General features: G+C 47.6%; 1 protein-coding gene and 3 long non-coding RNA genes across 7 annotated transcripts in view; 2 read left to right on the forward strand and 2 right to left on the reverse strand.

Annotated features, from left to right (window-relative positions):
• Positions 1 to 15,050: 15,050 nt before the first annotated feature.
• LOC310700683 lies at positions 15,051 to 37,039 on the forward strand. 2 transcript variants are annotated; one of them, XR_014522711.1, is made up of 3 exons: positions 29,021 to 29,318; positions 31,929 to 31,981; positions 36,506 to 37,039. It is a non-coding gene; the product is annotated as an uncharacterized lncRNA (long non-coding RNA). The 2 variants fall into 2 exon arrangements; XR_014522710.1 differs by lacking the exons at positions 29,021 to 29,318; positions 31,929 to 31,981 and adding an exon at positions 15,051 to 15,774.
• Positions 21,432 to 23,709, reverse strand: LOC310700327. The gene is made up of 2 exons (XR_014522567.1): positions 21,716 to 23,709; positions 21,432 to 21,578 (listed from the first exon to the last, which is right to left on the reverse strand). It is a non-coding gene; the product is annotated as an uncharacterized lncRNA (long non-coding RNA).
• LOC310700708 lies at positions 27,910 to 28,988 on the reverse strand. Its single transcript, XR_014522742.1, has 2 exons — positions 28,817 to 28,988; positions 27,910 to 28,011 (listed from the first exon to the last, which is right to left on the reverse strand). It is a non-coding gene; the product is annotated as an uncharacterized lncRNA (long non-coding RNA).
• A 27,095-nt stretch (positions 37,040 to 64,134) lies between the features above and the next one.
• Positions 64,135 to 71,450, forward strand: part of ATP5MC2 (ATP synthase membrane subunit c locus 2) — a 16,973-nt gene continuing 9,657 nt past the window's right edge. Inside the window, exons 1-2 of one of the 3 annotated variants that reach the window (XM_083490602.1) lie at positions 64,135 to 64,233; positions 67,032 to 67,104. In XM_083490602.1, coding sequence (XP_083346728.1) covers positions 67,066 to 67,104 — 39 coding nt within the window. In that variant the 5' untranslated portion in view covers positions 64,135 to 64,233; positions 67,032 to 67,065. Of the gene's footprint in view, positions 64,234 to 64,620; positions 64,645 to 67,031; positions 67,105 to 71,450 lie in introns of those variants that run through there. The other 2 variants (XM_083490600.1, XM_083490601.1) reach the window with 2 other exon arrangements.

Consider the following 71,450-nt stretch of genomic DNA (forward strand, 5'->3'; position numbering starts at 1 on the left):
AAAGCTGCTTTTGGAGTTCTCTGCCACTCCAGAACATAGTTGGTTAGTGCTTGCTTGAGAACAAGTACGCTCAATGTGTGAGAGAGAATGTCTCTAAGCACTGGGGAAAAATGAACTATGTGCTACCTTGCAGGAGTGCTCCTTATGCAGGATTTTCTGATGCTTCAGAAAAGTTGTTATAGTTTTTACAACACAAGCAATTTACTGATTTATTGATAAAAATAAAACTTTTTAAAAATGCCTCTAAAAAAGGATATTCATGTGCTTATACCTAGGTGTAGGGATGTGGATGGCGCTGTGGCCTAAACCACTGAGCCTCTTGGGCTTGCTGATCAGAAGGTCGGCGGTTCAAATCCCCACGACAGGGTGAGCTCCTGTTGCTCGGTCCCTGCTCATGCCAACCTAGCCATTCAAAAGCACGCCAAAAAAGGTGCAAGTAGATAAATACTTCCAGCGGGAAGGTAAACGGTGTTTCCATACGCTGCTCTGGTTTCGCCAGAAGCGGCTTAGTCATGCTGGCCACATGACCCGGAAAAACTGCCTGCGGACAAATGCCGGCTCCCTCAACCTGGAAAGCAAGATGAGCGCTGCAACCCCAGAGTTGTCTGTGACTGGACTTAACTGTCAGGGGTCCTTTACCTTTTTTTATACCTAGGTGTAAATTAGCACTTCTATGGGCCCCAGTCACTGGTCTAGGACAGGCTTGGGAGACCTGTGGACCTCCAGATGTTGCTCGCCAACAGTTTCCATCAGATCTCACCATGCTGGTTGGTTTAGGAACACGGGAAACTGCAGAACGGCTGAAGGTAACTTTGTATGGACCTGATCAGTGTCTTAGATGGGAGACCACTGGGAACTTCAAGGGGGGTGGAGTGGAAATACAGTCACGTGTGTGTGTGTGTGTGAAGAGCTGTCTGAGATAGACAGATTTTGTGAAATCTACACACAGCTCCCCAGCCTGTCCAGGTGCCAGAATCTTTCTGACTCCCTATCACACATGTCAGAGTGTGGCTGTGGGGTCGTTCCAGTGCTGCCCATTTTCCACACCAGCAGTGATCTAATTACACAGAAATTAGTGGTGAGAAGAATCATTTCGTTTTATAGCACCAGGGACCAAGCCTGCAATAAATCAGAGAGAGAGAGAGAGAGAGAGAGAGAGAGAGAGAGAGAGAGAGGTAGATGGGAACCAGCAGTCATTGAATCTTCCTAGTAGGAGTGCCATTTAGGAAGGACGGCTTGGCATTTCCTTCAAAACCGCATTATTCTGTCTTCCTGGCTATCTCATAACTTCTATATCCTAATTGACTGTCGCTTGTGACAAATAAATATGTCTATGTATTAGGTCTGTATGCCAAAGACACAAATCCCTTTAGGAACACAGGAAGCTGACATATCAAGTCAGACCATAACTCCATCTAGATCAGTACAGTCTGTCTACAGCATGACTTGCAGTAACCTTCCAGAGTTTTAGATTGGAGGCATTCCTAGTTCTACCTGGAGATGCCGGGGACGGAACCTGGAACCTTCTGCATGCAAAGCAGATAATAATAATAATAATTTATTATTTATACCCCGCCCATCTGGCTGAGTTTTCCCAGCCACTCTGGGCGGCTTCCAATCAAGTGTTAAAAACAATACAGCATTAAATATTAAAAACCTCCCTAAACAGGGCTGCCTTCAGATGTCTTTTAAAGAGAAGATAGCTGCTTATTTCCTTCACATCTGAAGGGAGGGCGTTCCACAGGGTGGGCGCCACTACCGAGAAGGCCCTCTGTCTGGTTCCCTGTAACCTCACTTCTCGCAATGAGGGAACCACCAGAAGGCCCTCGGCGCTGGATCTCAGTATCCGGGCTGAACGATGGGGGTGGAGACGCTCCTTCAGGTATACAGGAACAAGGCCGTTTAGGGCTTTAAAGGTCAGCACCAACACTTTGAATTGTGCTCGGAAACGTACTGGGAGCCAATGCAGATCTCTCAGGACCAGTGTTATGTGGTCCCGGCGGCCACTCCCAGTCACCAGATGCTCTTCCCACTGAGCCTTTGCTTCAGAAGAGGACGGGGTCTGGATAATAATGAACGCAAGAACAGGGGACATTTACAGCCTGGTCAAAGCAATTGTCAGTAATTATTCTAATTGTCTACTTTCCATGGGATCACAAAACCCACTCAAGGGTGGGGAAGACAATGCTTCCGATCCTCGTGGTTATGGAATTGGAGATGAGGGAGTAAGGTGCAAATGGAAGATGGTGGGCGGACCCCTGAACCAAGGCTCCAACTTACTTTCTTTGTACTGTATTTAGCTACTTATCCTGTTAACAGGGCTGGACTGGGGCTACTAGTCTGGGCAGGAAGTGAGATGCTAGAGCAATGTTACATCGGTCACTACGTTAATTCGCAAAGAAAATGATCTATTGAGGGATCCTTCGTTACCACTTGCTGGGGCTCTGGAAAGATCAGCCATGCCTGAACCAAGACTGATTGGCCCCTTTTTTAAAATCGGGAGCAGAGAGAGGGAGATTGGACTTTGATAAAACGTCTTTGCTCCTAAGAGGAGCCTATCAGAAGGGTCTGCTCTTCCCGTAAATCATTAAGGTGGCCAACTTCATGGCTGAGAGCGAGGAGGGAATACAGCTCCCCTCTACTTCTTTCTCCAATGCTTTGATCCACTTTGACCCCAACAGCTTTCTGGGTGACATTGTGCAGACGCCTTTGTAAATGTACACAGCCTTCAGTTTGACAATGTCCAGATTCATCTCCATGCGGAGATAACAAACCAGATACAGTTCATTAGCCTGACCTGGAAGCATTTGGAACACTAGCCCTTTCCTTCCAAAGACTCCTGACTAGGGAGAAACGAATTTGTCAATGTCTTTTTCTCATTTGTTCCCATCATAAATTCAGCTCTCCACATTTCCACATCAGTTTGTGAAAAAATTCTAATCCTCATGAAAATTCATCAGCATTTTAGTGCAAATTTCTCCTGATATACCTTTTGGTATGTGATTTTGCCGAATATAATGCATTTTTGTACATCAGTTCCACCATGTATGTATTTTTATGCAGGCTTTGTCCTAGTATATGCAGCCTTGTACATATCACTTGGCTGGAAAATTGCATTGCAAAATTCAGAGAAGTGGAAGTTTTAAAAGATGAGTATGTTCTGGTTCATGTCTTGTTTCAAGTGTGAATGAGTGTGTATATGTTCCAATATACAACTTTAAGGAGCAGGAAGTAGACAAAGCAGTACAGTGGTACCTCGGGTTACATACGCTTCAGGTTACATACGCTGCAGGTTACAGACTCCGCTAACCCAGAAATAGTGCTTCAGGTTAAGAACTTTGCTTCAGGATAAGAACAGAAATCGGGCTCCAGCGGCGCAGCAGCAGCAGGAGGCCCCATTAGCTAAAGTGGTGCTTCAGGTTAAGAACAGACCACCGGAATGAATTAAGTATTTAACCTGAGGTACCACTGTACTAATCTTGAGATAGCATCCATCCCCCAGAAGTCTTCCCAAGGCTGCTTCTTGCTGGCAAAAACTTGTCTTCTTCCTTCCTTCCTTCCTTCCTTCCTTCCTTCCTTCCTTCCTTCCTTCTGGACTGCAGGGAAATCTATTTTGCAATGCACGTCACAAAACTGGACCCTATGAAAAAAGGATTTGGCATGCTCATTCCCAAATTGTGTTCCCTCCCACGACACACAAATCTATATTTCTTTCTCAAATGTAGCTTTCTCAAATGTCTCTCGCCCAGCACATAGGAGCAGAACTGAAGCGGTATAATCTAGCACATCCTGTCTGTGCCGTGTAAATACCTTTTCTTGCATCTACCCACCATCACATTGCAAAGAAGGAGACTTGGGCTGTTTTTTGTGGCTTGTCATAAGCGGTCTGAGCTCTTGGCTTCAAGGAACAGCCGGGAATGTCATTAGACAGATTCCTGTGGCAGCAGTTGGGGAATGTATCTTGCACAGGCCCAGTCAAGCAACGTTCTCTCCAGCACCGTGATTTCACTGGGGAACCAGCCAGGATTGGATGGGGAAGGGAGAGAATGTTGACCTGTCTCCCAGCTTTGCTTTCACTGAGTCATAAACATAAACTGACGCCAACCATCCATCCAAGCTTCACTGGGAAAGCAGCAAAGCAGAAGCCTGGTCTACTGGCAGTTACTGCAGCATCCTCCCCTGCCCCCTTCCTCCAGCACTCAGACTCTCCCCACACCCTTGCCCCAGTGTTACATCCCAGCATCGGCCTCTTGGGCATGCCGTGAGACACTAATACATTTCATTATTTATTTACTTTGTTATTTGTTTATTGCATTTATACCCCGCCTCGTGAAAGTGAAAGCTGGACCATAAAGAAGGCTGATCGCTGAAGAATGGATGCTTTTGAATTATGGTGCTGGAGGAGACTCTTGAGAGTCCCATGGACTGCAAGAAGATCAAACCTCTCCATTCTGAAGGAAATCAGCCCTGAGTGCTCACTGGAAGGACAGATCCTGAAGCTGAGGCTCCAATACTTTGGCCACCTCATGAGAAGAGAAGACTCCCTGGAAAAGACCCTGGTGTTGGGAAAGATGGAGGGCACAAGGAGAAGGGGACGACAGAGGACGAGATGATTGGATAGTGTTCGCGAAGCTACCAGCATGAGTTTGACCAAACTGCAGGAGGCAGTGGAAGACAGGAATGCCTGGCGTGCTCTGGTCCATGGGGTCACGAAGTGTCAGACACAACTAAATGACTAAACAACAACAGCCCGCCTCGTAGCCAAAAAAAAAAAGCTCTCAGAGCAGCTTACAAAAATCATCTCTAAGACAGTGACTAAGACAGACTCACAATCACGGATGAGGAAGAAGTAACAGAAGGGAGGAGGGGAAAGCAAGCACAAGTTATTTAAGTTGCAGTCAATGTCCATGGCAGCTGTGGCTATTTACTAATGGTAATATTAATGCTTTCTGTTAGCCAGAATAGCAGGAAGTTTCGGGGAGACAGCCTTGTGGAGGGTAGTCTGAGAAAAAATCTCTAGAGACTTGTGTTTTTGGAATATCAGTTTGTGCAGAGGAAAAGCAGGGAAGCATCCAGATCGTCATCAGTCCCCCTTCTGCCTCCCAGATACTATGAGTTTGGAGCCACCAAGCTGCAAAACTTAGCCTGTTTTCCTTTCTCCCCACCTCCCTCTCCCAATGCTGGAACCCAGGGACATTCAATAAAGAGGGATGTTGGCATATTCAGGACAGGCAAAATAAAGTTGTTATTCACGCAGCATGTAGTTGAACTATGGGATTTGTTCCCACAAGAGGCAGTGATGGCCACCATCTCTGATGGCTTGAGAAGATTAGACAAATGGAGGACAAAGCTGTCAATGGCTTCACTGCAGGAAGCAGCATGCTTCTGAGTACCAGTTGCCTGAGAACAGCACTGTTACAGTCAGGTACTGTTTGCAGGATTTGACCTGGTTGCCCATCCTGAGAATAGGATGCTGGACCAGGGAGGCCTTTCAGGGCTTTTCTTATGTTCTTCGCTGCCTACTTGCCAGTTCTCACACTGTTTTTCTCTCTAGGCACACACAAACATAGGGACACACTAGTCTCTCAGCCACCATTTGGTACTTTGGCTAGAAGGTATAGCCAGCAGTGAACAGCCATCAAAAACATGGACATGAATGACAAGCTATTTCTCCAATTGTTTTTGATAGCTGTTCATATATACAGTGGTACCTCGAGTTACAGACACTTCAGGTTACAGACTCTGCTAACCCAGAAATAGTACCTCGGGTTAAGAACTTTGCTTCAGGATGAGAACAGAAATCGTGTGGCGGCGGCACGACAGCAGTGGGAGGCCCCATTAGCTAAAGTGGTACCTCAGGTTAAGAACAGTTTCAGGTCAAGAATGGACCTCCAGAACGAATTAAGTTCTTAACCCGAGGTACCACTGTATATTTAAAAAAGGCCATCACACTTGACAATCATTAATATTAAATATTATTTATCTCTATACTATAATCACACTAGTCCGCCATCATGCTGTTTTCATTGGTTTTCCCCTTAGGTTCAAAAGGCAGTGATGGGGGAAAGAGAGAGCAAGAAGAAAAATAAAAGGGATGTGTGTATGGTAAGTGGCTAGTGGGGGCTTAGGGAAGGCAGGGGAAGAAGTGTTTTTTGTGTTTGACAGTTTTAGTCCCCTGTTGGCAAGGGAAAAGAGAGAGGAGGAATTAGTGAAGGGGTAGGTGGAACTGGGTGAGGATGAAAATGGCATTTCATAGAATCATAGAATCATAGAATCATAGAGCTGGAATAGACCACAAGGGCCATCGAGTCCAACCCCCTGCCAAGCAGGAAACACCATCAGAGCACTCCTGACATATGATTGTCAAGCCTCTGCTTAAAGACCTCCAAAGAAGGAGACTCCACCACACACCTTGGCAGCAAATTCCACTGTCGAACAGCTCTTACTGTCAGGAAGTTCTTCCTAATGTTTAGGTGGAATCTTCTTTCTTGTAGTTTGGATCCATTGCTCTGTGTCCGCTTCTCTGGAGCAGCAGAAAACAACCTTTCTCCCTCCTCTATGTGACATCCTTTTATATATTTGAACATGGCTATCATATCACCCCTTAACCTCCTCTTCTCCAGGCTAAACATGCCCAGCTCCCTTAGCCGTTCCTCATAAGGCATCGTTTCCAGGCCTTTGACCATTTTGGTTGCCCTCCTCTGGACACGTTCCAGTTTGTCAGTGTCCTTCTTGAACTGTGGTGCCCAGAACTGGTGAGGTCTGACCAGAGCAGAATACAGTGGCACTATTACTTCCCTTGATCTAGATGCTATACTCCTATTGATGCAGCCCAGAATTGCATTGGCTTTTTTAGCTGCTGCGTCACACTGTTGGCTCATGTCAAGTTTGTGGTCAACCAAGACTCCTAGATCCTTTTCACATGTACTGCTCTCAAGCCAGGTGAGGAAGGAAGGGGAGAAAGCTAGATACAAGTGTGAGAGAGGGGAGGTTAAGGGCTCTGGTGACATGATGGAAGCAAGCTGGAGAGGAGGAGGATTCAGGAGGGGCAGATGGGAGTGGATGGGGGTTGAAAGGGGCATTTACAGTGTTGTGGAAGAGCAAGAAGGGGGGGACTGGGAGAAAGAAAGAAGAATACTTCAGTGTCCCTTCCATCTTGCTGTACTCAAACATCTCTGTTTCCCATTTCTCAGCCGCCTCATATGAGAGAGATAAAGGAAGCAGAGCCCTCAAATATTCCATAACGCCTTCCCACAGTATATTTCATTCCTGGCACCATGTGTTGCCTTCAAGTTCCAAATTCAATGTAGTGATTTAAAACAGATATTTCATTAACAACAAAATATGTACACCGTCCATCAACTGAACTTACTTACTGAGCTCTCTAACTGAACGAACTTATGAACAGGGTGGTCTGTGAGCAGGGAGGAGTTGAAAATAGGAAGAAGTTGAAAAAAGGAGGAAGGAGGAGGCATGGAAATGAGGGTGAAGAAATGAGGGTGTTCTTTAGCCAACAGCAATTTACAGAGCCATAAAAAAGAAGATAATCCCTGCCCCCAGATTTACAATCTAGAAGTTATGACACAAAAAGAAAAAGGAATAGGGAGGGAGGCGCAGCAACAAGTAATCCCAAACACATTATTAAAGTTACAAAGTTCTTATAATGATCAAAGAAAGTAATAGCTATTAATCTTTTACAGCTGTGAATGAAATTAAATGTATGCAGATTTTAAAGTGTCTATTGAGTATTTACCGTATTTTGCGCCCCATAAGACGCTCCGGCCCATAAGACGCACCTAGTTTTTTGGGGGGGAAATAAAGAAAAAAAATTTTATTCCCCCCCCCAGGTGCGGGGCTGGAAGAACCAGGTCGGGGAACAGTGGGAAGGCACGCTCTGCCTCCCCGCTGTCCCCCGAGCTTGTGGGGCTGGCGATGGGGAGGGCAGCTCTATGCCGCCATCCCGAGCGGGGCGGGACTTAGCGCCCCGCTCGGGATGGCGGCGTAGACCTGCCTGCCGTCCCGCGACGGCAGGCAGCTCTGTGCCGCCATCCCGAGCGGGGCGGGACTTAGCGCCCCGCTCGGGATGGCGGCGTAGACCTGCCTGCCGTCCCGCGACGGCAGGCAGCTCTGTGCCGCCATCCCGAGCGGGGCGGGACTTAGCGCCCCGCTCGGGATGGCGGCGTAGACCTGCCTGCAGTCCCGCGACGGCAGGCAGCTCTGTGCCGCCATCCCGAGCGGGGCGGGACTTAGCGCCCCGCTCGGGATGGCGGCGCAGAGCTGCGCTGGTCCCAGGACCGCACGCAGCTCTGCAGGGCCACCGGGAGCGGGGCGGAGCTTCTCCCCCGGCTCCCGGTGGCCGGGCAGAGCTGCGCTGGTCCCGCGACGGCAGGCAGCTCTGCGCGGCCACCGGGAGCGGGGCGGAGCTTCTCCCCCGGCTCCCGGTGGCCGGGCAGAGCTGCGCTGGTCCCAGGACCGCACGCAGCTCTTCAGGGCCACCGGGAGCGGGGCGGAGCTTCTCCCCCGGCTCCCGGTGGCCGGGCAGAGCTGCGCTGGTCCCAGGACCGCACGCAGCTCTGCGCGGCCACCGGGAGTGGGGCGGAGCTTCGCCCCCGGCTCCCGGTGGCCGGGCAGAGCTGCGCTGGTCCCAGGACCGCACGCAGCTCTGCGCGGCCACCGGGAGTGGGGCGGAGCTTCTCCCCCGGCTCCTGGTGGCTGGGCAGAGCTGCGCTGGTCCCAGGACCGCACGCAGCTCTGCACGGCCACCGGGAGCGGGGCGGAGTTTAGCGCTCCGCTCCGGATGGCAGCGCAGAGCTGCGCTGGTCCCAGGACCGCAGGCAGCTCTGCGCGGCCACCGGGAGCGGGGCGGAGCTTCTCCCCCGGCTCCCGGTGGCCGCGCAGAGCTGCGCTGGTCCCGGGATTGCAGGCAGCTCTGCGCAACCCTCGAGCCGGTCTCCCGAGGGTTGCGCAGAGCTTCCTGAAGCCTGGAGAGCGAGAGGGGTCGGTACGCACCGACCCCCCTCGCTCTCCAGGCTTCAGCGAAAGCCTGCATTCGCCCCATAAGACGCAGGCACATTTCCCCTTCATTTTTGGAGGGGAAAAAGTGCGTCTTATGGGGCGAAAAATACGGTATTTATTTTCAGACTGTATCTACTGCTCGGTTGTAATGAAGGAGGCTAATACAGTGGTACCTCAGGTTAAGTACTTAATTCGTTCCGCAGGTCCGTTCTTAACCTGAAACTGTTCTTAACCTGAAGCACCACTTTAGCTAATGGGGCCTCCTGCTGCTGCCACGCCGCCGGAGCCCGATTTCTGTTCTTATCCTGAAGCAAACTTCTTAACCTGAAGCACTATTTCAGGGTTAGCGGAGTGTGTAACCTGAAGTGTATGTAACCCGAGGTACCACTGTATTTGTAGACAAGCTATTACCGTTGAATTGGAGCAAATGTCTTTTTTTTTTTTGCAAGTAAATTTTTATTCAGAATTTGTAAAAGAAAAAAGAAAAAAGGACAAACAAATACAAAAATAAACATTTTAACATAAATTATTCATCCTATTTTCATGCTATACAAAAAGTAAGCGTACAATCATACAAAAAAAATAATATAAACATTAGGCTCTACTTAGCCTTTGACTTCCCTTCACCCTTTTGGTAAGTATCAAATAAATCCCGGGTTACGTAATTAGCTTATTAAAGTTTATAATTATTAGCTGATAAAGTTTTTCTAATACCGCCAGTTCCTCCTATATATCCGTTCCAATATATTTCCAAAATTTACTCCAATTTTTTTGAAATTTCTGGTCGTCTTGGTCTCGTATTCTGCCTGTTAATCTATCTAGCTCGGCATAGTTAATCATTTTGACCTGCCAGTCACTTACGTTAGGTATAGTTTCTGTTTTCCAGTTTTGTGCCAGCATAATTCTTGCGGCTGTGGTGGCATAGAGAAATATTTTTTTTATCTTCATTTTTTATTTCCTTACCCATAATTCCCAGCAAAAAGGCCTCAGGTCTTTTGGGAAAAGTATATTTAAAAACTTTTTTAAGTTCATTATAAATTGCTTCCCAAAAAACCTTCACCTTGTTGCATTGCCACCACATATGGTAGAGGTCTCCATCCACTTCACCACATTTCCAGCATGTCTTATTTTCTGATCTACAGATTTTAGCCAATTTTGCCGGCGTAAGATACCATCTATAGAGCATTTTCCAAGCATTTTCTCTCAAACTCGTACAGGCCGTAAATTTAATATCTCTATTCCACAATTTCAACCACTTTTCAAACTCGATGTTATAGCCGAAGTCAATTGCCCACTTAATCATTGCCTCTTTGACTTCCTCGTCTTTTGTATGCCATTCCAGTAATATGTCATATAATTTAGACAATGTTTTGTTTTTACCTTCTATTATTTCTATATTGAATTTTGATTTCTTGTCCTCAAAGCCCATTTTTCTTTTGTCTTGCTTTAACATATCATTCACCTGATGATATTGTAGCCAACCGGTGAATTGATCCTTTATTTCCTCATACGGTTTAAGTTTAAGCCCTTGTTCTGATTTTCTTACCAAATCTTCGTAAGTGGCTGTCTTCCCTTCCATGTTGGTTTTTTTTATTGTTAAGACCTCTACTGGTGAGATCCACCATGGTGTTTTTCTTTCAAGAAGGTTCTTATTTCTTTCCCAGACCTGATATATTGGTCCCCTGAAAATATGATTTAAGAAAGCCCTGTGGACTTTCACCTTCTCATACCAGAGATATGCGTGCCACCCGTACCAATTATTGAAACCTTCTAAATCCAATAGGTCTCTGTTCTCCAGTTTTATCCAATCTTTTAGCCAAAGTAGGCACGCTGCTTCATAATATAGGCTCAAATCTGGGAGAGCAAAACCTCCTCTTTCCTTTTTATCAGTTAATATTTTCATTTTAATCCTTGGTCTTTTCCCCTGCCAGATGAATTTCATCAGGGTTCTCTGCCATTCTTTACATTGTTTTAAACCTTTAATAACTGGAAGAGTTTGAAATAAAAACAACATCCTCGGCAAAACATTCATTTTAACCACTGCTATCCTCCCTAAAAAGGAAAATTTCATCCTCCCCCATATTTCCAGATCTTTCTTTATTTTTTTCCATGTAACTTCATAATTATCTTTATATAGGTTTATGTTTTTTGCCGTGATCCACACTCCCAAATATTTCACTTTTTTCACCACCATGATTTCCACTTTTTGTTCTAGATCTTTCGTTTCTTCCTTAGTTAGATTTTTAACCAGCATTTTAGTTTTATTCTTATTTACCTTAAAACCTGCCACCTCTCCAAATTCCTCAATTTTTTGTAATGCTTCTTTTACACTATCTTGTGGATCTTCCAAAGTCAGAACAATATCGTCGGCGAAGGCTTTGATTTTGAATTCCTTCTTTCCTACTCTAATTCCTTTCACTTCTGTTGCCTCCCTCAGTCTCTTATTAAGTACTTCCAAAATTATAATAAATAATAAGGGGGACAGGGGGCAACCTTGTCTGGTCCCTTTATAAATGTTAAAATATTCTGTTGTATTATTATTTATCACCAGCTTTGCTTTCTGTTCTTTGTATATTGCTTCTATGCCTCTTCTAAATTTTTCGCCAATTCCCATCCTCTCCAAAACCTTCTTTAGGAAGTTCCAGGAAACGTTGTCAAATGCCTTTTCGGCGTCTATGAAAACCAGTGCAGCTTTTCTGTCTATTTTCATGTCCAAGTATTCAATAATGTCAATCAAATTCCTTACATTATCCCGTAATTGTCTCCCTGGGAGAAATCCTGTTTGGTCACCATGAATTTTATTAATCAATACCTTCTTTAATCTTTCCGCCATTATGTCTGCAAATAGCTTATAATCATTATTTAATAATGAGATTGGCCTATAGTTCTTTACTTCCATAGTGTCCACCTCTTTTTTAGGAATCAATGTAACATAGGCTTCCTTCCAGGTATTAGGTATCTTTCCTTCTCTCAATATATTGTTCATAACCTCTCCCAGCACTGGTGATATTTGGTTAATTAATATTGTGTAATATTTGGCCGGAAGGCCGTCCGGTCCCGGCGCCTTCCCAGCTTTCATCTTTTTGATAGCCTTTTTTATCTCTTCCTGTGTTATTATCTCATCTAGTGCTGCTCTTTCATCTTCTACCATTTGTTCCAGGTGGTGTTTTTGCAAAAATTGATCTATTTCCTGTTCTGTTTCCTCTCCTCTTTTATACAAATCCTTATAATATCTTTGGAATATTCTTTTTATTTCTTTTGGTTCTTCCATAATCATATCTCCTTCTTTTATTTTGCTGATCGTACTCAACTTCTTCCTTTCTCTCAACTGCCACGCTAAATATTTCCCTATCTTATTTGCGGACTCAAAGTTCTTTTGATTCATCCTCTTAATTTTCCACTCTATCTCTTGGTTAATTATTGTAGCAAATTTAGCTTGTAATATTTTTAAGTTCTGTTTTAAACTCTCTTCACTAGGGTTAACAATTAATTCTCTTTCATTTTCCATAATCTGTGTTAAAATCTGCTCTTTCTTTTTTTCCTTTTCTTTTCTTAATTGGCTATTTTTCTGAATCAAAAACCCCCTCATGACCGCTTTTCCTGCGTCCCACACCGTCTCTATGGAAGTTTCTCCATTTAAGTTCCACCTAAAGTATTCTTCAATTGTTTCTATAGCCTTATTTACTATCTTTTGATCATTAAATAAATATTCATTCATTCTCCATCTGGCTGTTTTAACCTCTCTACCTTTTAACTCCATGGAAACCGCGCTATGATCAGATAAAGTTCGAGGCCAAATTTCAGACTTAATTAAGTTCTGTACCAATTCCCTCGAGACCCAAATACTGTCTATCCTCCCCCAGCTCTGATTCGGATTTGAAAAAAAAGTGAATTGTTTTGCAGTAGGATTTTTAAATCTCCAAGCATCCGTCAATCCCAAATTATTTACCATGTCAAAGAAAGATCGTGGTAATTTACCTTCTTTCCCATCTTGTCTTTTTGTTAATCTGTCCGTATTCGGCGTCACCACCCCATTAAAATCTTCTTAACCTGAAGCACTATTTCAGGGTTAGCGGAGTGTGTAACCTGAAGTGTATGTAACCCGAGGTACCACTGTATTTGTAGACAAGCTATTACCGTTGAATTGGAGCAAATGTCAATCCACAGAAAACCAAATTGCAGTTTGCTCCAATTCAGCAGCAAAGAGAGGGTTTTCCCAGGGATGAGCCCTAACACTGGCAACCATCATTGTTGTGGAGAATTGGTGATAGTTCTGGTCCCATCTACACAGTTAGGTAGGTAACTGATGCCTTCCTGAGGTTGTTGGGCTTTGACTCCCAACAGCCCCCGGCCAAGATGGCCAGTGGTCAGGGATGGTAGGAGTTGTACAGTGGTGCCTCGCAAGATGAAATTAATTCGTTCCGCGGGTTTTTTCGCCTAGCGAATTTTTCGTCTTGCGAAGCACGAAATCCCATAGAATGCATTGAAATTCAATTAATGCGTTCCTATGGTCAAAAAAGTCCAAACAAAGCCAAATTTGGTACAACAAGAGTTTATTAAGTGCTCTTCAAAGTCACACATACTGTAAAGAGCATTTCAAAAATTGAAGGAACAATAAATTAAGTTTCTAAACATGACAGAAAAACATTTAAAAATCAACAAAGTGTACAGTACATTTTCTAAGACTCTGGGGGACAATTCGAAGAAGGTTCCTCTTCCACTCTTTGCTTCTTGCTGAAGAACCCCCTCCTCAACTGTTCCCCCAGCCACCCACCACACAGAAATTCAAATCCAGAATTTTTTTAAAAAAACAGCAGAGTGGCCCAATGGTCACAGAAAATAATAAAAATGCAGAAAAAAACCACACAAGCTTCCAGATTCTTGCAAACCCCTCCCCAACACCAAGTCCTTGAATTCCAAACACCCCAACCCAAAATCCAAACCCCCCCAAAAAAGTTTTAAAAGTTTAACTTACCAAATGGCTGCAAAAGAAATTTTGGGAAAGCTTCAAAAATCACCAAAGTCTTCAAAAACCTCAAAAAAGGCTACCACACCGCGTTCTATGAGTTGCTCCTCAAAGTCAAGTCGCAACTGTATTAATGGTGTTAAGAAAAAGGAAACAAACTTGCAAGACGTTTTCGTTTTTCGTCTTGCGAAGCAAGCCCATAGGGAAATTCGTCTTGTGAAGCAGCTCAAAAAATGCAAAACCCTTTCGTCTAGCGAGTTTTTCGTCTTCGTCTTGCGAGACATTCGTCTTGCGGGGCACCACTGTAGTTCATTTCCCCAACAGTGGTATATACTGACTGTCAATAAAATAATAATAATAATAATAATAATAATAATAATAATAATAATAATAACTTATTTATTTATTTATTTATTTATTTATACCCCGCCCATCTGGCTGGGTTTCCCCAGCCACTCTGGGCAGCTTCCAACAAAAGATTAAAAATACATTAAAACTCCCAATAGACTGTGATCCCAATAGACTGGCCAACTCCTAATAGACTGCGATCTACTAACTAAGTTAAAGGCTGGTTGTTTAGCTTTTTTAGGGGAGCCAAACTTGTTGAGCTTCTTTGGGTAGATCTACCAGTGATCTACCACAGACGTCTAGTGATCTACCAGTAGGTCACGATCTACCTGTTGGACATGACTGCATTAAAACATCAAACATTTAAAACTACCCTAAACCTTCTCAGATGTCTTCTAAACTGCAAATAGTTGTTTATTTCTTTGACATCTGCTGGGAGGGTGTTCCACAGGGTGGGCGCCACTACCAAGAAGGCCCTCTGCCTGGTTCCCTGTAACTTCACTTCTCACAGTGAGGGAACCGCCAGAAGGCCCTTGGCGCTGGACCTCAGTGTCCGGGCTGAATGATGGGGGTGGAGACGCTCCTTCAGGTATACTGGACTGAGGCTGTTTAGGGCTTTAAAGTTCAGCACCAATGCTTTGAATTGTGCTCGGAAACGTACTATAGTTTCAGACAGGGTTGTTTCCCAGTTGTACCTGGAGACGCTGGCGACTGAATGTGAAGTTGGTGTCCTGCCAGTGCCACTGTGGGGGTCTGGGTGTAGAAACCTTTGATTTTGGCATGGGTGGAATGTACCCTATTGTACAAAGGTCAGAATCATATATGTTGCTCTGTGCATGAATGAATGTCTCATGAATGAAAACAGCGTAAGAGTAAAAAAAGAGTTTGCCTGCTCCTGTTCTCAAGGAAGATGTCAGAGACTGCGCCTGGACCCACTGCTGCCTGGAAAGCTTGGACTGCGCCACTAAGTTATGGTCCTCTTAGAAGATATGGAACAGCCATCACAGGTGAAGCCCCACAAATAAAACTGTTTTATCACCTCAGTGGTGACACTTCACACACTCGGATATCAGTTATGAAGTAACAGATTATATGGAGATGATATTTCCAGTAATGGGTGTCTGAGCAGAGTTCCAGCTCCCCATCAGGAAGATGAGAACGAGGGTGTTTCTAGGATTATTAAACATTGAAGACATTTTTCTTAGTGTGAAAGATGTGTTGGTTGCTAGGGATACAGATTGGTCTGAGAGGAGGATGGTGATTGGTTCAAAAGCTGCTGATGTCATAAAGGCACTGGGAGGTCATTTGAGAAGCTCTCACCCAGGTGAAAGATTGTGGATTTCACGTGCATGCACACACAACCATTTTATGTGCCTCAGCATGTCTCCCACCCACAACAGGAAAGAAGTTCAAAAGGAGAAAAAAGATATGGCCTTTCCAGATGGGTAGGATTTTTTTTCTGCAGGTATATTATGCAATACAGTCATACCTGGGTTTTCGAACAGCTTAGTGCTCAAACGTTTTGGCTCCCAAACGCCGCAAACCCGGAAGTGACTGTTCCGATTTGCAAACTATTTTTGCAACGTCCAAAGGGGCTTCTGCGGCTTCCGATTGGCTGCAGGAGCTTCCTGCAGCCAATCAGAAGCTGCACTTTGGTTTCCAAATGTTTTGGAAGTCGAACGGACTTCCGGAACGGATTCCGTTCAACTTCCAGTGTAGGGCTGTGTTATGTACTGAGTTGAATAGGATCCAAAATGCAGCAGTCTGATTGATCCTAGAACAATAGGATCCAAAATGCAGCAGTCTGATTGGTCCTAGAACAATAGGATTCAGAATGCAGCAGTCTGATTGGTCCTAGAACAATGCAGCAGTATGATTGGTCTGCAGGAGCCACCCAATCCAGCCCCAGGTGGAAGTGAATCCACAACTTGATTGGCCTACAGGAGAATCCTGGAATTAGCCAATCACGTGCAGCCCATTGTGTAAATAATGTATATAAAGCAGATACTGTGGGGGAACTTCCATTCCTCCTCACCACTATGAGCTGAATAAAGAGCATGAAATCCACTCTCGACTCCGAGTATATTTCAGGCTGTATGTCATTGAAGGAATAACAGTGCCTTAGTAGTGGATTTATGGGACGCGGGCTGCACTGTGGTCTAAACCACAGAGCCTAGGGCTTGCCGATCAGAAGGTCGGCAGATCAAATCCCCGCGACGGGGTGAGTTCCCGTTGCTCAGTCCCTGCTCCTGCCAACCTTGAAGTTCAAAAGCACGTCAAAGTGCAAGTAGATAAATAGGTACCACTCCGGCAGGAAGGTAAACGGCGTTTCCATGCGCTGCTCTGGTTCGCCAGAAGCGGCTTAGTCATGCTGGCCACATGACCCGGAAGCTGTACAACAGCTCCCTCTGCCAGTAAAGTGAGAAGAGAGCCGCAACCCCAGATTCGTTCGCAACTGGACCTATCGATCAGGGGTCTCTTTAGCTTTACCTTTAGTAGTGGACCATTCACCCATCATTTCACGTTATTAGTTGTTTTGCAGTGCTTCCCCAACACTAATGCATTCTTGCCATCCAGAGGGTGAAAGCAATCTTGCCGTCTGTAGCGCAACGAAAGTGGGACAAATATTAAACCTGAACATGTGTGGCATTTAAAAGTTACAGGGTTTCAGCAGGAAGCTACGGGACCTGCTCTTACCAGAGATAAACCAGGATGTTAGCCCCAAAACTTCTGCTGGCACAAAGTGTATAAACTGTTCCTGTACCATCATCAGCCCAAATCATCAGCACACAATAAAAAGTATGGGAGGGGAGCGTAGTACTGACTCATCCGGCAGTGTCCCAGGCCTCTCCCTCCACAAGAAATGTTGCTCCCTGGGCTTCAGAGAGGCTGAGAGCAAGCAGAGCCCACAGTGTACAAGATTAATCCATTCCTGGGTTTTTGCCACTCCCTACCTGAGTCTCAGAGGGACGCGGGTGGCGCTGTGGGTAAAACCTCAGTGCCTAGGACTTGCTGATTTTATGGTCGGAGGTTTGAATCCCCGTGGTGGGGTGAGCTCCCGTCGTTCGGTCCCAGCTCCTGCCCACCTAGCAGTTCGAAAGCACTCTTAAGTGCAAGTAGATAAATAGGTACCGCTTTATAGCGGGAAGGTAAACGGCGTTTCCGTGTGCTGCGCTGGTGCTGGCTCGCCAGAGCAGCTTCGTTACGCTGGCCACGTGACCCGGAAGTGCTTTTGGAAAGCGCTGGCTCCCAGCCTCTTAAGCAAGATGAGCACGCAACCCCAGAGTCGGACACGACTGACCCGTGTGGGCAGGGGTACCTTTACCTTTACCTGAGTCTCAACCATCTCTTTTTTTTTTTTTCTCACCCCACTCCTCTTGGAAACTTGAATCTTCTCTTCAAGTTGCTGATTGTTCAGCCCAACCATGCCTGTCCCCACACTCCTCTCTCTGACCTTCTCCCCACAGCTGCAGCCAGTTTATCTAACGGGATGTCTAATTTATGTCCAATACAAATGCGTGCAAACAACAACTTATCTATTTTAGCACCTTGCATTAAACTTTCACTGGGGGGAGATAATAAAACCTTCAGGCCTTCTGTTGCCTGCTCTCTCTCTCTCTCTCTCTCTCTCTCACACACACACACACACACACACACCCAAAAAAACCCACCCTCTTTTCTCCTCAGTTTGTGGCTTCCATGAACATTAGGAATTTCGCCACAGATAGAAAGCAGATCCCACCTGCCCCAGTACGAGATAGCAGCAGATTGCTCTTTTATCTGTGTGTGTCTGTCTAAACAACCTGCGTCTTGTCACCTCGGAGGGAAAGCAGTACCAAGCAAGGTGGCAAATGCACAGTGCAGGGCCCATAAATCAAGCAGGTTGTTGCTCCCAGCCTGGGAAGGAGAAATGAGCATCGTGTTTATGAGAAAGCAGCATTCATACACACACACACACATACGGTCAAGAAGAAATCCCAGTTAGGGCTGACTGCTGAAAGGCCTTGTCATGTTCTACACACACACACACACACACACACACACACACACACACACACCCTTGAGAGAAGCAACCAATGCGGACACTAAGTGAGGCCTGTCTCCCAAGGGCTGTTTAGCATTCTGGTTGCGCACACCACCGGCAAGGAACGGGCCAAGCCCACTCAGATTTCACAGCACGTCCGCAAGTCATTGGCAGGTTTAAAGCCCTACAAAGGCAAAGCCTGAACGAGGCAGTGATGGAGTGATCGAGCGCACAGCCATACATGCCCAGGCACATATGAGAGCAGAATGGATGCATGCAGCAGCACGCTGATGTAGCCCTCATGCTCCCTCTCTTTCTCTGGGTCTGGCACAAATGCACAATGGCATACCCTCCAACATTTCTCCAATGAAAATAGGGGCGTCCCATTCCATAATGATAATTTTACTACAGTGGTACCTCGGGTTAAGTACTTAATTCGTTCTGGAGGTCTGTTCTTAACCTGAAACTGTTCTTAACCTGAAGCACCACTGTAGCTAATGGGGCCTCCTGCTGCCGCTGCGCCGCCGGAGCACGATTTCTGTTCTCATCCTGAAGCAAAGTTCTTAACCTGAAGCACTATTTCTGGGTTCACGGAGTCTGTAACCTGAAGCGTATGTAACCTGAGGTACCACTGTATTTATACCCCACACATCTTATTGGGTTGCCCCAGCCACTCTGGGCAGCTTCCAACATATATAAAAACATAACAAAACATTTTTTAAAAAATTAAAAACTTCCCTATTCAGGATTGCCTTCAAACGGCTCGGGGGGTGGATAACTCCATAGCCTCCAACATTTCTCCAATGAAAATAGGGACAGCCTAAGGAAAACCAGGACATTCCAGGATCAAATCAGAAACCAGAATGCCATCTCTAAATCAGGGATGTCCCTGGAAAATAGGGACACAGATAAGACACGTAAATGGCACACATGTATTTTAATGGCAGGCTAATTTTGAATATATTTTAGAATTTTTGTTTATTATTTTTGCTGTTTGATACAGTTTTGTTTCTTGGCTATATTGCTGCTACTATTGTTCTGCTTTCAGATTTTATTGCCATTCCTGAACCTATCAGGATACAGGGCACTTCCAGATCGTCACTATTTTCAGGTGGGACTCAGCCACGTACCACCAAATTCAAAGCACACAGTTAAAGTGAATCTGGCACTCTAGAGCAGCAAACCAACTTCCTTGTAAAAAAAAACAGGAAAGTGACAAGAAAATGCACTGGAAAGTGTTGGATAACATTTGCCTGACACAAGGTCGCCTCCCTGCAAACAAATCAGGAGGAAAGCTCAACAAACAACCAAAGTCATATAAGCTAAAAACTTTTGTGCAAACATCTGAGGATGAAAGCTCAGCAAACAGGTCATCTGAAAGCAGCCGCAGTTGGTTCAAACCTGAAAGAAAAATCATGAGCACAAGTACGGAAAATGGTTGGCCACCCGCTTTCTAGTTACCCCCAAGCAATTAAAAGAAAAGAAATTAAAAGTTGGATCACCTCTTGCTTATGAATCAAGGAGGTGCGAATCAGGTAATTCCTTTTCCTTCCCCATCTAGGGCTGGGAGGGGGGGAATTGACAAGGACAATTTCTTAGCCATTTCACCCACATTTGAATTGGCTGTTTTGTTTTGTTGGGGAAATTAAAAAGGAGGTTCCTAGACTGGAGGTTACCCACAAAGAAACCCAAAGGAAAAGGATGCAGGCAGCAAGTGAAAAGATAGACCTTTATTAAAATACAAATGCACATAGGGACAGCCTTAAAATTAAGGAGGCGGCTACAAGAAATTTTTTTTACACACTTGTGGATCGCACAGGTCATTTCATTTCACCAAAGGATCACAGCAAACTTAATAGTTGTAACCCAATGCCATCATTCAGAACCAATCAAAAACATTTGGCTCTTCAGATCAGCCCTCATCATATTATCATGTAATTAATTACATAGAACCATTTTTCAGCATCTTTCTTTATTAAGACGTTGGCTAATTTCCCTATTCATTAAATGTCTCCCAATATCCCCTTTCATCTATATACAAAACAATTCAAGATTCATCACAATAGCCATGCCTAGCTGATTTTCTTTTCAGGTATACAGTGGCCACCATAGATTCTAACAGTTTATTCTTTTTGGTTTTCTGGGATGGACATTCGCCACGTACAGTACCTAAAAGCGGCTAGTTCTGTACCGTGAAAGGTAGCACAAAGGCTTAAAAGAACACGGAATAATCCAAATACTGTTTCATGAAATTATTATTTTCTCCAACAATTTCACCTATATATCTGACGTGATGTGAAATTTGAGGGGTGGAGGTGGAAGGAGAATAAGAGTGGCCGCCATTTTGTTTTGGAAGTTTGCGGGGAAAGAAAATGGCTGCCATCGTTTTGAAAAAATGGCTTCCTCTAGACACAAGATCTACCCACTCTGGAAGAATGGCAGATGAAGGTGATGGACTATATGGAACTGGCGGAAATGACCGGCAGGATTCGAAATCAGGGGGAAGAGTCAGTGGAAGAAGATTGGAAGAAATTTAAAGATTATTTACAATTGTAAAATTAACGAACTTTAAAATAATGTTGGATTAAATTTAAGAGGTTTCTAGCTGTAATGGGTTAAAAGAATATGAAAAAAATGGGTTTATAGAAGTAAAACTTCAAGATCATAAAAATTTAAGAATAAAGATTTGGGTAGGATAAAGAGGGAAACAAATTGCTCAGCTAATAAACTGAATTGGAATACAAAAAAGAGAGTTATGAGGGGGTCCAAGAAACAAGTAAACGAAAAATAATGGCTGTATTTTTTCTTTTTTCTTTTTTTTTTTGTTTGTTTTATCCTTTTTTTGTAATGTAAAAATCTTAATAAAAATCTTATGAAAAAAAGGAAAAAAAGAAAAATGGCTTCCTCTTTTGCTGCTCCTTGAGGGCCGCAGCCATAGTGCTAGACGGTTGGCTATCTACAGAAAAAGCGCACACTTTTACTAAATCGGTGGATTGTTCCTCCAGCCACTTGCTTTCTTTGAGCGGTGCAATATTAAGTACTCCTCCCCAAAAAAAGCTGTGGTTGAAGCAGTCTCGATTTTAAAAAAGAGCGTTCCATACCATCTTATTTTTAATCCTGAAGTACTAGGGAAACATTTTTATTTTTATTTTTACATTTAGATGTTTAAAAATAAAATGGAACGAGAATGTCTTTCAGAAAAAGAAACAAAGAAGCAAAATCCACCTCAGAGATGTGTCGTTTGAAAAGCAAACGTTTAAAGTTGCCCCCAGACCAGAGTGGGTTGGGGGGGCGAGGCTCAGAGATTAGGCATTTGTTATCAGAAATAATATTAATATTACAGAGGCCTAGTTGGGCTCAACCAGAAGCCGGGCATTTGTGGAGCAATCTCTCCTCAGGCATCCTCGCATTTGACTTTCAGCTGTCTTCTTGAAGGCTTTTTTTGTGCCTATGCAGTTGTTTACAATTTTCTTGAGTCATTTGAGTGATTGTTTTGTACTACTTTTAAGAGGGAGAGAGTATACTTTTATATTGCTTTACCACCATCCTGATTTTGTATGAGAAGGCGGTGTGTGCATGCTCAGAGTTCAGCGAAATAATTTGAAGTAAGCAAGGATCAGAGAAGTTAAGTTGAAATTTACTTTGAGAAACAATGTTGGGGGTGAGGCCATTTCACATTCCTCCTCAATTTACTGAGTCTGTTTCACACAAATTTTGTCAAATTGTAAGTACTACAAATTAGTACTGAAGTGCATCAGTGAATGTTCAGGGTGAATGATCATTTTTCGCCATTGTATGTTGGACAAGTGGGGACATTCGAAAACATTTCTCTAGGATTGTCAACATCCACCAGATTTGGGACATTCACTGCAACATGTGCTAGGTAATGTCACAAACTTGGTGAATGTTAACATTCACAGGTAACGTTCCAGAGGTCAGTGGGAAATGTCACAAAACCTTGTGTCGTGAGGCTGATATATTTTACACTGGCTTGATATGGAGTATGTCCTTTCTTAGTAAATGATGAAAATGACTGCGATAAGTTTGATATTTCCTGAAGGCATTCAGTTGGCAATGACATTTGTGGTAACTGTCATAATTTTCTGACTCTCTTAGGATTTATTCCTAGACATCAGTACTCGCCTGTGCTGCAACATTAAGTACTTACATACACCCTCACTGATATGTACAAAAATGTGTGCGTCTCGCCTGACACATATTTCCTATAGATGGTCAGACTATTACTATGTGTTTTTGCAATGGAAACAGACAATCAGCTCAGCCAAATATTTGAAATCTGGGCTCTTCGTTCAGTGTGCTTCCATTATTATTATTATTATTATTATTATTATTATTATTATTATTAGCCTGGGCAAGTTGATGGAGATGGGGTTGTGCTCACAAATTCTCCTCAATCTGCTCTCCATCTGCATTGACTCCGACAAGGCTTTGCATGGTTCAATGCACAACAGGGCTGCACCCATGCAACTTCCTGGGTGTTTTACTGCAGTTCAACACCACCATGGCTTTTGCAACATTGCATGAGCCCAACATAACTTGCTGCCAATCCTGTATTCTTTTGCAAAGAAGAGTGCATGGCCAGGCAAAGAGGTACACTCATTCCAGATCCCCCAAGTGTTCCATGTTGGAGGGGATAGTAGGACATCCCTATTTTCATCAGGGAAATGTTGGGGGCATGGAGTTATGTGACCCCTGAGCCAAGGGGGTTTTATCATGTTTTTATATATGTTGGAAGTTGCCCAGAGTGGATGCAGCAACCCAATAAAATGACTAGGTAATAATAATAATAATAATAATAATAATAATAATAATAATAATGGAATAGGATATCCCTGTTTTCACTGGAGAAATGTTGAAGGGTATGTCATTCAATAAGTGTACATTATATGTGAGAGAGTGCCTTTAACAATGTTCTAGACATTTCACCTGGTCCAAAACAGAGCAGCCAAAATGCTGAGGACTGGTCATTATAAGCATATGGTGTAGTCAATGCTTAGACATCCACACATGCTTCCAGTCCATTTCCAGGCCCAATTTAAAGTTCTGGCAGTGTCCTTTCAGGCCCTAAGAGGCTTCAGACCAGTTCTTTGAAGAATCGTCTCCTGCCTATACTTGCCCAGATCATTAGATCATCTTTAGAAGCCCAAATGAAGTATAATGTGTGACTGCTGGATAGAGGGCCTTTTCAGTGGTGGTGCCTTGCTTGTGGAACACCCCAGAAAGGCTCACCTGGCACCTTCTTTGTGGTCTTTTCAGTACCAAGGAAAGAACATTATTTCATAGTTTTATAAACTTGTTGTTTTGTAAGCTTATAGTTTTAGTGCAGGGGTCGGCAAACTAAGGCCCGGGGGCCGGATGTGGCCCGCCGGGCTTATTAATCCAGCCTGCGAACCTTGCAAACCCTGCTGCCTGCTCAGTCAGTCCCTGCACTAAACTGGCGTGGCGGGGAAGCCTCAGCGCACGGGGACTGACTTCTGCAACGCTGGCACAGCTTCGGATTGGCTGCAGGAATGCATCATTGTTACATAACCTCTCCCACTTATTTCAGTTAATTTTTAAAAATGAAATTTTGGAGCCATTTTATTATCAAATGTATCTCTGGGCCATGAGGGCCAGAAACTTAGCTTTGGACATTAAAAGTGGATTTTTCAAAGCATGTTTATAAGAGTTTCTAGGTCACTAAAAAGAACAAAAAACTAGTGCGTGTTGCATAGCTGTGGGGTTTTTTGGGTGGGGGGGAGAGACAAAAACAATCACTCCGTACATTATTCATTTGTTTAACAATATTTACATGCAACCTGCCACATAAAACACATCCAGGCACTGCTCAACAATTAAATATTATCATCTGCAATATACTAAAAACCAAATATAACAAGAGCAGCGGACAAAAGCTTGTGATGGTGAGTATCACAAGCCATCAGCCATTCCTAAACACTGTGCCCAGAGTCACGAAAGGAACCTGGATCATGGCTCAGTTGATAGAACATAAATTGGTAGAGCATCTTAATTTCAGGATTGATGTTGGGCAAAAGATTTCCACATTGGAGGGGGTTGGACTAGATGACCCTTGTGGTCCTTTTCACCTCTACAGTTCAATGGTTCAATTAGAAATGCGAACTATACATTGGAAATAAAGCCTATTCTTTTGTAGGTGAGGAGTCAAAGGACAGAAATAGTCGCATCATAACGTGTATACTAGGGTTGGGGGACCTTGGGCCCTCCACAAGATGGACTACAACTCCCATCATCCCTTCCTCATTGCCCTTGCTGGCCAGAGCTGATGGGCAGCCAACATGGGGCAGACCAGGCCACAGTCTTCTGCTAAAAATGGGAGGGAGGAAGAGAAAAGGTCATTGCTTAATAATAATATTAAAAAATTCCCCTGTCTCTTTGACTTGGTGATAGCAAACCAGGAAGTCTGGAAGGAGGAGGAGGAGGCGAAATGCAAGATAAGTTTCATTTAGCCGGATGGGTGAGCAGAAGAAAGGAGGGCAGAGAGAGAGAGAGGAGAGAGACAGAGAGAGGGACCGATGAAGAATAGCAGCGGGGGAAGAGTGACTCTCTGCATATGTGCTCTTTCAGCGCGCTGAAAAATGTCTCTAGCAGAGGAGGCGATCGCGGCGTGAAGGGCAGGCGGCTCGCCGGATTCTCCTTCCCTGCTGTAGTTTTGCTTAACTCTATACTCATTGTAGCAAAGAGCTAGCGGTGGGACAAGCCGTAAAGATGAGTTATCGGCCCGCGACAGGCAGAAATATAACATCATGGAAATGCTAATGACTCCGCGCTGCCTTTCTTTATGGCGAGTGTAATACAGACTTCAATCATAAAAACAATCTTCCAACATTTTAATGGGCTCCATCATGCGCACGCTTGTCCGTATATTTGAAAGATAAATCAAGGCCCCCAGTTGGAATGAATTTCCCGTCAAACTCTGCTACTCGTTGGAAATTGATTGGCTTTAAGTCTGGATAGTTTTCACAGGCAGGTCTGGCTGCAGGAGGTGGGGGGCTGGCGGGGTGAGGGGCAAAGAGAGCATTCGTGCCCAGCCGGGCTTCCAGGGGCTTCCGTTTGCTGCCCAAGGGAGAGTTTCAGGCAGGAACCTCAGGGCCAGGGCGGAGGATAGGAAGGGGTGTGGGGAAAACCTGTGTAGAAAGTAGCCTTCTGAACAAAGGTAAAATGTCCCCTTGTTGCTCCGCCCACTTTTGCCTCCAGCTCCGCCCACCACTGGCCCCTGGAAGGTGGCCCAGAAGGGAATACGGCCCTCAATCTGCTAACCCTCCTTCCTGCTACCCAGCCCATTATGAACTTCTGCTTGGGCAATGCACCCAGACAGAAACTCAGAGGGAGGTCATTCATGTCTCTGCCATCTCTCTCAATGCAGAATAAAGGAAGCCCAGGGCCCCATCCTGCCACAATCCACGGTGTCCATGTATCTTTGTGAGATCCTGACCCTGATGATCAACCCTTTCTTGCTTCTTCGCCCATGAGCCTGTTGGATATTAACAGCCATAAACTATTCCACAGTCGTCAGGTCAATGCTCACACAAGTCAATATTCCAAGCTCACCAACTCAATAATCATGTCGCTGGGCTTCGGTTATCTGTCATCACACAGAATGAGCTAAAACACATCCACACTGGAAGCGTGTTCTGAAATCGGACCTTCAATCAGGTTTGCAGTGCGAATGTCACAACAATATTGCCCATGATGGTCATTGGTGTTACAAGTGGTTTCCCCGCCCCCATCCTTTCCCACATGAACAACAACGGGTGTGTTTTCACCTGTGAGGTTGAGATCAGCTTTGAGTCTCTCACATGCTGTGTGTGTACAGCCCTGATTGTTGCCAATGCAGAACATAGCACAGTACAGAGTTGTGTGATATCAGTGGGCATCCTGGCCAATGTGGTTTTATTATTTGCATTTTAATCCCACCCTTCCTCCAGAGAGCTCATGATGCCAACACCCTCCTGCCAATCAACCGTCAATCAAGCCATGGTTTGGCATGGCATGTTGTCCAAACAGAACACTTTCAAATATAGGATGGTCCTTTGGTAGCCCTTCAGACAGAGGACTGTAAAGCATGACATGTGTCCTCAGCTGGCTCCAGGAGCCCATTCCATTTCGGAAAATGATTGGTGTCCCTAGACATTATCCTCATTATCATCAGGGCCGACCCATCCATGAGGCAAGGTGAGTCTACCACCTCAGGTTGCATATCTATGGGGCAGTAGATCCAATGTAGGTCTTTATTACCCCCTTGTTCTGATATACAGCCTTTCTTCCCTAGTGGGGAGAGAGCGATGTCACTGTGTGGTTCACCTGAGATGCCAAAATGTATTGGGCTGGCCCTGATTATCATTATCATTATCATTATCAGCACATGTACCTCACTTCTCAGCCAAAAAGGCTTACAGAGAAGTTTACATACAGTCAATTAAAAATAATACAATCCCTGCCCTCAGGCTTACAATTTAAAAAGACATGGCACAAAAGGGGAAAGGGACAGGGAGGGAAGAGGAAACAGTAATAGAAAAGGCTAGATAATGGACGATTTGTATGAAATGTTCTCATGTCTTGCAGCAAGGTGGAACGAAAGAGTTTTCCGTTTTGGAGGTGCTTCGCAAAACGAATTTCCTATGGGCTGCTTCGCAAGACGAAAATGTCTTGCGAGTTCCTGCTGGTTTTTTTCCCTTTCCCCCCTTTTTCTAAGCTGCTAAGCCGCTTATCAGCTGATCTGATCAGCAGATAAGCCGCTAAAAGCCGCTAATAGCGCTAATAGCGCTAATCCGCTAATCCGTCAATGGGCTTGCTTTGCAAGACGAAAAAACCGCTAGACGAAGAGAATCACAGAACGGATTCTTTTCGTCTTGCGATGCACCACTGTATTCATATAGAGTGTGTTTTGTGTGTGCACACACACACCTGCAATCAGACTGTGCAACCCACAATTGCCTTTGGCAACAGAGGAGCTATCAGGGCAGGATTGGCGAGGGGGCAAAAATACTGGTCCCTGTTCAATGGAATGAACAGAAGGGCCTCCAAAGAGAGAGAGTACACATATTAGCATCTAAAGAGGGGAGGGGCATAAGACCATTAAGTCCAATTCATAAAATTACCGAACTGCAGCACTGCATTGTTGTTGTTGTTTAGTCGTCTTTGTTGTGTTCGACTCTCCGTGACCCCTTGAACCAGAGCATGCCTTGGAAACACTCACTTTCTTCTCAAAGCTTCTCCTTTTTTATGTCCATGGAGTTTTTTGGCAAAATACTGGAGTGGTATGTCAGTTCCTTCTCCAAGTGGATCACATTTAGTTAGCACTGCATAGCAAACGTTAAGTGCACCTTCCTTAACCCATCTAAAGTCTGCGTCACGGAGCACCCTTTGAAACCAACCCATTTCAATTTAATTGTAAAACAAACCTGGATTGCCAATTTGGGTTTTACGAAACTCACCAAGCTCCGAGTTCATTAGGATGTGACGCGCCAGTGGGAACCAGCGTTCAGCTACACAAGCGCTCTTCATTTGTATTCAATTGGATCTGAAGATTTATTCTTGGAAAGAAATCTCTTGAATTTCATTTGTGCATCGGGGAAGCATGATTCATTCCGGCATTGGTCTCATCCCATTTTATCCGCTATAATATTAATAATAATACAGTTATAATTACCGGGATTACGGCATCAGTTCATGACAGTCAATTGGCCCTGCATATAAATATTGTCACTGGGGATGAAGTTAAAAACTGGAGCCAGTTGGCGTGGCTGCGAAAGAAAACCTGCGTCAAGGCTGACAGCCACAGACAGCTGACTCAAGCCATATATTTTCAGCTAGTAGCTACCTGAACCATTGCTTGTTTCTTGGAAACCATGGGCCTCCAAGAATCTGTTCTTTGCTCACTTCCTGATCCAGGCACACTCTGGTGCCACAAAGCCCCCAGACCAACCTGCTTCTTTCTCTCTATAGCTACCTAAGCTCCCTTCCAGAACTGATCTCATCTTACCTCCCCAATCTGTGGTTTTGTCTTGGCCCAATCATCCCACTGGGAAAAGCCCAACCTTGAGAAGATCCAGGTCCTCCGTATCTCTCCCTTGAAAGTCCTGGACCTTCATGAGGAGGCTGGGAGAGCAAGACCTCTCACAAGCATGCATAGCCATTTGCCCCTTTCTGAAGGGGGCATGAAACTACCGTCACGTACTGGGCCGGCCCACCCATGAGACAAGGTGAAGTAACTGTCTCTGGCAGCAGGATCCATAGGGACAGCAGCTCCAGCCTCGAATGAATGCATCGCCTGCTACAGCTGTGGCGCACTCCTTGGATGCCAAATTTGCTGCATTCTCAGCAGCCCTCCCCCCAGTACAGCCTCTACAGAGACCTCTTCTCAAATAGAGGGCACTGGTGGTCTCCTCCCACCCTTGTACCTAATGTAGATCTCCACTCACTACTTCTTCCTTGGAGGAGGTGGTGGTACATTTTGTGGCTTGCCTCAGGTGTCAAAATATCTTGGGCCACCCTGATCATGGCCCACGAAGCTAGTCTGCCTCTTCCACAGGACTGAAATAGTAAGTCTGAGTCTTGTACCTGCAGCCACTCTACTGCTAGGTACTGGCTTGAACACGTAGCCATGCCCACATGCTGATATCATAAAGGTAACTAGGAGGGCATGGCCACACCCACAAGCTGATGTCATAAATGCAGTTGGGGAGGTATCACCCCCTTCAAATGCTGATGTCATAAAGGCAGCTGAGGCAGTATGGCCACACCCACATGCTGATGGCATAAAGGCAGCTTTACAAACAATAAGCATTTGTTGCTTGTGTGTTTTTGTTTTTCATGTGCAAGAAAGCAGTGGCGAAGGACTGTTGTCCATCTCAGCTTCAGTAGGGAAGGACTCTGGCAGTCCAGGGTTTGGCTCCCAGCCATTTCTCCTGACGATGTTTCTGGGTGAGTGGAGCTGGCCAGATTCCAGTGGATTTTTATTGGTCTATAAATGCCAACTCTGAAGGGCTGAATGGGGAGGCAGTGAACTGAGCCGTACTGAGCTGCTCTCCCTCAATGGACACTCTAATCCGCCAGCTGTGTGGGAGCCTTGCTGAACTCTCGCATCCCGTTTCCCCACGAGTAGAACGCCAGTGCTTTGCTTTTTCTAGCTTGAGCCCCTCCTGCTGATGGGTCCCTTCTTCCCTTCCTCCCCAAAATAATAAAAACGTGGGAAGGAGCAATTCAGGATTAGTTTTCATGGGGAGAAGGAGCACATCAGACTTAACGATGAGGACTGGGCACACTCTGTGCTTTCAATAATTTAACAAACTTACACAGTTATGTGCCAAGGTGGCCAAATGACCTTTATATAGTATACAAATTAATGTAGTTTACATAGCTTTGCATAATATCTTCCACTTCTGCAGAACATTGTGGGTTGTTCTGACAGCACCACCTTTCCCAACCTGGAAAGAGCTGTGTCGTAGGAAGCGATAAGAGTTTCTCCAATTTTTACGCTGATGGGAGCTGCAGCTGCCCCTGTTGGCAAGCCAGGGGAACAGGCCTGAAGATGGCAATGGCGGTGCTCTAAAGGAACATAAGACGTTTACAGCCATCTGGGATGGATATGTTGTATAGATTGTTATGAGCAAGGGGAAGCACCGAAGCATTATATTGGGGGGAATTGCTTGCAAAAATGTGTAGACAAAACGGCATGCAAAAAGGTGTTTATGTTGAGAAATTTGCGCTAAAATGCTGATGGAGTTTCATGAGGGTTTTAAAAGCAAATAAGTAAATTGCAAGTTGCTGCAGAAATGCAGTGAATTGAATGTAAGACTGGGTAAAATAAGAAACTGAGAGAACTGAAATGGACAGATCCATCCATCCCTACTGCAGAGTCCCTAGGGTGGCCGCTCAACATGTTGCCAAGAAAAAGGAAACGCATTCTCCCACCAATAGGACACATGCATGGGTGCAAATTTAGACATAAATGTAAAGAGAAATACAACACATCTCACCAGAGCAGGGGCGTTTGGGAGCTGTGATTCAAAGCACCTTGAGGACACCAGTTTGGGAAAGCAATAGGAACTGCTGAATAATCTATTCCGGGTGTGGGGAACTTTTTACAGCCCAATGGCTGCAAGGTAACCTTCTGGCGGTGGGCAGGGGGTGGGGGACTCGTGTCAGTGGTGGGTGGGGCCAGAGGTGAGAAGTAGGTGGAGCAATAAAATGTGACCTTTGCACAGTAGGCTACATTCCAGCCATGCGATAGCCAGAGGTTTCTAAGCACATCCTTCATCCAGGCAAGGAAGAGGCATGATCCCAGTTCTAGGACACCTTGAAGCCAGCATCGGAGCAAGCTGATTGGGTGCCGTGGTTGGCGCGCGTGCTCTGCGCCCAGGGGCGGGGCCAGCCGCCTGTGGGGCAGGGCCAGCTGGGACAGGATGCTCTGCAGGACCTCCAAGGAGTCTGCCTGCCTCCTCCCACTCAGCTGCCCTACATCTGAGGGGGAGGCGGTGGGCGGACCATTTGGGGCAGAGCGGAGCCTGTGGGCATCCAAGCCACTGCGTCACTCCCAGGAGAGATGTGTGGCTCGGGCACGCTGCAGGCCCCGTGGTGACTGCCGCCCGGCATTCTGTCACACACACCCAGCGGTGACACCCAGGGCGGACCGCACCCACCTCACCTCCCCCCTTCCTCCATCCCTGCTTGGAGCCAGGCAACAAGAAGGCACCAAATGGGACCAGTGAAGGGGACTCATCAGCTGGGATAGCTCAGTCTGTAGAGCATGAGGCTTAATCTCAGGGATGTGGGTTCAAGCCCCACATTGGGCAAAATGTGGATTTCGGCATTGCAGGGGGGTGGACTAGATGGCCCTTGTGGCCCCTTCCAACTCTGCAATTCTATGAAAAGCCTAGAAAGTCAGACTAGCCCCCCCCCCCCAGGCCTGAGTTGCCCTACACTTAGAATTATAGAATCATAGAGTTGGAATAGACCACAAGGGCCATCAAGTCCAACCCCCTGCCAAGCAGGAAACACCATCAGAGCACTCCTGACATATGGTTGTCAAGCCTCTGCTTAAAGACCTCCAAAGTAGGAGACTCCACCACACTCCTTGGCAGCAAATTCCACTGTCGAACAGCTCTTACTGTCAGGAAGTTCTTCCTAATGTTTAGGTGGAATCTTCTTTCTTGTAGTTTGGATCCATTGCTCCGTGTCCGCTTCTCTGGAGCAGCAGAAAACAACCTTTCTCCCTCCTCTATGTGACATCCTTTTATATATTTGAACATGGCTATCATATCACCCCTTAACCTCCTCTTCTCCAGGCTAAACATGCCCAGCTCCCTTAGCCGTTCCTCATAAGGCATCGTTTCCAGGCCTTTGACCATTTTGGTTGCACTTGATCTATTCTATGCAAAAGGCAGAGAATAAAAAGGCTTTGGGTGTGCATGGGTGTGTGGAACAGAAGTAAGGAGCAGCAGACAGATACACCAGCCCATACACCAGAGTCAGCGAGAAACTCATGTCTATTTATTCATTTCCTTATTTTATTGTACATCTATTTATTTACAGCATTTATCTCCTGCCTTTCCCACTGAAATTACTCAAGGCCGCATACAAAGGAGGTAAAATAACCATAAAAAGCATAAAACCATTAAACCCACAAAAGACAAAGGAATAAAACGTACTGAGAAAGCGGCAGCAGGCAGAATGAATTTTGGGGCTGGGTGTTCCCCCCCCCCCCAAGGTTTTGATAAACAGAAATGTTTTCACTAGTCACCAGAAGACAAATGGTGTCATAAATCTGGCAGGGGGGTCTGAAAAAGGTTCTGCCTTATGTACTACCAACTCCCCAAACGTAGGACCTCACCAAATAATCAGAAGGGCCAAGAAGCAGGCTTTTCTGCTCTGGTGTCATATTGCAACCTGGACAGTTGAGAGCAAAGCAGTTATATGCTAAGGGAGATTGACAGTGCATATCTATACATGCCTACTCAGAAGTAATTCCCACTGAATTCCATGTGGGCTTGAAACCCAGGAATGAAATCTGGGCCCAAAATAACATACTGAAATATTTGCAGAATAGGGTCTCCTAGTGGGTCCTGAATTAAATGAGGTGCATGGAGTAGAGGTCTGAGGAAGAGCCTTTTGTGTGGTGGCACCACATCTGTGGAGCTGATACACAGAAGTGTTTCTCTCCCCAGCTTTATATTCTTGTGAATATAAAGTCATGTCTTCTTCTTGTTTAGGCTTTTAGAGGCTGATGCTTTGAGTCATTTTTATGATGCTATTAATTACTTAATTTATGAGAATATTTAATGTTCTTGCTTATTATGTTCTATATTAGCCTCTTTTTGTAATCTGTGCAAGGCAGAATAGAACTCTCTCAGTAAATGAATAAATACACTTTCAGCAGACTCCCAGGGTTAGAATCTTCTGAATCTTCACACTTCAAGCAGTTAGGGAAGGGTCACGTTAATGGCATGTCACCAAAAGGTGAGCCAGCATGTACAAAATTAGCAGGCTAGCAAAACAACGACTCTGTTGGATTATATCCAGGAGGGCTTTCTGTGTATGTGTTGCCATGTGCCTTGCTAAACTTATAAATCAGCCCTAAGTAAGAGAAGTTTAGTTCTAAGCTCCATGGGCAATGGTTCTTAAATTAACCATGGGTCTTTCAAATGACATTTTCGTGGTTGTTAATTTCGTACGTCAGCAGGAAGTGCTGTAGTTCATATTAGTGCCTTGGGGCTCTCTCGAACTCCTCTAGTTCCTCTTGTACCAGGGGCTTATAGGTGGAATTCATTCCAAATGTGTGATGAAGCAATAAAGTACTGTTGTGTTTGCAAAGACTGCCTCTGCCAGTCCCATTGAGGTCCAACCATCCCAGTTCTTAACCACAGTAGACCAGTCACTAGAACAGTGGTCAATAACCTGTGGACTTCCAGATTCTGTATTACATCCCTCATCAGACCCAGCCAGCATAATCCAATTGTGAGGGATGATGGGATTTGTAGTCTAGCGATATCAAGAAGCCCCATGTACTAGAATTATATACAATGTCAACCAAGATATTCCTGACTTCTGCTTATGTGTTTTTCTAGCGAAACGGTTTGTGAAGCTTGCCAAGTATGGGGCACAACATCAGGTCCTCCTGAAATTTCTGGCCCTTTATCCCTACTTGCTCCTGATTGGAAGCAAAGCATGTGTCTCCTCCACAGTGCTTTTGGTATGGCCAGGGCTGCTCTGGAAAGGCCTGAACCCAGTGGTAGAGGATTTGCTTTGCAAGCAGAAAGTCCTAGCTTTGATCCCTGGGGTCTCCAAAGTTGGGGGAGACTGGAGAGGGATTCCAGTCATTGTAGACCAATCTTCCCCAAACTGATGCCCTCCAGATGTTCCTGGGCTCCTGACTCCCATCGTCCCTTATCATTGACCATGCTGGCTGAGGTTGATGGGAGCTGTAACTCTGAGCAATTTTGCTCCAGGACTGAACTCACCTGAACAAAAGTGGCCCACGGAAGACCTTGTTGATATTTTTACCCCCTCCCATTGCGAGAATCTCCTGATCTGATGTTTTGAGAAAGGAGGGGGCAGAAACTGCTCTTCTACTCTTCCGCTCCTGACTGACTGCCTGACTCTGTGTGTGGAGAGAGTCTTATCTATGCAGTGACTAGATCAGTGTTTCCCAACCGGTGTTCCGCGGCACACTACTGTGCCGTGAGACATTGGCTGGTGTGCCGTGGGAGGGAGGCGGGCGAGTCAGGCGGTGAGAGGCGGCGGCGGTGAGGATCCGCGTCGAGCCGGGGGCGGCTCCGCGGTGGTGGTGCCGAGCGGCGGGGCAGCGCGTGCAAAAGGGAGGAGCGCGAGACAGAGGAGGAGGAGGAGGCCGGCATGTCCGGGCAGCAGCAGCAACAACAGCAGCAGCAACTCCCGGCGACGGCTCCTCAAGCCCCGCCGCCGCCCCCTCCTCCGCCCGCTATCGCTGCCACCACCACAACAGCCGCCGCCGCCTCAGTTGCCGCCGTCCCTCAGTCCCTCGCTCTGCTGCCTCCTCCCACCCCCAAAGCTTGGAGGTTCCCCAGCAAGGGGGAGGGAAAAAACTTTCACTTTCGTGCGTCCCTCCCGGCGTGACGCTGCGCGCTGACGTCACGGGGCGGGGCTTTAATGGTGGTGTGCCGCGAGATTTTTTTCAGTAAACAGGTGTGCCGTTGCCCAAAAAAGTTTGGGAAACACTGGACTAGATGGCTGAGTGGGGGCTGTAACATTCATGCAAGCCAGTAGTTCTTTAGTTTGTAGTAGCTATTAGAAATAAAAGAAGGTATGCTAGCTCCCGCATTATTTATACTCGGCTGAGTCTGGTGCTCACAATGCACAGTTGTGGGTCCAGTGCACTGGGACCTGCTTTCCAGAACCGGAAGATCTCTGAAAGTGCTCCAGTCGCCTAGCCCAGTCGGGGCAGAACCAGTTATTGAGCCCAGTCGCTGCATATCGGTTGAAAGGCGTACTGACAGACCTACCCATCACTTCCAATCTGGCAGGCAAAAACAAAGGACCCAGAGATTATGTTTTCTTCTAATTTCATTCTGGAAGGTGGGCCTGACCTTTCAGGTTGAGATGCCAAATGCTCCCTAATGCACAGCTCAGAAGCTGCAGTGATATCATAGAATCATAGAGTTGGAATAGACCACAAGGGCCATCGAGTCCAACCCCCTGCCAAGCAGGAGACACCATCAGAGCACTCCTGACATATGATTGTCAAGCCTCTGCTTAAAGACCTCCAAAGTAGGAGACTCCACCACACTCCTTGGCAGCAAATTCCACTGTCAAACAGCTCTTACTGTCAGGAAGTTCTTCCTAATGTTTAGGTGGAATCTTCTTTCTTGTAGTTTGGATCCATTATATGACATCCTTTTATATATTTGAACATGGCTATCATATCACCCCTTAACCTCCTCTTCTCCAGGCTAAACATGCCCAGCTCCCTTAGCCGTTCCTCATAAGGCATCGTTTCCAGGCCTTTGACCATTTTGGTTGCCCTCACAGCTGGTGAGTGTTATTGCAGAGAATCTAGGTTCTCAGGTTGAAGAGGACGGTCATCGCCGTCAGTATAGTAGGTCAGTGTAGGAGAGCAAAGGTCAGATCTTCCTTCAGAGAAGCAAGATGATCTTTAGGCACCTTCCAGAAGAGATCCATCTGTCGAGGCTTGCTGCCCCTGGAGGCAGCCGTAGGAATAAGCCCCAAACCAGGGCTTTGATGCATTACAATATCCAAACAACTCTCAGCTGCTGCCGTTCAGATGCAAATACCACTTATTGTTATGGTAATTTGGCTGTGATTTAAAGGAAACACTCCCCAGCTGGGCAGCGACCACGCAACCACACCTGCAGCTTTAATATTTTTGTAATTGAGGATGATGAGGGGCCGGTTGCTGGTTCCGCTGATTAAAAAAAAATAGAGGTAAATTATGAACCTGGTAGAAAAACCTTATTAATCACAGATTTGAACTGTCGCTGAATTAGGGGGATGGTAAATCTCCCCTGGCACGAGCCATGTCCGCTGCGGCCTATTAGAAAATAAATCTGGGCAGCTCCAGCCCTCAGCCACATCTTTTCCCTGAGTCAATTAATCTAGTAATTGGCTTTGAAAGGACATCAAGTGATTATCGGAGACAGATAGCAAGAGGTAGCCGGTGGGTGGGAGGCAGGAGTTCCTCCCAGGCTCTTGCAGTCACATGCTAGATGTTAAAATACACCAGGGAAAACTGTGGCCCTCTAGATCAGGGGGCAGGAGACCTGTGGTCCTCCACATGTCATTGGGACTCCAATTCCCATCAGCCCCAGCCAGCATGGTCAGTGGTCAGGGATGATGGGAGCACATCTACAGGGCCCCAGGTTCCCCATCCCTCCTCTAGATGACTCCAGGAATCAGCATCCCTGATACTGCAAGGAAGGGTGTGCCTAAATGGATAGCTCAGTTGGTTAGAGCATGGTGCTGATAACACCAAGGTTGCAGGTTCGATCCCCATATGGGACAGCTGCATATTCCTGCACTGCATTGCAGTAAGTTGGACTAGATCAAGGTCCCTTCCAGCTCTTTGATGGGGCAGCTCATGTCACCCTAAAGAACCTACACCCACTTTTTCTTTTAAGAGACAGAACACCTTGATGAAGAATTGGCTATAACAGCAGTACATCTGTTTCTCACATGACATATGGGAGTGCTTTTGGAAAACGTTGCATCAGGACTGTCCGCTGGTGTGTATATTTCAAGAAAAATAAATCTGATGGAATACAAGGTGCTACAGAGCTCTGCTTTACTTCAACAGACTGACATGGCAGATATTTCAGGGGGAAATCGCAAACAGGACTTGGAAAAAACAAGACATACATGAACGACTAACTCCAGTGTAACATTTTCATCTATGTACACCTCTGTGGGAATAATTATAGAAGTTCTTCCTTGCGGGCAAAGAAAGGCAGCATTTTGTTACTTGTACACAATGCTTAGTGTGCACTAAGGAGGTAATTCTGAGCGCACTTATATTATGTTATGTGAAACTGCAGCTATGATTCAGCTTCAAGCCGACTTTGGAACTGCAACGCCTAAAGGGTTCTCGTGTGAAATTCAAACAACTTCAGAAGTAAGATCCATTAATATAAATGCAACTTACTTCCTGGAAGCAAGCACCTGTGGGAACCGAAGAAGATGTATTCATGCTTTTTCAAATATTTCCAAGGAGGGAGATCTGATCAAAGGAGAACAGATTGCTTCATACTCTCCAACTGTCTTGATTTTCTAGGAACAGTTCCAGAATTACAGAAGCCATCCCAGCTTCTGATTTGATCCTGGTTTTCCTCTCCATGCCACCATTGGGCAGCTTGGCCTCACTGCAAAATACCACAGACTCTGGGAAAGATTGACATGGGTGAGCAATTCATACTTCCCAGGCTTATGTTCCAAAGAGAGGTGTTAACCTGTGTCCCTCTGGATGTTGCTGGGCTACAATTTCCATCATCCCTTGATCATTTGGCCATGCTGACTAGGCTGATGCCCATTGGAGTCCAACAACATCTAGAGCAGGGGTCGGCAACATGCAGCCCATGGGCCAGCTGTGGCCCATGAAGACCGTTTTACTGGCCCCCGAGCCGCCCCCGAACCAAGCCACCTGCTTGACGAGTCCCCCACACGCTGCACTAAACCGGCGCAGCATGGTGCGGGGACTCACCAAGCGGTGCCAGAAATCGCATCTGCGCATGCGGAGATACCGGAAATCACACCTGTGCATGTCCAGACGCCAAAAGTCGCTTCTGTGCAGGCACAATTTTCAGTGCAGTGGACATGCGCAGATGCGATTTCCGGTGTCGCGCTGCGCCAGTCTGGCCCACGAACAATCTCCGTGGGAGTGATCTGGCCCATGGCCAGTAAACCTTGCCTACCCCTGATCTAGAGGCTATAGCCTCCTCATCAGGTACACCATCTAATGGGGCCAGGGGACCCAGGGCCCCCAAAATTTTCAATGAGGGGCCAGGGCCCCTCAATATTTTGTAGTGACTGTGCACGCGCCGTGTGATGTGGACATGCCACTTGCAGAAGTCACAGAGCATGTGCATGACACATCGGCGTGGCAAGCAGCATGCACAAGTGATGTTGGCGTGGTGCATGGCGCTGCCCCCCTCAACTGCAGGGGCAAGCCAGCACACTTGCTCCCCACCCCTACTGTATAATCTCCCCAAATGAATAATCTTTATTTGGTGTGATGCTGAATCAGAAGGGAGAAGGGTGTGCTAAGCTAGAACTGAGAGTCTGCCATGGGCATTGTAGTGACTAGCAGTGTTTCTCAAACTTGGGTTGTTGGACTGCAACTCCCATGATCCTTAGCTTGCAGGACCAGCGGTCAGGGATGATGGGAGTTGTAGTCCAACAACAACTGGGGACCCAGAATTGATGTCTGGGGGGGGGGGGGAATTCCCAACAATTCTGAGGTCTTCCAAAAAAGCTTTCAGGGTATCCTGGTTTTTACTTTTTGAAATATAGCAACCTTTTCTGACATAGCGCCTTAAGTGTGATAGTTACCACTGCAGTCCCTTTTGCCCCAGAGCTGATGAGGCTGGCATCTCACGCTAAATGACTTGCTGTATTTACGCTCGGTGGGAGGCGAAATGTGATGGCACCCTTCACCGGGCAGAAGCAAGTGCTCCCGCTGCCTCTTCAGCAACTTAGCCGGAGCCCCCTGCCATCTTTGATTCAATTACAGTCTTTACACATGCTTTGTTCCGAACCATAAAGGCAACCCCCTGAGCCTCTGAAGGCAGGAAGAATGCACCGCAGGCTGCTGCGATTAAAACTGCAGGAGAAGCCATTGCGTCTCCTAGCCAAAAGAGACAGCTCAGCTTGGTTGCTTAGAAATAGATCCCGGTCGGAGGTCAGTGGCCCCCAGGGGGGTGTGCATATGAGACCTTTGGAAAGAAACACAAATGCCAACCAACGCATACAAACAGGTGCCCCCCACTAGGGGGAGCGAGAGCATAACAGGTTGAGTGTGCCCAAGAGGCTGGTCATGGAATCTAAAAGGAGAAGTTGCCCTCTCTCCTCTCTGAGCCTTATACCTAAGGCTAGAGGGGAGCGAGAACATTACATTGTCTGGCTCGTTGTTGCAGTAACTGCTGTCAAACAGACTTCTGCTTTCCTAATTTTACAGATAAGGTTGGGTTGGGAGTGGTTGGGTTCCGAAGCCTTCAAGGAGCCTGTGGCTGAGCTGGCGTTTGAACCCAAGAGCAAGGTTCTGCCCACTGAACAATCCTTCATTTGTACTGCTTATACATGTCTCAGCCTTGGTACACGGACAGCCATACACATAAATAAAGGTAAAGGGACCCCTGATCATTAGGTCCAGTCGTGACTGACTCTGGGGTTGCGGCGCTCATCTCGCTTTATTGGCCAAGGGAGCCAGCGTACAGCTTCCAGGTCATATGGGCAGCATTATTAAGCTGCTTCTGGCGAACCAAAGCAGTGCATGGAAACGCCGTTTGCCTTCCCGCCAGAGTGGTACCTATTTATCTACTTGCACTTTGACGTGCTTTCAAACTGCTAGGTTGGCAGGAGCAGGGACCGAGCAATGGGAGCTCACCCCGTCACGGGGATTCGAACCGCCGACCTTGTGATCGGCAAGTCCTAAGTTCTGTGGTTTAACCCACAGCACCACCCGCGTCCCTCATACACCTAAATAGGTAGCCACAATGGGATTCAGCTGTTAGAGTGGGTTCAGATCCCCGTTCAGCCACAAAGCAGAATGACTTTGGACTGCTCACTCAGTCTGACCTACCTCATAGGGTTACTGCGAGGGGGGAAATGGGATCAGGGGGGAAACCTTGTTGCTGCCCCGAACTCCTTGGAAGAAGAGAGGGACATAAATGGAAGGCATAACATGCCATGCAAGTGGTGGGGTAGTGGGCTGCTTTTGCCACCCATCTCCCCATAAAAAAGTAATATGCAATTCTAGGTGTGTGCTCATACAATGGCATGTTTGCATGCTTATTTTTCATGATCCGGGCATCTTGGTCAAATCACAGGCTGCTAAATCTACCAGGGGTAGGAAACCTGTGACTCCCACCACCCAGTGGCGTAGCGTGGGGGGTGCAGGGGGGGCTGGCCGCACCGGGCGCAACATCAGGGGGGGGCGCTCGCAGCTCTCTGCCCCTACCTGGCTCACTCATTCTCTCTCACTGCAGTGCTGGCTGTGCGAATCCGATCCGAGCCGCCGGGTCGCCGCCCACTGTGGAGGGGGGTGGGTGCCAGGCGTGCGGTGCGGAGAGAGAGCGAGGGACTATCTGGGGGAGGGACAATGCAGCGGCCGCCCAGCGCAGCACTGAGCGCGGGAGAGAACCACACCACACCACACCAGGCAGCAGCAAGAAGAAGCTGGCAGCGGTGGCAGGTTAGGGGTTAGGGGGCGCAAATTACTTGCCTTGCCCCGGGTGCTGACAACCCAAGCTACGCCGCTGCCACCACCCCTAATCATTGGCCATGCTGACTGGGGCTGCTGGGATTTAAAGTCCAACGTCATCCAGAGAGCCTCAAGTCAGTCCCCCTCCCCTGTTTTATACTTATACATGGCTCTCTGCACCCTATGTTGTTAATTTTTAATTTGTTTTCTTGCACCCTGATCTAGCAATTTCCTGTACTCTGCAGGGCACGAGCCTTGTGCACAAGAGTCCCATATACAGGTAGTAAGTGTGATTTGTGAGCTGAACAATATGTATGCATGAGTGTGTGTGCATATGTATTTTTCTAGAAAAAGAGGTGCCAGGACTCACAATGAATGCCTCCCCTGTTCTATTATTATGGCAATTGTGCACACCTGAGGGGTGCCGGAACTCAGTTCCAATCTCCACCCACAGAGAATGATTTAATAGTTAGGAGATGGCACTACCAAAATAAAAATTAAATAGTGATCTATTTAAATCTGTATTCTGCCTTGCATGGAAATGTCTGTTGAGACCTGTTGAGATCCTTTGGCCGATGGTGCTAGCTGTCCTCGTAGAAGTGGTTTGCTCATTAGACTTGTTTGCTACCGTACTGGAACCTTCTCTGTGCTTGAATAAGAATCGAGTAATTCTCTTCCTCCATTAGATGTTGGAGAGGAAGCACCAGCATGAACTCAAGCCTTCCTTTCTGGGATGCCAGCCTGGGAGTGGTTGACCTCCTGCTGACACACATCCCAGTGCCAGGACTCTCCCAAGTCCTGCCTGGGCCACACTGTCCCTTCTCCATCTTTGCCTGTCCCACCCCCTTGGCTGCTGCAACATCTGAGTCACCACCAGCCGGCTGTTGTCATGCCAACCTGAACTCCGACCCTCTTAATGGCTATTTCAGATGGTTATTTATGACAGCGATTAGGCGCTGTCTGGATTTACAGCTGCCTCCCCACACCCTGCTCTCTCAAGGCAGATGGTGGCTGTGTAGACCTGGAAGCAGCAGGGAGACACTCTGAGAGCACCGGCCAGCCCCCCAGGTTTCTTCTGTGTTCCCCCCCCCCCCAGGAATCGACAGCTGCAATGACAGCCAGAACAGCTGGCGAAAGATGGAACCGCCGTATCTCAATTCCCCACCCCATTGCCATTTATTAAGTCAGGAATTTCAGGGCTTCCCAAGATTTCCCCTGCCCCCCAATATGCCACAGAGGACAGTTGAGACACATGTCTTTCAGGGCTGCGCTCTCGTGGGAGCCAGAACAGAACATCCCAGGATCCAATCAGAAGCAGGGATTGCTTCTGTAATTGCAGGACCCTAATCTTTTGTCAAGGACGCGGGTGGCGCTGTAGGTTAAACCACAGAACCTAGGACTTGCTGATCAGAAGGCCGGCGGTTCGAATCCCGGCGACGGGGTGAGATCCCATTGTTTGGCCCCAGCTCCTGCCCACCTAGCAGTTCAAAAGCACGTCAAGTGCAAGTAGATAAATAGGTACTGCTCCGGTGGAAAGTTAAACGGCATTTCCGTGCACTGCTCTGGTTCACCAGAAGCAGCTTAGTCATGCTGGCCACATGACCCGGAAGCTGTATGCCAGCTCCCTTGGCCAATAAAGCGAGATGAGCGCCGCAACCCCAGAGTCGGCCACGACTGGACCTAATGGTCAGGGGTCCCTTTACCTTTTTAATCTTTTGTCAGACCGCCTTATCCTTTTGTCAGACCTGTGGACCTCCAGTTATATATATGTTTAACTCCAGTTACTATCAGCCTAAATCATAGAATCATAGAGTTGGAAGAGACCACAAGGGCCATCGAGTCCAACCCCCTGCCAAGCAGGAAACACCATCAGAGCACTCCTGACATATGGTTGTCAAGCCTCTGCTTAAAGACCTCCAAAGTAGGAGACTCCACCACACTCCTTGGCAGCAAATTCCACTGTCAAACAGCTCTTACTGTCAGGAAGTTCTTCCTAATGTTTAGGTGGAATCTTCTTTCTTGTAGTTTAGATCCATTGCTCCGTGTCCGCTTCTCTGGAGCAGCAGAAAACAACCTTTCTCCCTCCTCTATGTGACATCCTTTTATATATTTGAATTTTTTATATATTTGAAATATATTTTAAACCAGTATGACCGGCGGTCAAGGGATGGTGTGAGTTGCTGAAGTTCAGCAACAGCTGGAAGGCCGCACGTTCCCCAGACCTGCCCTGTTGTAATCGAAGGATACTGACAGAAACATGAGTTGTGAGAGTTATGGGATGGACTGGAAGAGGGAGCAGGAATGCGGGAGTATGATTCAGTTTGCATTTGAAGACGGATCTAGAAAACATGCCCTTTCCGAAATGGTATGGGAACTGAAGCATGATCATCCTTTGAAATTTGCAGTTCTTAATATTTTTGCAAGGCTGTTCTCCAGCCAAGTGTTGTCATAGAAAAAGCATATGCTAGGGTAAAATGTATTGAAATCATAAAGTCTGCCCCGTCTGAGGACTGAACCTGCAACCTTGGTGTTATCAGCGACGTGCTCTAACCAACTGAGCTATCCAGGCTGACATACTTAAAGTAACGTACAGTGGTACCTCAGGTTACATACGCTTCAGGTTATATACACTTCAGGTTACAGACTCCACTAACCCAGAAATAGTACCTCGGGTTAAGAACTTTGCTTCAGGATGAGAACAGAAATTGTGCTCCGGCGGTGCAGCGGCAGCAGGAGGCCCCATTAGCTAAAGTGGTGCTTCAGGTTAAGAACAGTTTCAGGTTAAGAACAGACCTCCAGAACGAATTAAGTACTTAACCCGGGGTACCACTGTACAAAAAATGCAGATGGTGCATATGCATATATGTTGCTTTGCAAGCAAGTGTAGATGGCAAAATGGCGTACAAAAATATGTGCCTGTTGGGAAAGATTAACACTACAATGTTGGTGAATTTTCATTGTGTTGTGCTTTCTTAAAAAAAAAAAAAAAAGCAAACTGAAGTGGGAATGTGGAGAACTGAACTTAAGGCTAGGAAAATGAGAAACTGAGAGAAAACAAAATTGTCAGATTCGCCCATCCCAATGAGAGAGCCCAGATCAGAACAGAGGATGGAACTGGATGTAGAGGAGGACTTGGCTGAGAAAGGCCACCTTTTCATGGATAGCACCTTCTGGATAGAATTCTTTCCCAAAGGAAGCTTGCCAGGCTCGTGGAATGGGTCATTCTAGAAAAGCAGCAGAGACAATTTTTATTACTCTGGGACTTTTCAATTTAATGCTGCTGTTTTTATGTTTTAACTCCTGTTGTTTTACTGTTTGTTGCATTTGTGTGTGTGTGTGTCTTTTGCCTGTTGCTTTTATGGCTGCTGATTTCAAAGCAGTGTGCTTGAAGATTGCTTTTGTTTTGACCATTGTCAGCTGCTTGAGGGGCATCCCAGTTGAAAAGCAGCATATATGTAGCAAAAAAATAAAAAAAAAAAGGAAGAAGGGTGCTTTGTAGCTAGGCCTTAAGCCATAGGGCAGAGGTGGTGAAGCTGCAGCTCTGCCAGATGTTTTTGGACTCCGGGTCCCATCAGCCGTAGTCAGCATGGCCAGTGGTCAGGGATGATGGGAAATGGAGTCCAACAAGATATGAAGGGCCACAGCTTTCCCCCATCCCTGCTGTAGGGGCTGGAGTAACTCTGGACCAAACATTAGCAGCTGTAATCTGATTCACTCTGGCCTGAGGCTCGGCTTTGTTCTCAAAACAGCTGCATAACCACGATTCCTTAATATGTACACACACCTAGACTGGGAAAAGAAGGATGTGCAGTTTAAAAGCAAAGTGCCTGCCCATTTTAATGGATGGATCTGGGGTCACAGAATAGAATCATAGAATTGTAGAGGTAAAAGGGACCCTGAGGGTCATCTAGACCAACCCCCTGCAAGGCAGGAATCTCAGCTAAAGCATCCATGGCAGGTGGCCATCCGATCTCTGCTTAAAAGCTTCCAAGGAAGGAGAGTCCACAGCTTCCCAAGGGAGACCGTTCCACGGTCAGAAAGTTTTTCCTGATGTATAGTCGGGATCTCCTTCCTTGTAACTGGAATCCATTGATTTGAGTCCTGTGGGAATGTTCAGGGATGCAGGAGAGGATATATTGTTTTATTATAGCTTTCCCAACTTGTGTAAACAAGTTTACAATTTATCAGAGTAACATTACCCTTTTTAAACTCACAACAGATGCGTTTGCTCACGCTCGCTAAAGCCTCTATAATAACTGTTCTGGTATTTTCCCCTTATTCCCTCATAAAAGATAAGACACAACACAGTCTTCTATAAAAGTATAAAAAGAGTTTACTCACTCACATTCTGTTCACAATCGGATCCCAGAAGGCAGGCTTATCTTAGAAAAGTAACATACACCTGGAAACTATCTCATAAGGAGACAGTCCCTCTGTCCTCTCTTGGGAGGCCAAGAGAGCATCTTTGGCTAAGCAGATGTTGCTTCTTTGACAAAAGTAGTCATAGAGAGACAGGTGGCTGTCCTGCCCTGTGCTTTTGTCGTTACCTTCACAGCTGAGGCCACGCCCACCTCTAGTCACATGCAGAGGAAGTCCGTCCCAGCCCAAAAGGAAACAGGAAGTTTACCTGCTGGCTGGACAAACATTCCTCCCCATGTGTAAACATGTTCACTCTAGGAATGTTGTACTTGACTGCTCCTGTGCTTCACATCCCACAAGTCCTACATTCCAGACCAGGAGAAAACAAGCTTGCTCCATCTTCCATGTGAAAGCCCTTGAGATATTTGAAGATGGCTATCATAACTTCTCTCAGTCTCCTCTTTTCCAAGCTAAACATAGCTCCCTCAACTGTTCCTCATAAGGCTTTGTTTCCAGGCCCTTCATCATCTTGGTTGCCTTCAAATATCAAGTAGCTCATGTCTGGGAAGGAGATTTCCCTTGCTGCTCCCTTCCTCCTGATCTTCTATGGTTCCCTCTTCTCCTCTTTCAGCTTCCTCCTTCCATCTCTCTCTCTCCTTCATTCCAGTGCACTTTGGGCTGGCCACACAGACAGATTGAAATCTGTGTCCTACTGCCATGCAATCCCAGCAGCAGGTGGGCTGGTACCCCACAGCTGACCCTATCTGCCGCAGCTTGGATGAGGAGTAGGAAAGAGAAAGAGAGAGCATCTTTATCACTGGCTCTCCACTTTCCCTTCCTACAGCCCTTTGTCCAAGCCCCTGCCTCCCTATGCAACAGTTGTTGTTGTTTAGTCGTTTAGTCGTGTCCGACTCTTTGTGACCCCATGGACCAGAGCATGCCAGGCACTTCTGTCTTCCACTGCCTCCCACAGTTTAGTCAAACTCATGCTGGTAGCTTCGAGAACATTATCCAACCATCTCATCCTCTGTCGTCCCCTTCTCCTTGTGCCCTCCATCTTTCCCAACATCAGGGTCTTTTCCAGAGAGTCTTCTCTTCTCATGAGATGGCCAAAGTATTGGAGCCTCAGCTTCAGGATCTGTCCTTCCAGTGAGCACTCAGGGCTGATTTCCTTCAGAATGGAGAGGTTTGATCTTCTTGCAGTCCATGGGACTCTCAAGAGTCTCCTCCAGCACCATAATTCAAAAGCATCAATTCTTCAGCGATCAGCCTTCTTTATGGTCCAGCTCTCACTTCCATACATCACTACTGGGAAAACCATAGCTTTAACTATACGGACCTTTGTTGGCAAGGTGATGTCTCTGCTTTTTAAGATGCTGTCTAGGCAACAGAGGGGCACCTAAATGTGGCCTCTGAGCTTAAAGCTGCAGCCGTCCACATCTTGTAGGACTAAAACTCCCACCATCTCTGACCACTGGCCATGCTGGCTGGGGAAGATGGGAGTTGTAGTCCAATTACAGATTCCCCAACCCTGCCTTAAACAAAGGAACTTGCTTTTCTTTAAGCTCGGCAGTTAATTTATCCAACATTACTTGAATGGAATGAGTAAATTAAAAATCAGACTCCCAAGGTCATATGAAGGAATAAGGGGGAGAAGTAAATTCTGAGAAGGAGCAGCAGCTCTAACCACTGAGCCCCATTCTCCTCTCCAAACGAGGTCTTTCTGCCTCTGAGAGAAGAGATGCTGTTTATCAGCTGAGGCTAATTCAAACTGATTTTTACTATGATCCTCATAACTCAAAGAAGAGCAGGCCCCGGGAGCTGAACACATCATAACGATCAGACGCCATTCCCCTGCCGACGAGGCGAGATGGATCGCTGAGGGCATTTCTGTGTGGCTGGGTGCTCCGCTCCCCTCCCTCCCTGTAATCACAGCTCCACTTCAGTTTTGCTCTGGGAAGCAGACATGGGCAAAATCTGTAATCATCCAAGAAGAAGGGACACTGTGCCCTCTAATCGGTACATGATGAAGCCTCTCAGAGTGAGAGGTCTGTGGCAGGTGATAAAATCTGCCTGGGGGAGGATGGATGGATAGGTAAATATGGGGGCGCACTAGGAGTGGTAGGTAGGCAGTCAGCTAAAGTAAAAGCACGGGGAAAGGGTGGTTTCACAAGTGACACTAAGAGCATCTTTTTGTCTTCAACTCTCTCTTTTTAAGTCACGTAAATATTATTGGTGTGGCATAAAACTCACACATGCACACAAATCACCATTCTCTAATGGTCTCCAGGAATGCGGCTGTTTCATTTGAATGGTCTGATGGGTGCTCATTATCTTGTTTAGGTGGACAGACTGCTTGCCTGGGAGATTTTTCCAGATGATTAAAAATGATTTTGTTCTTAGCACAGTACTTGTTGCTGAGGCTGACCCATCATCAGTGGTGTGACTACTCAAGCTGGATGGAAAATGCTTTCTTCTTCTCCCTTTGTGTGGTTGGTTGGTTTGGTTACGTGTTGTTGTTGTCGTTTAATTGGGAGACATTTCTAGAAATGCTGGAAAGAGGGAGCTGGCAACAAGAACAAAAGGTGAATAGATTCGTGGGAGTAAGATGTTTCTTCTCTAGTGTATGTTTCTTCTCAAGTGTTCATATCGTGGTGGTGGTGGTGGTAGAACAATTCAGTTCTGCAAGTCTCATGGCAGAAACTGGTTGGAAGCATAGCGATGATTGGCTAGCACCTGGGTGGTCAGCAGGAAAATTTCCTTGCAATCTCCAGAGCGTTTTTGGTTTCCTTTTTTCAAACGTGAAAAAGGTGACAAACGGGTGGCCAAACATACATGCAGCACTTAAAAACAACATCAAAACAGCTCACCTGAAAGACGTATTTCAAGGCGCATAGTACAATGAGGTAAGGCAGCAGAGACGGGAGTTCCCCTCACTCTCATGTCACGTTTGGTGCACAAAATAGATACACCCACCTAGCCTCATCGGTGAAAAGGGCATTATAATGTGTGTTTAAAGCATGTCTCCCCCCCTAGACTGACCCAGCAAGTTCAGTGTCTTCCCTCTCTTTAAAATGGATGGTTCTCAAAGAAGATTCGAGGAATGCATGGAGGATAAAGCTATCAGTGGCTATTAGCCACAATGGCTATGTTCTGCCTGCATTGTCAGAGGCAGTATGCCTCTTAATACCAGTTGCCAGAAACCACAAGAAGGGAGAAGGCCATTGCTCTCAGATGCTGGTTGTGGGCTTCCCATAGGCATCTGGTTGGACACTGGAAGAACAGGATGCTGGAGTAGATGGGCAACTGGCTTGATCCAGCAGAGGTCTTCTTATGAGCTCTCCTGTTTGCTTCCTATTTAGAATCATAGAATCATAGAGTTGGAAGAGACCACAAGGGCCATCGAGTCCAACCCCCTGCCAAGCAGGAAACACCATCAGAGCACTCCTGACATATGATTGTCAAGCCTCTGCTTAAAGACCTCCAAAGTAGGAGACTCCACCACACTCCTTGGCAGCAAATTCCACTGTCAAACAGCTCTTACTGTCAGGAAGTTCTTCCTAATGTTTAGGTGGAATCTTCTTTCTTGTAGTTTGGAGCCATTGCTCCGTGTCCGCTTCTCTGGAGCAGCAGAAAACAACCTTTCTCCCTCCTCTATGTGACATCCTTTTATATATTTGAACATGGCTATCATATCACCCCTTAACCTCCTCTTCTCCAGGCTAAACATGCCCAGCTCCCTTAGCCGTTCCTCATAAGGCATCGTTTCCAGGCCTTTGACCATTTACTTATTCAGCATGTGAGCCTGCACCCTTGCAGGATATATTCGGGAGAAGAAAAGGCTAAGGAGTAAAATCAGGAATGGAGTCTCTAGGACGATTGGGCGGTGCTTGTACACCTCCTTCCAGCAACTCCTGCAGCCATGTTAGTGCCAAATCCATTGCTCTGCTCTCCCTTGGACCACATCAGTCATTTGGGCAGTCTTGTCATCTGGGAAGCCCAGGATCTACATACACACTGTCCAGGCTTGCGCCCCGGGGAGGTCACTTCGGTGCTACTAATGCAGTACTTTGTCTTCACCCCCAGAGGTGGGTGCCATTGCTGTTCTAAGAAAAAAGAAGGAGCCGTTCATGGTGAGTTCCGGCATCTCTTTTTCCATCTAAATAGCACCGAGAGAGGCTATTGGGGTGGTCTGCATGCTGATTAAACCACACAGTGCGTGGGGGAGAGTCATTTGTCTCGTCTCAATGTCACAGAAGGAGCACAGCAGCCAACAGCACACTACCAGGGCCACCACCTGCCATGCCCACCCCTTGCTCTGAGACACACACACACACATTGCACCTGATCGCAAACCAATTATCCCAGGAAACTTGACCCTGCAAGGGATGAAATACTTTAAGCAGCATCCTAGGTTTTCCCCCTCAGCAATAAAGATGAGTTAACGGCTTTTCTTGGCCCAAAGAGCAGGTGTATAAATTACAACCGCCGAAACCTTGGGTTAAGCAAAGACAACTTGATATGGAGCCTGGCTCCCAGTTTCTCCCTGGAGAGTTGAGACTAGCAGGCCACTACAAGGAGGAAGGGGAAGGCGGGGGGGGGGGAGTGTTGAAAAGTTAATGGGAGGTGTGCTTGGAGAAAGAATGAATGTTTATTAGAAATATATGTGCTTGCGGGGGGTGGGCATGTGTGCACAGCGTGCCTGCCTGCCTGCCTTTAGGGAGGATTTACTGTCCGTACGTGCCAAGAGAGTATATTTGAATAAGAATTCCTCTGCAGATTTGGATAGCGCTCCCGGAGGTGAACAGCGATGGGTACTTTCGCAGAGGTCTCACAGGGATTTAAAAGCCCAGCTTCTGCTGATTCTGGGAAGCTTGAGTTCAAATCCCCCTGATGCTATCAGCTCATTGCATCAGTTTGAACCATTTCTTGGTGTCAAATTCCGCATCTGTAGAACGGTGGTTGACCTAGCTGCTTAGGATGGTGGTGATGGGGTGAAACCTTCCACCATTTAAGAGTGCCATTGTATGCCCTTCAGTATAAATTTATGCATGTTTATGCTGGTGTGTACCCCACTGATATCTCATTTATTTCAGTGGGAACCTGTATTAAATGTTGCCTTTGGTTCTAGGCTTAGGAACATACAGTGGCATAGCGTGGAGGGTGCAGGGGGGGCCGGGCGCACCGGGCGCAACATCTGGGGGGGTGTGCTCGCACTCGCAGCTCTCTGCCCCTACCTGGCTCACTCACTCTCTCTCACTGCAGTGATGGCTGTGCGAATCCGATCTGAGCCGCTGGGTCGCCACCCACTGTGGAGGGGGTGGGTGCCAGGCGTGCGGTGCGGAAAGAGAGCGAGGGACTATCTGGGGACAGTGCAGCGGTCGCCCAGCGCAGCGCTGAGCGCGGGAGAGAACCACACCAGACCAGACCAGGCAGCAGCAAGAAGAAGCTGGCAGCGGCGGCAGGTTAGGGGTTAGGGGGCGCAAATTACTTGCCTTGCCCCGGGTGCTGACAACCCACGCTACGCCGCTGGGAACATAGGACTGTACCTTATACTGAGTCAGAGCATTGGCCCATCTTGCTCAGGTAACTACCAACCCATCAGCTTGACATCCATACCAGGGAAGGTCCTAGAACTGATCATTAAAGTTGGTCTGAAAAGGATCCTGTGATTGCTAATACCCAGCATGGGTTTCTCAAAAAGAATCATGCCAGATGAAGCTCATTTCTTTTTTCTATCAGAGTTACAAGCTTGGTGGATCAGGGGAATGCTATAGACGAGCCTCTTGGGCTTGCTAATTGGAAGGACGGTGGTTTGAATCCCCGCAACAGGGTGAGCTCCTGTTGCTCTGTCCCAGCTCCTGCCAACCTAGCAGTTCGAAAGCATGCCAGTGCAAGTAGATAAATAGGTACCAACCCACCATCTTTATATTCAAGGCCACAATATGGTACATCTAGAGACTGTATGTAATGTGAACGAGACTATGCGCTGAAATATTTTAGTTGATATTTTAGAATGTAAAATGCTATTTTATTTACCGATTGGTTTTACCTGGTGGGCTTATAGCCGAATAAAGTATTATATCTATCTATCTATCTATCTATCTATCTATCTATCTATCTATCTAGGTACCACTGCATCGGGAAGGTAAACAGCATTTCCATGCTTCACGGTCCTCCGTGCGCCAGTAGTGCTTTAGTCATGCTGGTCACATGACCCAGAAAGCCATCTGTGAACAAACGCCAGCTCCCTCAGCCTGAAAGCGAGATGAGCGCCACAACCCCATAGTCGCCTTTGACTGGACTTAACCGTCCAGGGGTCCTTTACCTTTTACCTATAGACATAGTGTACATTGATTTTGACAAAGTCCCCCATAATATTCTTGTGGAGAAGCTGGTAAAATGTGGGCTGGATGAGGTTACTATTAGGTGGATATGTAGTTAATTGACTGCCCAAACCCAAAGAGTGGTTAGTAATGGTTCCTTGTCATCCTAGGTGATGAGTGGAGTGCCACGGGGTTCTGTCTTGGGCCCATCATTGCTCAATATTTTTATAAATAACTTGGATGAAGGAATTGAGGCAGGGCCGTCTTAAGCATATCCGATGCCATGGTGCAAAGCTCCCTCCGGTGCCCGCCTTCCCCTATTTCCCAGAGTTTCTTAGGGATGCCGGTGGGGCTGGAGGAGGCGGGCAACGGCTGGAGGGCAGCTCCTCTGGTGGGGAAGAGGCAGAGGCTGGACGCGGCACCTCCCGGCTCAGCTGGCCGCTTTGTGCCATGGTGGCCATGGCAGACGGAGGCTCCAGGCGCGGCGCTGCATGGTGGAGGCGGGCGAGGGTGGTGAGCTGATGCGGGGAGGCACCGCGTCCAGCCTCTGCCTCCTCCCTGGCACCCTCCAGAACTTGGCGCCCTGGTGCCCTGCGCCACTAGCCTCTATGGGTAAGACGCCCCTGAATTGAGGGAATGCTCATCAAATTTTCAGATGACACCAAACTGCAAGGGGTAGCCAATGCCACAGAAGATAGAATCGGGATTCAGGATGACCTTAGCAGATTGGAGAACTGCGCCAAAACTAACAAAATGAATTTCAACAGGAACAAAGGTTCTACACTTAGGCAGGGATAACCAGCTGCATAAATATAAGATGGCTTGCAAGTAGTACAAGTGAAAAGGATCTAGGGGTCTTAGTGGACCACAAGCTTAACATGAGTCAATGGTGTGATGAACCAGCAAAACAAAACAAAGCAAAAACTAATGCTATTCTAAGCTGCATCAGTAGTGTCCAGATCAAGGGAAGTAATAGTACTACTCTATTCTGCCTTGGTCAGGCCTTACCTGGAGTACTCTGTCCAGTTCTTGGAAGGATATTAACAAACTGGATCATGTGCAGAGGAGGGCGACCAAGATGATCAGGGTCTGGAAACCAAGCCTTATGAGGAACAGTTGAAGGAACTTTTTCAGCAGGGGGCCAGTCCACTGTCCCTCAGACCTTGTGGGGGGGCCGGACTATTTTTTTTTGGGGGGGGATGAATGAATTCCTATGCCCCACACATTTTAAATAAAAGGACACATTCTACTCATGTAAAAACACCCTGATTCCCAGACTGATTCCCAATGGCTGGATTTAGAAGGCAATTAGGCAGGATCCGGCCCCTGGGCCTTAGTTTGCCTACCCATGGTTTAGACTCTCCTTCATTTGAGGCTTTTAAGCAGAGGTTGGATGGCCATGGATGCTTTAGTTCAGATTCCGGCATTACGGAGGGTTGGAATTAAATGATTCTATGATGCCTCTTCGGCTTGCTGACCTCATTTCCTGCTCCTTCTCTCGTGTTGTGACACAGAAGAGGAGACACATTGTGTGTCTCTGCTGAGGTCCAGTTCCAAATATGGCACCTCACAACTCCAACCTAGGCAAAACTAGGAACTCTTTACAAACAGGCATGTATTTCCTATAATAAACTTAACTTCCTCATTTTCTGTCCTAAGAGTCTCAGTGTGATTGCTTCCAAAGGTAATCAAGTTCCTTTGAGGTATTTTGCTGCACAGTTCAGGCTTCTGCTGATGCATAAAAACTCCATATGCTATCACTTATTGCTCCCTCAAGCGACTCTGTCCTTACCTGCTTGCTCCCTCTTTGGCTCAGAACTGCCTTCCAGAACACCCATATGAACCCGTCTCTCTTTCTAACTTCAGATCTCTCCTCAAAACCCAATTTTTCTGTGAAGCCTATGGCACCCACACCCGTTATTCCCCACATTCTGCTGTAGTGTATAACTAAAATGATGGCTACCTCCATTCCCCTCCATTTCCTCTGGTGTATCCCTTCTGTCTATCTCTAGAAGTGGGGAGCCTTTGCACACCCACCCACCAGTGTTGCTGAACTGCAACTCCCATCATCCCTGGACCACTGGCCATGTTTTCTGGGGCTGATAGGAGTTGGAATTCAGCAACCATCAACTCCTAAGCATTCCCATCCCTGCTCTCGATGGGAAGCTCTTTGGGGCAGGGACCTGGCCTCTCATTGTTTTTTAAAGACCACGTATAAAGGTAAAGGGTAAAGGGACCCCTGACCATTAGGTCCAGCCGTGGCCAACTCTGGGGTTGCAGTGCTCATCTTGCTTTATTGGCCGAGGGAGTCAGCATACAGCTTCCGGGTCATGTGGCCAGCATGACTAAGCTGCTTCTGGCGAACCAGAGCAGCACACAGAAACGCCGTTTACCTTCCCACCGGAGCGGTACCTATTTATCTACTTGCACTTTGACGTGCTTTTGAACCGCTAGGTTGGCAGGAGCAGGGACCGAGCAGCGGGAGCTCACCCCGTCGCGGGGATTCGAACCGCTGACCTTCTGATCGGCAGGTCCTAGGCTCTGTGGTTTAACCCACAGTTCCACCCGCGTCCCACGTATATGCTACTGCAAATCAACAACAATAAGACCGTTTTGCTCTGTTAATAAACAGCCAGGTCAGCCCTTGTGGTAGAAACACTGCAGCAAAGGCTACAGCCATTTTTACTTGTCCAGGTTTATGGATCATAGAGGGAAATTGGCTTTTAGCAGGTGGCACTACAGAAGGTGTCGCCGCTGATCTCTGTTAAAATTTTATTGGTACTTTGTGGGTTTTAACAGTGGTTATATCATTGTATTGTTTTCTTTCCTTCAATTTCTGTTGTCAGACGCCCTGCGCTCCATTTGGAGGAAGGGCAATATAAAAAACCACGACTGAATGAATGTAGATGAATGGCATCTGAAAGCACTTCAAAGGTTTTTGCTGGGACCAGTCACCCTGTGCTGAATGGACCAGCAAGATGGCTTATGAGAGGAAAGCAGTTTGCTTGTTCTGCAGGATGAATAATCAGCTGAAACCTTCAAAATATTCCATGATCAGGCAAGTGGGCAGATTCTCGGGCTAAGCAACACTGCAGCAGTGTCTCCAAAGTCCTGGGCAAGAGACAGGTTTACTTTGTGCTAAGCTCAACTCCTCTCTGTTTTCTTTGTCCCACACTCAAAACTTCATATCCAGAGATGGATGGATCAATCAATCCATTTTTGGTCCATGTCTATTTCGCACGTGCACATGTTCTGCATTAATTGGCAACTTTATTTTTAAAAAATCACAAGAAAATTTGTATTTAAATTCATATTTTTATCATGTATTAATTTTCTGATCATAAGTCATGTTAAACAGCTTTTAATATTGTGCTTTAATGCTGTCAGCTGCCATGGACTTTAGGGTGAAGGGCAGGTAATTAATAAATAAAATAAAAAATCTATACCAATCTATACATTCCTAAATATGATTTTATCCTAAAATGCACATTTTAACAATTTTTGATACATATTTGAATTGTTTTATAAAATTTAGAGGTGTGAAGTTTGAAGGATACAGTGGTGCCTCGCAAGACGAAATTAATCCGTTCCGCGAGTCTCTTCGTCTTGTGGTTTTTTCGTCTTGCGAAGCACGGCTATTAGTGGCTTAGCGGCTTGGCGGCTATTAGCGGCTTTAAGAAAAAGGAAACAAACTTGCAAGAACTTGCAAGACGCAAGCCCATAGGGAAATTCGTCTTGCGGAACGACTCAAAAAACGGAAAACTCTTTCGTCTAGCAAGTTTTTCGTCTTGCAAGGCATTCGTCTTGCGGGGCACCACTGTACCTATGTTCTAATCCACCTATCAGTCTAGGACAGGGTGGGAAACTTCAGGACCTGGGGTCAAATGCAGCCCTCCATGCCTTTGCCAGGGCCTTGGAGAGCTCCACAAACCACACCCTCTTGTGCCCTAAGGTAAAGGACTTCTGGGAAAGGATTTATAATGAACTGAAAAAAGTATTGAAAAACACATTTCTTAAAAAACCAGAAGCCTTTTTACTTGGTATAGTGGGGGATGAAATCCCCAAAAAGGATCTTACCTTTTTTCTGTATGCCACAACAGCTGCAAGAATATTGCTAGCGAAGAAATGGAAGAAACAAGATTTACTAACTATCGAAGAATGGCAGATGAAGATGATGGACTATATGGAACTTGACCGGGAGACTCCAAGACCAGAGAGAAGAGACGACGGAAGAAGATTGGAAGAAGTTTAAGGAATATTTGGAAAAAATATGTCAATATTTAAATTTTATAATAGCTTTGGAAGTGGATTTAGGCTGTAGGGTTAGAAGTAGAAGATAGTGTATTTTAAAATAGTAATATTTGCAAGTGATAAAATGTGAATATTTTTATGGTTAAAGTAAGTGTGATAAAAAAATAGTTAGAAATTATGATACTGCTAAAGATGAAGTAAAATGAAAATCAGAAAAAATAAGGATAAGACAAGAATCTGTTTCTATTGTTTGTTTTCCTGTTTGTGCTGTTTATTTGTGTTATAAAATAAAAAAAATTGAAAAACAAACAAACCCCACCCCCTCACCACAGACCAGGCCCTCCAATTGCCCTGCTTTGCACCTGTGCATTTTTGCATGTCTGGGCTGTGGCCTTGAACTCTGACAACGCCACCTGCTTGTTTGGATGGAGGAGAAAGAGAGGCGTGCATTTGTTATCTATGGTAGAAAGGCAAAACGTGTGTTTGTGGCTCTGCCCATTTTGCCTCTTTTGGAATATTGCACCCGGAAGGTTAGTCAGAAGGGAATGCAGCCCTTGGGTTGCAAAAGCTTCCCCATTCCCGGTCTGAGAAGGCCAGATCAGGTCAGTCTGCATCAGAAATCGAATTCCGCAGCATCCCATTTCCACATCTCTATCCTGGATTCCATTTCTTGGTCATGCTCTAGTGCAGGGGTCAGCAAACGTTTTCAGCAGGGGGCCGGTCCACTGTCCCTCAGACCTTGTGGGGGGCCGGACTATATTTTTTTTTGGGGGGGGGGGAATGAATAAATTCCTATGCCCCACAAATAACCCAGAGATGCATTTTAAATAAAAGGACACAGTCTACTCATGTAAAAACATGCTGATTCCCGGACCGTCCACGGGCCGGATTTAGAAGGCGATTGGGCCGGATCCAGCCCCCGGGCCTTAGTTTGCCTTCCCATGCTCTAGTGCAAGGGAACCTCAGCAACCAGTTTTTATAGAGCCATGGATTCCATGGATTTCCCCTGTCCCATGCGCAAAATTGTATGGATTGCCATGGCTCTCTCTGTGTGAAGCATTTCCTCTCATCACTCCATACCCTCCAAATGTCCCTATTTTCCAGGGATAGTCCCGGATTTACAGAAGCTGTCCCAGTTTCTGATTTGATCCTGGAATGTCCCACTTTTCCTTTGGACATTCCTGTTTTCATCGGAGAAATGTTGGAGGGTATAGAGTTAAGTGTCCCCCAAGCCAAGGAGATAAGGAACTATACAACCTTTAGAAGACACCTGAAGGCAGTCTTGTATAGGGACGTTTTTCCATGCTTAATGCTTTGTTATGTTTTTATATATGTTGGAAGCCCCTCAGAGTGGCTGGGGCAACCCAGTCAGAAGAGTGGGGCATACATAAGGTAAAGGTAAAGGGACCCCTGACCATTAGGTCCAGTCGTGACTGACTCTGGGGTTGCGGCGCTCATCTCGCTTTATGTGGCTAGCATGACTAAGCCGCTTCTAGTGAACCAGAGCAGCACATGGAAACACCGTTTACCTTCCCGCCGGAGCGGTACCTATTTCTCTACAGTGGTACCTCGGGTTACATATGTTTCAGATTACATACGCTTCAGGTTACAGACTCCGCTAACCCAGAAATAGTGCTTCAGGTTAAGAACTTTGCTTCAAGATGAGAACAGAAATCGTGCTCCGGCGGCACGGCAGCAGCAGCAGGCCCCATTAGCTAAAGTGGTGCTTCAGGTTAAGAACAGTTTCAGGTTAAGTACGGACCTTCAGAACAAATTAAGTATGTAACCTGAGGTACCACTGTACTTACACTTTGACGTGCTTTCAAACTGCTAGGTTGGCGGGAGCAATGGGAGCTCATCCCGTTGCGGGGATTCGAACCGTGACCTTCTGATCGGCAAGTCCTAGGCTCTGTGGTTTAACCCCACAGCGCCACCGCCTGCTGTGTGGGCATACATAATAAAATTATTATTATTATTCTGGAATAGGATGTCCCTATTTTCACCGGGGAAATGCTAGAGGGTATGCCACTCTTATACATGAAAACGCACTCCTCCTGCCACCATAGCACCAGCCCTAATGTGGAATGGAAGGCAAGGTATTTCCTCTTCGGTACAGAGTACAGACGCATCTCTCCTGAACTTTACTGCACGGCCAAAAAAACCCAGACACTGCTTTATAGACGCACACAAACACGCTCCCCTCCGCCGCCAAGGCTGGCGAGGGAAGAAGCTCCAAGCCGGCCCATAAAAATGCAGATTGGGGCTCCGCAGATGAAATAGCACACGGGTGTATAAATCGCTCTCCAGCAAGCCGCAAGATGGATCGGCCCCCATTGAAATTCCGCTGCAGTGATAATTAAAGCGTGCAGGTCCAGGCGCTGAATTATGGCCTTGCAGGGGCTTGCTGGTGCACCTCGGCTCGGGGCCCAGCAAATTGCTCCCCGGGCCGACCGCGCCGTTTTATCGCCCACCTGGGCCTGCCTGCCTTGCGGAGGAGTTGGCTCCTTCCAGAGAGACACTAAAGCTGCCTGCTTGATTTACAAGCGCCCCTTCTTCCCCAAGCCGATTACAGGCAGGGTTTTGTCAGGACTGGCAGCAGGCGGAGGGCAGAGGGGTGCAAAACACAGGCAACCGGAGAGACCCACCAATGCTCTTGATTTGCAAACAGCATCAGGGGACCGGGGTGGGGAGGGCAGGGAGCGCTGGCATCACACTTTCACTAGATCAGAAAGCCTTCATTGGGCGTCTTTGCTCCCTCTGAACAGCGTAGAGGGCATACTCCCCAACATTCCTCCGATGAAAATAGGGGTGCCCAGGGCTCTCTCTCCCCCCAGTTCTGGCACCTCTCAGATGGGCGCCAGTGCCATTATAATTGAAGAAGGGAGGCATTCATGGCGAGCTCTGGCACCAGTAGAAGCTGTCAGGTTGGGACTGGGGAGACCCCTGTTGTTAAGTCGTGGGTTGACATAGCAGCCGGCACAGTGATTTCTTCAAGTAGCTCTTTTATTCTGGTAAGCTGAAATAGAACTGACTGCGAACAGCTCAGCCGGCCTGTATTTATAGGCAGCCGGCTGTCAACATTGTAACCACAACAGCCCAGAGTTCCCGCCTAAAATAACTGCCGCGGACCTGAGTGAAAACTATCTACAGACCTGAGTGAAAACTATATACAGTATCCCCCTGTTGGCCCAGGGTGAAACTACACTACATAACACCCCTCCCCACCGAGATAAGGCGTTAGTTACAATCGTAATGGTTTCCTTATATACAGCACTACGCGTAATGGTTCAATTAGGCACAAAAGCATATCGGTTACATTTCCCATACTTAGACCAACAGTGATACCTGTCCAACAACATAGTCCTTTAAATAAGTTGGGCGCTTGGAAACTCTGCCAGACCGCCGGGGACTGGTAGCCAAGTCCGGAGGGCCACACAGTTCTCGCTGAGGCTGTGGTGCGACCCTAGGTGGCGTTGGAACCAACTCCCCTGGATCCGCTGCTGTGGGTGGAGCCTCCGCAAGTGGAGTGGTCTGAGTCTGTTCTGAAACGGCTTGGTTTGGCTCCACGCTGGCAGTTTGCGAGGGAGGTGTAAGTGGGGCCTCGCCATCTGTACGTGTCTCTTCTGGAGCCGCAAGCGCAGTTGGGGGCACCTCGGTAGTGTCCAAGTCCCCAACCCTGCGCCTAAGCTGGTCTATGTGCCGTCGCCACAAGCGTCCGTCTTCGAGTGCCACCTGGTACGAGCGAGGTCCAGTGACTCCCACTACTGTGGCTGGCACCCAAGGGATGTCCCCCACATAGTTCCGGGCAAAGACCTGGTTTCCTGGGACAAATGACCGTGGTGCGTTGGCACAGCCTGGGGGTTCAGCCACGGCAAAGTCTGGGTGTAGCCGGTCGAGCGGTGACCTGAGGCGGCGGCCCATAAGCAGTTCAGCAGGACTCCTCCCTGTGGCCGCATGAGGGGTGATGTGTTGCACGAACAAGTATTCGGCGACCCGCTCATGCCAGTCTCCCCGGTCCAGGCGTGCCAGTGCCTCTTTTGTTGAGCGCACCATTCTTTCCGCTTGCCCGTTGCTGGATGGATGAAAAGGTGCCGTTAGGGCATGGCGGATGCCCAGTCCCAAAAGATACCGCTCAAACGTGCCTGACGTGAACTGTGGTCCGTTGTCAGAGACAAGGACATCAGGACACCCATGCGTTGCAAACAGGCCTCGCAGCACCCGGATGACAGCTTCGGTGGTGGTGGAGGGCATCAGGGCGACCTCCAGCCATTTGGAATAGGCGTCCACCACTACCATAAAGGTCCGGCCGTGAAAGGGGCCAGCCAGGTCGATGTGCACCCTCGACCAGGGTGTCTTTGGCGTCTCCCAGGTGTGTCCCTTAGCTGCCGGTGGTGCAGGCCTTGACTCTTGGCACGCTTGACAGGCGGACACCCAGGCAGTGATGGCATCGTCCATATTAGGCCACCAGACGTAACACCGAGCCAACGCCTTCATTTTGACAATTCCCGGGTGGCCAACGTGCAGAGCCTCCAGGACGCGCTGACGGAGTCCCTGGGGAATCACGACGCGGTCTCCCCACAGCAGACAGCCGCGATGAGCTGAGAGTTCATGTTGTCTGGTTGCGAAGGGCTGGAACTCTGCTGCAAAAGGCCCTTGTGGCCACCCCCTCCACACCCAGTTGAGCACCCGGCTGATGGTGCGATCCTGGGCAGACGCGGAGGCCACAGTGGCAGCCGATACAGGCGCTGCCGGAAGATCCTCAATCAGAAGGAGTGATGAAGCTGGAGCCGGGTCTTCCACAAATGCTGGAAGAGGGCAACGGCTGAGGGCGTCGGCATGGCCCATCGATTTCCCCGGGCGATGGATGATCCGGTAGTGGTAGGCAGCCAGGAAAACAGTCCATCGCAGCATGCGTGGTGAGAGGACCGGTGGAGTTGGACGATCACCGGCGAGGAGGCCCAGGAGTGGCTTGTGGTCAGTGATGAGGTCAAAAGTCCTGCCATAGAGGTATTCATGGAACCTCTTCACTCCAGCCACAAGTGCCAATGCCTCCTTGTCGAGCTGGCTGTAATTCCGTTCCGTCGGAGATAGTGTCCTGGAAAAGTAAGCGAGCGGTGCTTCTCTTCCATCTGGAAAACGGTGACTAAGGACAGCACCTATGCCAAAAGGTGAGGCGTCGCAGGCAAGGACCAGTGGCCTGGATTCACTGTACTGTACCAGCACACTGTCTGAAGAAAGGAGAGCCTTGACCGCGTTGAAGGCCGCCGTCTCCCGATGACCCCAGGCCCAAGGCGTCTTAGTGCTAAGGAGTCGGTGAAGAGGCTCAGCCACTGTGGCTTTGTGGGGCAGGAACATGTTATAAAAGTTCAGCAGCCCCAGGAATGCCTGCAACTCCATTTTGTTCTTTGGGGTGGGGGCCTGCTGGATAGCGCGGATCTTGGATGTGGTTGGATGAAGGCCGGAGGCATCGATAAGATAGCCCAGGAACTCTACCTGTGGAACGGCAATCTGGCACTTCTCCCTCTTTACCTTGAGCCCGGCCTCCTGGAACCTGGTCAGCACGGCACGGAGGCGCTCGAACAGCTGCTGGTGTGAGTCTGCAGACACCAAGACGTCATCAAAATATGGTACCACGCCCGGAAGCCCTTGCAGGAGACGCTCCATAAGGCTTTGGAAGATGCCAGGAGCCACACTCACCCCGAACTGCAACCGGCGGCAACGGAATGCCCCCCGGTGGGTGACGATCGTCTGGGCTTCAGCAGTGGCATCATCGACTGGCAGTTGTTGATAGGCTTGGGCAAGGTCCAGCTTAGCGAAGACCTTACCCTCACCCAGGGAATGCAGCAGGTGTTGGACAACAGGAACCGGATAAGCGTGCTGCTGAAGTGCCTTGTTGATCGTGCACTTGTAGTCAGCGCAGATTCTCACCGATCCATCTGGCTTGACAGGCGTGACGATGGGGGTTTCCCACTTTGCATGGTCAACCGGCTCCAAAACTCCTTGGGCGATCAGTTTGTCCAGTTGTTCGTCCACCTTAGCCTTGAGAGCAAAGGGAACCCGGCGTGGCTTTAGCTTGATGGGGGCGACTTGTGGATCAAGGCTAAAGGAGATGGGCGTACCTGTATATTGCCCCAAGGTGCCGTCAAAAACCTCGGCAAAGTCTTTGACCAGACCCTCAGTCTCTGCGTTAGAGATGCAGTTGATGCCGGTGACTTCCAGGCCGAGGGCATTAAACCAGTCTAGCCCTAGGAGGCTTGGCCGCTGACCTTCGACCACCACCAACCGGAGCAGGCCCGAAAAATCCTTGAAGGCGATCCGGAACCGGCCAACGCCTACCACGGGAATGTCGTTTCCCTGGTAGTCTCTCAGGTGTACGCGGTGAGAGCCGAGTTGCCTTTTGGACACTCTAGGTACCAGTCTTTTGATGGTGCTCCATGACACGATGGACAGGGCAGACCCGGTGTCAATCTCCATGTCACATGGAGCTCCTTCAATGAGCACCGTGACGTTCAGCTTGCGTCGCGTAGGCGAGTCGGTTTGGCCAATCGTGGTTCCAGACGGGCAGCGGCAGTTGGTGAGAGCGAAACAACTTTCCTTGGCAGACTGGAGTGAAGACTTGGACTTGCGAGTCGATGAAGGGGGGGTGTCAGACGGAGCCGATCGGCAGACCTTAGCGATGTGGCCCCTTCTGGAACACTTCCTACAGATGGCGTCTCTGAATCGACACTTGGCACGGGAATGGTTGCCTCCGCAGCCAGCACATTCCGGTTGGCCCTTGGACTTCTGTTGGAACTTCCTGCGCTCCCGCTTTGTCTGGTGCACGTCATCGTCTTCACTGGAGGATGCCTCATCACTGCTGGCCTCTTCATGATGCACCGGAACTGGCTCCCTAGCAAGACGCGGGCTGCTGGACTTGCGGATCTCCTGGGCGGAGCATTCAGCAGCTTCTGAGGCCACAGCCTCCTCAATGGCTTTCTGTAGCGTGAGGTCTGGCTTGGCTAGGAGACGCCGTTGCAGATGGATGTCCCGGACCCCGCAGACGATTCGATCCATCAGGGCATCGTCTAAGTCTCGGAACTCACAGTGCATTGCAGCCTGTCGCAGGGCGGTGGTGTAGTTGTTGATTGACTCCCCCTCTGCCTGGTTCCGGTGGTAGAACGCATGGCGGGCAGCAATCTTGGACGGCTTCGGTGCGTAGTGGTTGCGGAGCTTCTCTTGGATCGTGTCCCATGGTGTTGCCTGGACTGCTTCAGGCGCAACCAATGCTCGGGTCGTCTCAAACACCTCAGGCCCACAGAGGCTGAGGAATAGGCCCCGCTTCCGATCCGTTGATACTGCTGTCAGCTCGTTGGCTTGGAGGTAGCAGTCGAACCGAGCGAGGTAGGAGTCCCATGATTCAGAGGCTGGCGCAAACGGCGGTAGAGGCACAAGTGAAGCCATGATTCCGATGCCGGCGTGAAGGGCGATGGATGGAACACAGTGCTCCAGCCAGAAGAGTCAGCTCTGAATTGGTTCTGCCCAGTGATTTCGCTCAGTAATTTCGCTCTGTGATTCAGCTCAGTTCAGAGGCTGGCCGCATCTGGCTGTGCTCTGATGTCCATCTATCCCATCCTCGTCGCCAGTGTTAAGTCGTGGGTTGACATAGCAGCCGGCACAGTGATTTCTTCAAGTAGCTCTTTTATTCTGGTAAGCTGAAATAGAACTGACTGCGAACAGCTCAGCCGGCCTGTATTTATAGGCAGCCGGCTGTCAACATTGTAACCACAACAGCCCAGAGTTCCCGCCTAAAATAACTGCCGCGGACCTGAGTGAAAACTATCTACAGACCTGAGTGAAAACTATATACAGTATCCCCCTGTTGGCCCAGGGTGAAACTACACTACATAACACCTGTTCAAATCTCCGCTCGGCCACGAGGTTCGTGGGGTGGCTGGCATTGGGCTGGTCTCGCTCAGTCTGGCCTCCCTTGCAAGGCTGTTGGGAGTATAAAGGGGGTGAGAGTGGAGAACCACGCGTGCTGCCATGAAGGAAACACAAAATAGAAATACAGTGGTACGAATGGAACGTAAGACGCGACAGTGTGTCTTCGCATGCGCGGGCCGCGTTTTGCCACTTCCGCGCATGCGCGTGGCGTCATTTTGAGCGTCTGCTCATGCTCAAGCGGTGAAACCCGGAAGTAACACACTCCGTTACTTCCGGGTTGCCACAGAGTGCAACCCGAAAGTGCTCAACCTGAAGCACATTCAACCCGAGGTATGACTGTACTGTAGATAGAAAGGTAGATGTCTCAGGTACGAATTCTGACGCACAAAACAGGATTTAACTCTTGAGCCACGTCTCAAGTTAAAGCACGGCTGGGGGACGTCTGCGATGATGCCACCGCGCCTGTATTAAAAGCATAGCTGTCAACTTTTCCCTTTTCTTGCGAGGAATCCTATTCGGAATAAGGGAATTTCCCTTAAAAAGGGGAAAACGTTGACAGCTATGATTAAAAGCCGCCCAAGTTTGCAGGTAGCAGGTAGTAACAAGCTACATCTGCCCCATAGCTGTCAACGTTTCCCTTTTCTTGCGAGGAATCCTATTCGGAATAAGGGAATTTCCCTTTAAAAAAGGGAAACGTTGACAGCTATGATCTGTCCCCCAGTCTCTCCCTGCAAGCACCGCCCAAGGTAAGCAGTAACCGTGCTTAAAATCGAGCAGTGTCCGGGACTCCGGCCAAGAGCGCCATATACACACCCACCCACTCCCGACAGCATCGCCCCCGAGTAAAGGAAGAAAGCTGCGAGGAAGCCAAGGCAGTACCACCCCGGACCAGTAGATGGCGCGACGGAAGAAACACACCCCTTTTTTAAAAAACCCGTTATTGGGCGCTCTAGCCGCCGCGCTCGTTCAACTACAACTCTTTTCCGGGCGCCGGGCGGATGTGGCGTCATTCCGCCTTCCGCTGGCGCATGCGCGAAAGGGGGCCCTTCTCTCGCGGTCTTCCCCTGAGCAGCAGGTAGGGTCGCGGAGTCCTGGCCGGGGCGGCCTAGGAAGGTTCTCCCTTCGCCGGGTTCGCCCGGCCTCGGCCTCCCCCTTCCCGGGCCTTTCCCTTTCCCTCCCCCCCTCATGCTCCGAGGCCTTCGGAGGAGTTATAAGGGGGTTTGACCGGGACGTGCGCCCTATTGGCGGGGTTCGAGGGGGAGGAGCCTGCGGTGGGCGGAGCCACCCTTGGGAACGTTCTTGGGCGGGGCGTGGAGTTCAAGGCGCTTCCTTCCCACGGCAGCCGGGGGAGGGTCCGGAGCTGGGGCCGCCTGTGGCCTGAGCGGATCTGCCCTGGCCGTGGATGCACTGAAAAGGTCGTGCATCCGAGGAAGCAGGCCCTCGACCGCCTAAAAGCTTAGCTCCAGGAAAGGTGCTAGTCCTCAAGGTGCTGGTTCTAAGGCTGCCGCCCCTATTGAGAGAATGGAAATAAATCTGATGCGCTGTACAGTGGCACCTCGGGTTACAGACGCTTCATGTTACAGACTCCACTAACCCAGAAATAGTGCTTCGGGTTAAGAACTTTGCTTCAGGGTGAGAACAGAAATCGTGCTCCGGCGGCGCGGCAGCAGCTGGAGGCCCCTTTAGCTAAAGTGGTGCTTCAGGTTAAGAACAGTTTCAGGTTAAGTACGGGCCTGCAGAACGAATTAAGTACTTAACCCGAGGTACCACTGTACAGACAGGAGGGTCGAAATTGTTGGCTAGCCAAAGTGGTGGTCGCTGATCCAAGTGTTGTGGGGCGGGCATTTAATGTAAATATACCATTTCCTGTGTCCATAGAGTTTTCTTGGCAGGGATACTGGAGTGGCTTGCCGGTTCCCCCTCCAGGTGGATCTTGTTTGGTCTAAAATCTCCACTATGACCTGTCCATCTTGGGTGGCCCTGCACGGATTAGCTCATAGCTTCTCTGAGTTATTCAAGCCCCTTCCCCACGGCAAGGCAGTGATCCATGAAGAGGACACAGGAAATGACCCTGATGTTGGGAAAGATGGAGGGCACAAGGAGAAGGGGACGACAGAGGGCGAGATGGTTGGACAGTGTTCTCGAAGCTACCAGCATGAGTTTGACCAAACTGCGGGAGGCAGTGGATGACAGGGGTGCCTGGCATGCTCTGGTCCATGGGGTCACAAAGAGTCAGACACGACTAAACAACAACAACATACCATTTCCTCCCTCCCCCCTGAAAATCATGCCAGGATAGTCATGTGCAAGGCAAACTGCATGGATCAGTTGCTTACATGCAGCTGATCTGATAGATGCAGCCCAGGTTTATCAGAGAACACCTCAACTATACTATTTGTGTGCTAACTTTGATTAACAGGAACACAGAGAGCCTTTTATGGCAATTCTTTTGTAGTTCTCTCTTCAAGGGCCTCTAAATATTTTGGCATCTTCCAGAGGTGATATACAGCACACCTTGCTTAAGCAAATAATATTTATGCAAAGTTTATTCTAGTAGTATATTTTATTTCTTTTTTTAAGAATTGCACTGGTCCTATCTTATAAATATCACAGTACTGTCTATTCTGAGCCGTTTGGGGACAGGGTATGATATAAATGCAAAATAAAACATAGGCCTCTTAAGTGTGTTAAATGGGGAGTTTAGGGCACCAGGATCAAATCTAGAAGAGCCAGCGCCAAACCTTTAGCATCTCTTTCTTTCCCAATTGGGGTGCCCCAAATGTTTGGTCAGCCAAACACAACTATGACCAGCCATGCTTGTGCTGAAGAACTACCGTATTTTTCGCCCTATAGGACGCACTTTTTGCCCTCCAAAAATGAAGGGGAAATCTGGGTGCGTCCTATGGGGCGAATGCAGGCTTTTGCTGAAGCTTGGAGAGCGAGAGGGGTCGGTGCGCACCGACCCCTCTCGCTCTCCAGGCTTCGGGAACACATCTGCAGCCTAGGCAGCCCTGCGGGAGGTCCCGCAGGGATGTCTAGGCTGCGGATAGCAGCCTGCCGCCCAGCGCGAGGGGCGCCCTGAAGCAGAGCGCCCCCCGCGCCGGGCAGACATCTGCAGCGTGGGGAGCCTTGCAGGAGTTCCCCACAAGGCTCCCTACGCTGCGGAAAGCAGCCTGCTGCCCAGCGCGAGGGGCGCCCTGAAGCAGAGTGCCCCCTGCGCCGGGCAGACATCCGCAGCGTGGGGAGCCTTGCAGGAGTTCCCCGCAGGGCTCCCCACACTGCGGATAGCAGCCTGCCGCCCAGCGCGAGGGGCGCCCTGAAGCAGAGTGCCCCCGTGCCCGGCAGACATCCGCAGCGTGAGGAGCCTTGCAGGAGTTTCCCGCAGGGCTCCCCACGCTGCGGATAGCAGCTTGCCGCCCGGCGGGTGGGGCGCCCTGATGCAGAGCGCCCCTCGTGCCGGGCAGACATCGGCCAGCCCCACAAGCTCGGGGGACAGCAGGGAGGCGCAGCGCTGCCCTCCCGCTGTTCCTCGACCTGGTTCAGTTTCCCCGACCTGCTTTTGGGGGGGGAATAAAGGGGAAAAAAATTCTTTTATTTCCCCCCCCCCAAAAAAAACTAGGTGCGTCCTATGGGACGCAAAATATGGTAAATTATTGTGCTGTGTAGGGGCCATATTACTCATGATATGTTTTTGCATGGTTGCCTGAATTAATGGCCTCTCTTCCACTTAATATGGCTGTGCATCGGTTTTTGTAGTCTTCCACTAATTAACTGCCACACATCTTAAAAGCCTTGTGGGCTTCTATTGGTAGCAAGTAATAGAAGTTGTAGGCCCACTTTCTCCTAATGCCATGTTATTTGGTTCTTTTCCAGCTGTTGAGTGTGGCCACCCCCAACGTCCCTGAATATGTATACCTGTGCAAAGTTCGTCTCTGCTCCCGCCCTTGTGAGTAACTTAAGATGTGTCTTGTATTTTTCAGTAATGCATTGTTTCCAATCACAAGTCAAGCCCTGTGTTGGCAAGTAGGTTAAAAAGGATTAATAGCCTGCATAACTGTAACTTTGCCATCATGTATGGAAAATAGACAAATCTGTAATGCAATAGCTTCCACAGGTTCTTTTAGTTTCTGTTGCCATTTTATCTTTCATTTGAAAAAGGAGGCGCATGTTGCTAGTTCTCATGGTTGCAAAGAAAAACATCTGAAAACATGATGGCAGCTTTTGCCGTAGAACTCAGTCTCAGTCAGTTTTATTGCACATAGCCAAAGGCTGCCGCAATGTACACAGAATTATTTGACAATTAAAAGAAAATATACTGAATTGGTAAAAAAAGACTTAAAACATTTATATTATTAAAACATTACATACTCTAAACAAAGCTATAAAAGTACCCCAATGTACAAATAAAAACATTAAACGATAAAATTCATAAGCTAAAATCATCACATGGTCACTAATGTTAAAAACAATATCAATTAATACAGTGTGCAATTTATGCTCAGAGTTTGGTGACAAAGATAGAGCATAGCCTGAGGTAGATAGATGGGATCAAATAAATTCATCTCCTTTACAGTTAATGGCTACCTTGGCTATATAATTTGCTCTAATTTTCCTAGCAGCAGTTGCAAAAAGTGCTACCCGCCAGGTCACATACTTATCTGTGTCTGCAAGGAAATATAACATCATATCAAGGGGGTTCTGGCCAGGGGACCCTGTCATTATAGGTACCAAAAATCTTTTTCTTGCATCATTATATAACGGACAGTGCAAGATATAATGCATAAGGCCGTAGAACTATAAATCAAAGTGTGTTGGAGAGGCATTTAATGATGGCTGGAGCTTGGCAGAGCTCCTTAGTTCCTGTCCCTCTGTTCTTAAGACAGCTGGTTTTCCCTCCTTCCTTGTTCTTTTGTGAATTAAAAGCAAAACAAGGCATGAAGACACATTAGCACTCATTTTTTAAGTTGCATGCTGGACCATGCAATTCTAAAATGAAACACGCCACTCCTTTCTGTTCTGCTCTGCCCCTGTCTCTCTCTCTCTCCCCCCCCCCCCCGCTTCCCCCCAGCAGCCCAGGTCAGAATATGGCTTTCACTGCCATTGTCATGTCATATTCCCAGCACCACTGTAAGGGACAGCATGCAGTAGAACTAGGGGGTCCTTTCCCCCCTCCCTCCCTAGCAGACCACTAGAAGTTGCTACACATAACGAGAGGTGGGCAAAACTGAAAACAGCAATACCGTGCAAACATCATTTTAGTTGTATGCCGTCTTTCCACAGTTAAAACCATTCTCAGGGTGGCTTACAACGTGAAAAGATACATGATTCAAGCACAACAAATGCCAAACAATAAATAAAACATCCAAAAAGTACACAACCAAATTGAACAGCTTACACATGAATCCTAATAAAGATACAAAAAAGTAATATCAATAACAGCAATAACCCCCCCAAACAGAATCCCTTAAGCAATACTCCAACCATTCCTTCTGTGATATTGGGATGCACTGCTGTGTTCCATTCACTTTTCCCCAGCCCTGCCTGTGAGTTGCTATAAATAGTGGAGTGGGGTCAGGAGATTCCCCCCACCCGCTTCTTACTTGCAGGAGTTCTTAAGCATACTTTTATTTTGGGCTTGACCCAGAAAGTAATTGGTGGCTGGAGGTCATGCTACCTGAAAGGCCTTAATCTGCTCCCTTGGTTGGTGCCTGAATCATGGGGGCTGTTCCCTCATCACTTTACTGAAGATCATACGTTGAGTCCCACACAAATGGCAAATACAGAATGACCAGGTAGCATCACATCCCAGGTGTGAAATGGGTGGAGGAAGGGCAAGGTGCCTTCCTCTCTGCAGCATTGGCAGGAAGAGGACAAAGTGCAAGCTATTGGGCCACACAACATAGTTTATTATTCTATTTCATAAGATTTATATAATGCTTGATTATATAATAATAATAATTTATTATTTATCTCCCGCCCATCTGGCTGAGTCTCCCCACTGAAAAAACCTCAGTGCTTTATAACTATATACCGCTTCCCATTACAAAAATTCCCAAAGCAATTTTCAAACAGAGTAAAAATACAATCATGTTAAAAATATAGTTGGAGTACAAACATCCTGTCATTGGTGCTGTCCAGATGCCTGGCAGCACAAGGCTGAATGTCCTGTAGAAACCTAACTTGAATTTGAGGTGAAGTATACAACTTTATGAGAATCTTAACTTCAGACAAACGTTGAGTGGTTTTCATGAAATCATTCAAGATGATGACATTTCCTCCTCCGCACTGAAACCTCCTTCAAAAATGGGTGCCCAAGCAGGGAAATCTGGTGTCTATTCCACCCCCACATTGGCTTCCTCCAAATGACCGCCAGGAAATTCCACCTGGTTAACACATAGTAGGGACGCGGGTGGTGATGTGGGTTAAACCACAGAGCCTAGGACTTGCCGAGCAGAAGGTCGGCGGTTCGAATCCCCGCGACGGGGTGAGCTCCCGTTGCTCGGTCCCAGCTCCTGCCAACCTAGCAGTTTGAAAGCATGTCAAAGTGCAAGTAGATAAATAGGTACAGCTCTGGCGGGAAGGTAAACGGCGTTTCCGTGCGCTGATCTGGTTCGCCAGAAGCGGCTTAGTCATGCTGGCCACATGAGCTCGAAGCTGTACGCCGACTCCCTCGGCCAATAAAGTGAGATGAGCGCCGCAACCCCAGAGTTGGCCACGACTGGATCTAATGGTCAGGGGTCCCCTTTACCTTAACACTTGGTAGTGGGGGTGGGCAAATATGTCCCATCCCCAGGTGCTCTTCCACTCTACAGTGGCTCCCAAGTAGTCGAAAGGGCTGAGTTTCAGCCCAGCCTTTGCGTTCTGCTGGCTCCTGAAGCTGTAAAAGGCTTGATGTACAGCCATTTGTAGAGGGACGCGGGTGGCGCTGCGGGTAAAACCTCAGTGCCTAGGACTTGCCGATCGTAAGGTCGGCGGTTCGAATCCCCGCGGCGGGGTGAGCTCCCGTCATTCGGTCCCGGCTCCTGCCAACCTAGCAGTTCGAAAGCACGCCTAAGTGCAAGTAGATAAATAGGTACCGCTTTATAGCGGGAAGGTAAATGGCGTTTCCGTGCGCTGCGCTGGTGCTGGCTCGCCAGAGCAGCTTCGTCACGCTGGCCATGTGACCCGGAAGTGTCTCCGGACAGCGCTGGCTCCTGGCCTCTTAAGCGAGATGAGCACGCAACCCCAGAGTCGGTCACGACTGGCCTTCGGGCAGGGGTACCTTTACCTTTACCTTACAGCCATTTATAGAAATGGCTGCCAGGAGCTTGGCTTCCATTTACAAATAGAACAGAATTCCAGCATTAATTGCTGATGTGCATTTCAGCAAAGTGTTCAGTGGCGGGGAATGTTTGCCAAAACCAGTAGGGGCTCAGAAGGATTTCTGGTGGCCAAGCTTTTAGTGCAGGGATAAGGAACGCTTTTCAGCCTAAGGGCCACTGGGCAACCTTTTGAGGGCCGCATGCTCATGGTGGGCATGGTCAGAGGTAAAAGGGAGCAGGGGAACAATTTGTATAGTAGGCTAGTTTCTACACACACACACCCCTCTGTTCTCCACCTGTGCAGGGATAATCAGTGGTCAAGGAACACATTTCAACCAGGCAAAATCACTGAAGGGTGTGAAGCAGGGCTGGTAAAGGGGAGTGGCCTTAGGGAGAGTCCCAAGGGCCAGACAGAGAGGCTTGGAGGGCCACATTTAGATCTTGGGCCTGATGCTCCGTACTGTCTTGCATATGTTGCTGCCCCTTCTCATGTCTAGCCAAAGCAGAACAAATTAAGGGAATCTGAGAAAACTTAGTATATGTAAAAGTTATCCAGCTTGCCAGGCTCAAGACTTTTAACTTTTTTAAAGCATGCAGAATATGCACTGCATTGATGATGCATGGGAACGGAACAGGGTACCTGCCATGTAGAAAGCAACAACATGCTTTACATGGTGGAGGGCAAGGTAGAACTGGGGTGGGAGTCACATGTGGCTAATAGACCACCAGTTGACTACGGTTTAGACTAGTGCCTTTTCTGCAGTGGCTGTCCCCGCCTTCATTTTATTCCTTTAGGCTGATTAACATCCGATATCCTTTTAAATGTGTGAGGGTGGAGAGTGTTTTTGTTCTTATTTTTATTACAAATTTTGTGTTTTTTATCTTGTATTTTTATGTTATGAACCGCCCTGAGTTCTACGGGTGAAGGATGGGATACAAAATAAATAATCAGTCGATCACACGATCAGTTCTCTGCTGCCACTGGTCACCT

Source organism: Podarcis liolepis, assembly GCF_965112155.1.
Source record: "Podarcis liolepis genome assembly, chromosome: 2".
Lineage (NCBI taxonomy): Eukaryota > Metazoa > Chordata > Lepidosauria > Squamata > Lacertidae > Podarcis > Podarcis liolepis.